Here is a 72,089-nt window from a genome sequence, read left to right as displayed (position 1 = left end):
CTCTCTTATGAAAGTCGCAGGGCGTATTATTTTAAACCGGATGCAGGATTGGTGGGGTGAACATGACATAATCTCAAACTTACACTACGGTTTTAGACAAGGTAGAGGCACTATTGAGCAAGGCTTGAACTTGACCCTTATTATTGCCAAATATACCCAAGCAAAAAAGGGGAATCTCTTTGTCACCTTGTAGACCTTAGCTCCGCATTTGACTGCGTCAATCACGAGCTTCTCTGGGAATCCCTCGTCGAGATTGGTATTGAGCCCCCTATCCTTGCTTTCATTAAGGAGCTCTATAGGGGAGCTTCAGCATGAGTAAGATATGGCAGACAGGGAGAGTGTTCAGATAGATTTTATATTAAAAGAGGCGTTAGGCAGGAATGTATTTTAGCCCCCTTACTCTTCACTCTCTACATAAACTCTGTCGGAACGTATCTTAACAGAAACTATCACGACTACCCCACTATAAATGGGAAACCCATACCCATTTTACTTTATGCAGATGACGCAGCAATTATGTCACAGACCCGTATGGGCCTTCAAAGAGCAGTAAATGATTTCACTGAGTTTATGTCACAGCGAGGATTAAAAATTAATGCATCAAAAACTTTTACCATGTCCTGTGGCCTAGGAATAGGGAAAAGACAATGCTCCATTTTTATAAATGGTAATAAGCTTGAAAGTGTTGATAGGTTCCCCTACCTGGGCATTACTTTTGAGAAGAAGGGCTGCTGGCAGGCCGCCGCCCAAGCTAGAGGAACCGCATTTTCCAAAGCTATAGGAGCCCTGATTAATTTCTCAAAAAAACCCGATCAACCCTCTATCACAGATTTATCGTGCTAAGTGTGTTTCGACTGGAACATACGGATCTGCGATTTGGGGAATTGATCCGGCAGCTCATATACAGCGCTCTGAGAATTTATTTTTGCGCTACCTCCTGGCCACCCCATGTGGTACCTCTGTTTTTGTAATGCACAAGGAACTTGGTCTCACATACATTACTGACATTATAAAATCAGCCCCCATCATTTTATGGCATAAAATATGGACTACCCCTGAAACACACTTCAACAGGGAAATTATCATGGACTGTCTCAGTTTAAGTGAGGCTGACAGCGTCATATGGTTGAATTACATCAGAAATTTGTCAGTAGACATAGGGCACCCAGAATTTTTTAATGATCCCTCTACTCTAAATAATATCCCTAGATTAACTTTAAAACGATTAGTCGCTACCCATTTGGCTAATCGCCGTTGGTTCATTGAAAATTCTAAGCATACCGTGTTGGAGTACCAACTCTCCACCACTGTTGAAGGGATGCAACAATATCTATCTTTAATTCCTTCTCCATTTTCCCGTATGCTTGTGACCCGCTTTCGTACGGACACCTTTTTTAGACTGTTGACCTTCCCTGACCAGAATAGCTGGTCAAGAAACTTGGATAAATGCCCTTGTGATGGTTTGTCAGCGCAATCTAACATCCATTGCATTTTATTTTGTAAGTTCTACCAATTGCAAAGGGTTATTTATTTGAAACCATTACTTAAATCCTGGGGATTACGCTCCTGCAGGGCAGCTTACCTTAAAATGAAAGCATTAGATAGCCCATTAACTATTGCAGTGGTCTCCCTTTATCTGAAAAAGATTGTAGTTACAAGAGCCTCTATGCAGAGATAGACGATGAACGCTCTTTTCTATGTCATGTATCTTTACCCCCACTGAATGAATTTTGTAAGGATTGTTTCAACACTAAAACTATGTTTTACATATTATTATCATTCTTAAATTTTTATGCCATTTATGATGTTTTAACATGATTTTCCTGTACTTTTATGAATTGTTTTTACATTTCGAATAAAGAATATATTGATTGATTGATTGATTGATTGATTGATTGATTGATTGATTGATAGTCACTGGAACACTCTCAAGTGTCATGTTAGTGTATCTACGTTCAACATGAGAATGCTCATGCACATAGTAGAAATATTGATGTGCCACAACACGTATGAGGCACAGATTCCCCCAATTGGCGGGGCATTCTAAAAGGCTACTTCGTAACTGGCGATCTGAGTAAAAAATATAATAAGAATGCCACCATCTCACTTATGTACTGTACATAAATAGTGAGGCTAAAGAGCAATTGCGCATTAAACACAGTCAAATAAATAATAAAGTCCAATATAACTTTTATGATATGAGCACCAAAAATAAACGTAATTACTTATGGCAGTAATCATCATTACCTAACTGTCATTTTGTAAAGAAACGAGGTGAGTGAAAAGCATTACAAAACGTGCATAGTGCTTGATATTTGGGAAACTGCCGTAAACCTAGTACAGAGATTAATCGCAAAGGTAATCATTTCATCAGAGGCAGTAATGATCATTTCCTGACTGTCATTTTATACATAAATGAGGCAAGTGAAAAGCATTAAGAAACGAGAATTGTGCTTGATATTCGAAAGAAACTGCCATAAGCTAAGGACTAAAATCTTCACGGAAAAAAATCCTTACTTGAATGTGTATTGACTAAAAATTAGAACACAGCGAGATTAAGTTCAAACAAAAGTGAAAATGGAAAATCTAGAGTATGTATTAAATAGCGAGCAAACGAGCATTATGCTAAATGCTGGATAAATAGTCGCGAGGCAACAATGCGACCGAAAATAGATAGCTATCAAAGAGTGTTCCAAACGATCATTTACCTGTAGCGAGTAGAGTATCAAACGGCATGATAACCGACAGTAATGAATGAAGGGAAACGCGCTCTTCTTTTAAACCCTTTAATCATGGGTGTGAGAGCGGAATCGACGAGTCACATGGTCAAAGGAATACCCAATGGGTGAGAAGCAGCCAAACTACAAGTAACCTAAGTGAGAAATCACAGTGGCCATCTTGAAATGGCAAAGAGGAGTCAATAGATGAATGAGAGACTACACCAATCTCTTAACAACTATAAAGAAGCAAAAGAGACAAACTATTTTAAATTATTTTAAATAGTTGCAATTCCATGCAAATAATAATGAACAGTGACAATCCATTATTTATCCATGACGAACCATAGATAATGAAAAATGAAAGATGAAACCTGCGACCATCTTGGAATGGTCAAAAAGAATGGAAAATCTTGAACCCGATAAATCAAGATAACCTAAAGAATAAGGATGGCGGCCATCTTGGAATGGTCAGATATAAACCATAAACTCATGAAGAAGAGTCTGTAGATACATATCCTATTGCCAAAAAAGGGGGTGTATATAGTAACAAGAATTCATTAATGTGAGGGGGCACCCCAATTGCCTTAAGTAAGGGAATGTAATAGTAGAAAGCCAACAAGGGATTTTATTCTAGAGAGATTCAGTTCTATTGTACAGTGTAAAGTACACTTTACGTGAGTTCAAGATAGATACTCAACCAAACGTTATTCAATTGAATTCAGTCAATGATGTATAACAACACACACGGGGTATTTTTGAAGTGAAAAAAATCACTAGCTTTTTATGTAGAAACAATTGATAAAAAAGGAGTACAGAAAACAAGTAAATGTATAATGTAACATGAAGGGAAAAACAACTTAATATTATCCACAGTTCATGACATTACAGATATCCAATCCAATAAAGTAAACAGAGATCTATCTCATGTTTGGAGAACAATCAACTGTGCAGGTATGCTGTGGAAATGGAAAATGCAGTCGACGTTTCGGTCTGTTGGGGCGTCAATCAGTCAGACCATCTTCAGGACAGTTGAACAATACAAAAAGACTCCTGCATAAATATGGTATCAATTAATTACAAAGAAAGACCATAAAATTCTCTTCATAGTTGATAGAGAAAGTAGAGGGATAGCCCGTGTGTGAGAAAACAATCTTGTCTAAAAGTCATTGTGAAAGAAACACCTTATACCGAAGAATAAAACAGCGTTGTTGCATTACCGTATAATTCAGTGGAAAAGGTTGGAGGAATACGTTAATATTAGTGTGCGCTCAAATGAGACTAACAAAGAGATGTTGCGCTTACTCATAGGTTGTTGTATGAATTAGAGGAGTAACCACTTCCTCATTGGAGGTTGATTGTACTTCATCTATAAAGCGGAAAACAATTATAGAATGGTCATGGTTAGGCCTTTAAATAAAACGAGTGTTAATGTAGATTTCTATCAATTTATATAACATACCCGGTCTTAGTTGGGTGAGTGTATACCATGTGAGTGCCCGTAACAGGATGGGCAACAATGGAATTCAGAATACTGACTGTTCTGATCTTATATGACAAAGAAGGCCAGTTGGTCCTTCGTTGACAAATTTCTTCACTCAAGGAGATCTGGAAGATGAAAATTAGGCATGCTGCAGTTAAAGAAGGCAAACCATTAAATGGTTGTCTTATATGGTCAAAGGCAAGTCAGAAGCACATGATGTGCATTAAACCACCTACATTAAGGGGTGTACTAGCAAAGGATTTAAGCCTATTTCGAAACTAGAGACTGGCATGTTTTATAGAAAACCGCCCGCTAACAAGACAGTAACTGTACAGAACCACCCACATTTAAAAAGGTGTTTGCGAGGGATGGCGGTCTATTTAAAAACTAACATATTTGTAAATGCATACAACCTGCTGTCAAAACAGGGCGCTCACAGCTAATTGTACACCACCGCGGCTAAACTTAACACTACGTGGTGATACGGGGAAGGTTAGGTCTATTACTCACGATTTTAACTTCTCGAAGCCGTAGAAAATCAAGGTACCTTCCGTCGATAGGAACTCGAGCAATATGCAGAGTTCAACAGCGTGTATTTAAAGGTGGTTTGGTGGCCACAGCTGTTCAAGATTAAAGTACGAACCGGGCAAGACAAAAACTGCCACGAATGTGGCGGACATCTTATGTGTTTTTTTGGATGGATGAATGTATCAGTAGCACATTTCTACATGTTGCCGGGAATTTAAGGCCCTCGTTGAATGTGGGGACTACAATGACTCACACGATCGTTGACGGTCAAAGTGTCAACGACATGTGAAACGTTAAGTTTGGTAATTGCCAAAAAGAGGCGGACATCTTGGAAAGGTAATCAGATGTAAATATACACCTTGGAATGACTGAAGAAAAGCGCCGAAAGCGGCGGACATCTTAGAACGATTATTAATGTCCCGATTTGAGGTTGGTTTATTGCATAAGTATCAATCAGGATGTCTAAATCATCAAGTGTGTGCTGTTAAGAGTTGTCATGATCGCTTTAGAGCAAAGTGCAGAGCAACAGAAATCGTGAGTGAGAAAAGAGTAACAAAGTACACATTATCAACAGCACAAATCAATTCTACTTCGTGGTAACAATCACAATACTGACCTAATATATAATCAAGTGTGGTAAATTGAGCATAGAGATGTTACAAATTCGACATCTTATGATCCGACAGATCGACAAATCTTCAGAGGAAAGTCTAACTAACTATACATGGATAACAATATGTAGACAAAATAATACAAAATATTGCAGCAAATACAGGCATTTTGCGGATAATTGTCCAAGGTAGTTAATAACAATGTTGTCTTATGTACAGAAAAATGTGCCATATTGTATAGAGATACTGGACACTGGACTGTTAAACACCTCATGTATACATAAAAACACAAATCAGATTCAGTTAGGTTTGTGGTGTTTACAGAAAAGGAATCCTAAGTAATGGAGTAGAAACTTAATGAAAGAAGATCTAAGTGAGACACGCCAAGGTATGCCACTCAGTTGCCGTGTTGAGACCCTTTTTGATATTATCACTCTTGCAAATCCATTGATTCTCTTTGATCGTCAATGTGCGATCAACATTAGCCTGTCTGATTGTGGGTTTTACCACTTCTATGATCCACCACAACATCTCTTTCTCCATATGTCGAAATCGTGTGTAATGCTCAACAAGTGGGGCATTTTCAACTTTACATCTAATTCTAGATTGGTGTTGTAAGATGCGTGTTTTGGCCATCTGGGTTGTCTTTCCTATGTAGTTTAAACCACATGGGCATTGGATGCAATAGACCACGTTTCTGGTGTTACAGTTGGAGAAAGATTTGAGTGCTACAGAAAATCCATTGAGATCAAAAGATTTCAATTTCATGGTACTAGGACATGCTGCACAGTTACCACATTTATGGTGTCCCACTAGAGGTATTATTTGTTGCATACCATCGACAAGATGTTGTTGCGGTGTTATATACGTGTGGACTAGTCGATCTTTGATATTGGGCCCTCTTTTAAACGAAAAGAGTGGTTGGTCTGACAGCTCAGGTAAGGATGACAAAAGTGTCCAATGTTTTTTTACAATTTTCTTTATTTTGTTTGTGGCAGTCCCAAACGTGGTTACACAAACTAACATTGGGTCCGGTGTCTTTTGTTTGACTTCAAGAAGGGCATTACGGTCATTGTACCAGGCTCTCTTAAGAGATTTCTTAAGCAATTTGTTTGGATACCCTCTTGAGTGCAGTTTTTCTTTAAGTTTCCTAGCCTCAAGGAAGTAATCTTCCCTTTTGGAGCAGTTTCTCCGTAAACGGAGAAACTGTCCAAATGAGAGTCTATCCTTCAATGACTGTGGGTGGTGACTGTCATATTTTAAAAGCGTGTTGCGTGCCGTAGGCTTAGTGAATAGAGTGGTATAAAGCATGTTGTCTTCCCCTGCCTTGATTGAGATGTCGAGAAAATTCATACATTGATTGTTGGAATCAAGTGTGAATTGCAGGTTTGGATTTCTGGAATTAATCCAATCATGGAATTCAGTAAGTAGCTGTTCGCTGCCTTTCCAGATTAAAAAGACATCATCTATATATCGTAACCAACTGGTTATGTTGGCTGCAAAGGGATTGAGTGGGTCATAGATGTGTCTTCGTTCAAAATCAGAGACATAGATGTTAGCTATGTCGGGGGCATAAACTGCCCCCATCGCGACACCTTTGAGTTGTTGGTAGAATGTACGTTCGTAAAGAAAGAAATTTTCACATAGTGAAATTCTAATACATTCGACAATAAATTCGGTTGGTACCGCATGTGGCCTGGGTCTGTTGTTTAGTAGGTCTTCAATGATCTCTAAGATCTCTATCTGCGGAATGTTAGTATACAAGCTCTCGATATCCATGGATACCAAGAGCTCGCATTTGGGATCAAAGCTGTGTTTATCCACTACATTGATGACTGCAGTGGTGTCCCTGATATACGTATTCGTTTCTGTGGCAAAAGGTCGAATAAAGAAGTCAGCATACTGGGCTAGAGGTTTTAAAATTGAGTTACAGCCCGATACAATTGGTCTACCGGGGGGTATCGTGGTGTTCTTATGGATCTTTGGTAATATATAGATTACCGGAACCGTGGGGGATTTGTTTATTAAGAATGCTGCTTCCTTTTCACTAAGCCAGCCTCCTTCCAGACCCATTTTGCTTAGTTCTGCGATCATTTTCTCAAGGCGAGGAGTGGGGTTGCTAGACAGTTTTTTGTAGTTAGACTCAACCGAAAGTTGTTTAGTTATTTCGGTTTCGTATGCTTGTGAGTCCCAGAGGACAATGCCTCCGCCTTTATCGGCCGGTTTTATGATCGTGTCAGGCAGTCCCTGGAGATTCCTCAATGCCAGATGTTCATCTTTGGTGAGGTTGTATTTAACACGAGCTGGTGTGTTAAAAAGGTTGTCGATTTCTGTGAGGATAGCATTTTCGAAGGTGATAATTTCTTTGGCTATCATTGTGTTTGGAGGGAAGAAAGTGGACCGATTGTGTAGTCCAGTTGTGTCAGAATCACGTGGTATAGTTTTGTTGGCAAAGAAATTCTTTAATCTAACTGAGCGAAAGAATTTAAATAGCTCAAGTTTGGTTTGGAAGAGATTGTTTTTGTTAGTGGGGACAAAAGAAAGTCCTGCTGAGAGAACTGATATTTGTACCTCGGATAGTTGGTGTTTGGATAAATTGAAGATGGGTATTGTTTGAGTAGGATTTACCACTCGTAAAATTGATTCCGGGTTTGACGATAACCTGGTGTATACTGGTTCCGGAACCATCCTCTCCTGGTGGCTCGTGTTCTCCGTGGGTAAGGAGATCCTCTCCGATCCTGTCCTAAAAAAGGCTGTCGTGATGTGCAGGGTTGTTGGTCGTAAGAATGTCTATGGGTGTTATCTGACGCCTGATCACTATCGGTATCAGAAGTGGTGTCAGAAAAAGTCACTTTCTTCCGTTGTTGGTTTTTAGGTCCTTGATTGGACCCCTGTGTTTGATAAAAATCTTTATTTAAATAGGGATAAGTTTTTTCCTTGCTGTATTTCCTTATGTCTTTTTGTAGTTTATCTGTTTTTTTGTGGGAGTTAAATTCTTCGAAGTCTTTTATGGTTAAGGCAATTTTATCAAGTAATGCTTTCGCATTAGTGATGTTGGAGTCGGTGTTGATCTTATTCTCCAAGCTTTCTATTTCCTTAGTTAGTGATTTAATATGTTTGATTGCCGTTTCTATGCTGAGCACCATCCAAGTGCGGGAGCATTTATTGGATGCAAAACTGAAACCTATTTTAAAGTCTTCATCTTCAATGAAGATAATAGGGATGTTTTTAATCTGAAGTCCCGTTGGAATTATGTTTGCATTTAGGCAGTCGGTGAGGAACTTCGCATGTAGTTCAGTACGAACTAATTTCTTTTTCAAACGTTCTAGGTGATTGAGATCAGTCTCAAATGGTGAAGATGTAATGGGACCTCGGGTGCCTAGCAGCGAAGGACCCGCAGCTATTTTCAACATGTATTCATCGGTGTATGATAGGGTTTCAGCTTCAGACATGGATAAGGCTGAAAACACTATTGTTTAGGAATAGGTGATCTTTAAACACTATTCTGATAAACCACTTAAAAAAGTGACCCGAAGCAGACAGTTGTCTGCGCTTAAAATATTTGAATTCAGGGGTAGCACCCAATATACCCTTGAGGGCTTGGGCAAGTGTAATGTAATAGTAGAAAGCCAACAAGGGATTTTATTCTAGAGAGATTCAGTTCTATTGTACAGTGTAAAGTACACTTTACGTGAGTTCAAGATAGATACTCAACCAAACGTTATTCAATTGAATTCAGTCAATGATGTATAACAACACACACGGGGTATTTTTGAAGTGAAAAAAATCACTAGCTTTTTATGTAGAAACAATTGATAAAAAAGGAGTACAGAAAACAAGTAAATGTATAATGTAACATGAAGGGAAAAACAACTTAATATTATCCACAGTTCATGACATTACAGATATCCAATCCAATAAAGTAAACAGAGATCTATCTCATGTTTGGAGAACAATCAACTGTGCAGGTATGCTGTGGAAATGGAAAATGCAGTCGACGTTTCGGTCTGTTGGGGCGTCAATCAGTCAGACCATCTTCAGGACAGTTGAACAATACAAAAAGACTCCTGCATAAATATGGTATCAATTAATTACAAAGAAAGACCATAAAATTCTCTTCATAGTTGATAGAGAAAGTAGAGGGATAGCCCGTGTGTGAGAAAACAATCTTGTCTAAAAGTCATTGTGAAAGAAACACCTTATACCGAAGAATAAAACAGCGTTGTTGCATTACCGTATAATTCAGTGGAAAAGGTTGGAGGAATACGTTAATATTAGTGTGCGCTCAAATGAGACTAACAAAGAGATGTTGTGCTTACTCATAGGTTGTTGTATGAATTAGAGGAGTAACCTCTAATTCTCAGACAAACAAATCCCAAATAAAGGGAGAGTATATTGCTTCAAGTTCAAAAACTTGAAAATAACAAGCAAAGAAGGGAATAATAGTGCCCTCTATCCAATTCATACAAAGAAATCAATCGGAGGAAAGGTAAACTATCCAAAAGTGATCATTCCAAGAAATAATGTAATTCATTATCAGTATTATGGCCCATAGAGGTTGCTCGAAGGCGACAAATCCATTTTGCTTCTCTTTGCCTGACCATAGGTTCATGATTGCCACCCCTAGTTCTTGCTGTGACATGTTCAATGCCATGAAACCAAAAAGTGCTATTGCCAGGATGTTTTTCTTTGTAATGAGTTGTTAGTGGGTAGCGGCTGTCGGATTTCAAAAGCGCCCTGCGGTGTTCTTGAATTCGCACTTTCAGGGGACGTGTAGTGCTACCAACATAAATGATGCCACAATCACAGCCCAATCCATAAATCACATGTGTGGTATTGCAATTTATGAATTGTGAAATTTTATAAGGACAGGAGTTATTGTAGGCCAAGTCAGTGATCTTATTTCGCCCAAAAGGGCAAATGTTACAAGAGGTGCATGTGTAGAAACCAAATGGTTTCGATGGTAACCATGTATCGTGCCTTTGTTTATTTGTTGCATAGCTGGGGCACAGAGCGTCGCGTAAGGTTTTTCCCCTGCGATAGGTTATTAAAGGAACCTCAGAAATGCAATTCTTAAGGCCTGGCACATCCAGCAGTAAGCCCCAGTTCTTTTTTATAATATTCCGAACTTTAAGGCTGTTAGTATTAAACTGCGTTACCAGAGAAACTCTTCTGTTCGTGGTAGATTGTTTCAGTTTTTTAGTAGTCTCTCTTAGTGTGAATTCCCTAGTCAGGTTTTTTGCCTTGACCAAGGCCTTACTGACAATGTCTCTTCTATATCCCCTCTTGAGAAATCTCGTTTCACAATCCTGCAAGTTCTTGTGGTAAGTGTCCTCCTCACTGCAATTTCTACGGATGCGTGTTATTTCTCCGAAAGGGATATTATTGATCACCGAACGCGCATGTGCGCTTGTAGCGTGAAGAACACTATTGCACGCTGTATCCTTCCTGTATAGTGTGCTTTCAATAACATGATCTTTAATGTAAAAATGAATATCCAGGAAATTAATCCTGGCTTTGTCACTATTCATAGTGAACCTCACATTATATTCATTAGTGTTTAGATAGTCAAAATATTCCAGGAGTTGTTCATTGGAGCCAGCCCAAAGACAGATGACATCGTCTATGTACCTCCCCCAGAACACGATGTGCTCCGTCCAGGGGGAGGCATGTCGGCCCCAGGCATGCTCCCTCTCAAACCAACCCATAAAAAGGCAGGCGTAAGAGGGAGCAAACCTGGATCCCATAGCAGTCCCGAGTACTTGCTGAAACCAGCAATTATCATGGAGAGAAAAATTATTTTCTAAAATGAGATCGTTCATATCCATGATCATCTCATTAAATCCATACAGATTAGCACTATCTGTATCTAGAAAAGTTCTTACTGCAAGAGTTCCAAAGTCCTTTAAGATACATGTGTAGAGGCCTACAACATTAAATGTCACAAATGTAAGTTCATCCGACCACTGGAAGCCATCAAGTTTAACCAATATATCTTTACTATCTCGGATAAATGACGGCAGGCTTGTCACATGTCTCTGAAGTCGGGTGTCTACGAATTCAGAGATCTTTTCAGTGGGGGACCCAACCCCCGAGATGATGGGGCGTCCTGGAGGGAAAGACCCTCCTTTGTGGACTTTTGGTAAAATATAGATACAGGGATAAGTCGGACAATGTACTTTGAGGTACCCAAACTCATCATCCGTGAGCAAACCTATCTCTTTCCACTCACTCAACTTGATGTTAATATGTTGAGTAAGATTCTGGGTTGGATTCATAGTAATTTTTCGATAACATAGCTGGTCACTAAGTTGCCGATCTATCTCTGACATGTAGTCAGAGAGGTTCATAACCACAATATTACCGCCTTTATCGGCTTCCCTAATCACGATGTTCTTATCTGACCTTAGTCTATTAAGGGCCGACCTTTCCTTGGCGGTAATGTTGTGGTTAACAACATTTGAATACTTGTTCGTAGTCTCCATCTTGTAGAGATCTTTGGTAACTTTATCATGGAATACATCTATGTTCGGATGATAGTTATGAAACGGTACAAATTTCGACTTAGGTTTAAAGTTGCTGCCAGTACATGGCTCTTGTTCAATATCCAGCTCACTAAGGAGGGTCGACATTTCTAATTTGTCTTTCTCATCCAGACTAAAAAGGAGTTGCACATTACGGATTTCTCCAATTGTTTGGCTAGTACAACCTGCTTTGTCGATAGATTTAGTGCTGATAGGGACATGTTGTGAGAAATAGTCCCTCAGTTTGAGCAACCTGACAAATTTATATAAATCAATATGAACATTTGTTAAATCCCCACTCTGAGTGGGACAGAAGTTCAATCCTTTACTCAAAACAGACATTTCATCCTTATCAAGCACTTTATTAGACAAGTTGATGATCTTTAAATCCATATAATTACCAGTATTAGTGCATACAGAATTAGCAGCTGTTGCCGTTACATTAATCATTTCATTTTTGCTCCGGTATTCCCCTTGTTTAAGGGTCCTCGTCCTGTCCCTGTACCGGCCTTTGCCCCTCCTACCACCCCTACGGGTTTTGGCTGGTCTCTTTTCTGCTGTAGTCGACTGCTTACCCTTAATTTTGCGAGCTCCTTCTGAAAAGAAGAAGCTCCCTCCAGTAAAGGGGCATCCTGAGTTGAATTTGAGGCTGTGCTATTTAGAGTTGTAGAGGAAGCACCGCTAGTGGATAAATCCTCATCCATCTCCTCTCTTTCCTCTCTAGGTCTTTTTCTGTCCTCATTTACTTGAACATTATCGAACTTTTTTGCAAAAGTATACACTCGTCCATCTCTGTAGTCTCTGTCATCTCTCCGAACCTTTCTCATTTTTTTATTCTTAAGATAAAGCTGGTACTCATCCATTACCTTTTTTTAGAATTGCATAATTCTTACTAATCAATTCCTTCTGTTCTAGTGCATTAATTTCTTTTTCTAAACCTTCAATTTCTTCCTGTAGTTTTTCACCTTTGTCCCTGGCATGGCGGATTAAGATCTGCATCATTACTTGCGATGCATTCTCAAGATTGCTTTCCCAGTCGCTAAGTAAGTCATCACTAAGATCTTCAAATGTAGGGAAAATTAAGATTCTTAGTCCCCTTGGTACTTTCTTATTACTCAAATACTGCTGTAATGTGGCCCCATCCCACCAACGGGACAATTCCTGCTTTTTCAGCCTTTCTAATCGAATAAAGAGTGTTTTTAGGCTGTTCGATGTTGGCATTGTTTGTGCAGCAGGGGTATTAGTGGAGCTAACATTAAATAGATTCTGGGCCATCTCTTCTCTGCCATCTTGAAATTTAGACATCGTGAACGTGTACCTTGAAAAGTAACAATGGGGAAGGAGTGCTAGACAGTCAAATCAACATGCTAAACAAGAAAAAACAAACGGCAAACCAAGGTCAAGCACTTCCAGTCCATGTAAAGTTGTCATTTGTATGGTGGTGCAAACTCTTCCCACACCCGCCGTCAAAGGGTGTTATATAGAAGCCAAAGATAAAGAAGTGTTTCATACCCATAGAATAAAATAATATAGTCTAAATACCATGTGGGACAAAGCATAAATGACAATATTTAGATGACCCCTCTGAAACCTGCCCCCACAGGTCCCAAAATCATGTCCCACACCCAAACCCATCCCTTCCACTTACCAATCCACCCCTAAACAAAAGCATCCCCACCCCATAGAACCCAGCCTTATGAAGAAAAAAACATAAAGCCCCTCCCACCCCCAAACCCATCCCTTCCACTTCCCACTTGACCCCTGAAAATAAGCATTTCACGCCCTTAAACCCAGGCCAGAACTCCCCAAACCCGAGAACACCCTTTCCAAAACTAAACCCACCCCTTCATAAACCACTGCCCCCCTTTTCCCAAGTACCATCTTCAAAGTGCCTGCTATGCCCAATGGATGCTCTTTTTTAAGGAAGTTCCATGGCAGTGTCAGTAAGGGCAAATTTGGTGGCACAGCCTTGTTGTGTCACACAGTGTGCTAATTTGGACTGCCCATTGGCCTTTGTTCAACTGAATGTTTTTCAGCCATTCAATAAAACATTTCCTACTTTTGAAGAACTTGCCCTGCCATTACTTTCCTATTTGATGTTATTGTATAGTTGGTGATGTGTGAGTACAATTGTGTATGTTTCATCCCTGACTGATGATCCAGTTGAAGTAGTTAATATGATGTGACCTTGGAGCCAGTGCTGGAGTTACACAGGACAAGGGGAAATGTTGGTAGGATGTCTATGTGGGAGGATATCCAGTTGGGGCAGACATTGCATTGAGTGACATGTTATGTGGTGCGTATTTCAGATTGGCATGGCCACTGTCAATGCAATTTAGTTTGCACATCTTCCTGTGATGTAGGTTGGAAATGTGTTAGGTGTGTTGAAGTTAGGTATTTGTATATCCACACATGGGGGTGTCAACTTGTCATACCTTTGTGGAGTTCTGCAAAGACGTGTGTCCATTTTGCAGTGTATACCTTACAGTTACTTCATCTAGATGTGTGTCGCATGCTGTTAGTGCTGTGTTTGCTTTCATAAATGGCACTTACCCAATGCTTACACATGCATGACACTTGGTTATGCTATTAGTTGTGCCTGATATACTTCAATTCCTAGGTTCAGTGCACATGGAGTTTGTCGGCCATGTGCAAAATGTGAGGTGCCTCAAGGCCCCAGCCTTTCAGGGTTCCCCTCGATAGAGGCATAGCTATCATACAGAGAGAGTTTCTATTGTGACCTTCAAATGGTTCTCACACTGATTCTATGTATTACTATTGACTGACATTGCCTTTTGATGTGGGTGATGTGTGAGAGTTCAACACAGAGTTGTAGCAGAGAAGGTTTGTTTCACTTTAATGACATATTCACACCAATAACATCTTGATTGGTGTTGGAGTGACAGAGCCTCATGCTAGTTGTAGCCTCTTCAATCTCACTTTACCAACACTTGATATGTGGTACGCTGAATGATGTGTGAAGATCAGTTGTAATCTGGCAGACAAATGAGAAGGAACAAAAGGAGTCTAGCATCTTGGTTAGAGTTGGAGTGACAAAGCCTCATGGTAGTTGTACTCACACCAATCTCACTTTACCGACAATTGACAAATGGTAAGGTGCAGGAACAGTGAAGATCAGTAGTAGCATGGCAGACAAGTGAGAAAGGGCAAAAGAAGTGTGTCACAGACATTAATAGGTGTGATATTGAAGAGAAGGTGGTGTTCTGGAAAACACAATAATGCACACATCAGTATCACTGGCTATAATTTGCAAACTAATGTCCATTTGTGTACAGTGGACCTGTGCAGTACCAGTATTTGGCCTATGAGGGCATCCTACAGATGTATGTTTGATTGTTGTTATGAAACAATCCCAGACAGGATCCCTGTAAACATGTAAATTACGTAGGGACCCTTACTCCCTTGACTGGTCCATGGAGGGGCCTCATTTTGCAGAAAAGTCTGTGGAAACTGGTAGTTGTATGACTTACCATTGGTTTCATCTGTGACGGAGTGGGTTTTGAACGTGGTCGAGCAGGTACAACAGCAGCTGGACATGTCTGATGGGCTCCATGATGTAGAAGACTTGTAGATGTACGTACAGCTGAGTTTCATCCTTATATTCCTCCCTTTTCGCCATCTCAGATGTGATGGTTGAGCAGCCATGGTCACGCCGGTTGTAATGCAACTCGTAATTGGGGTGGCATTTTCACTGGCGGTCCAAGCTTCCCACAGCCTCATTGGCCCATTCTGCGGTTGCCGCAGTCATAGTTGGCCGGCGGTGTCAGCGATTCAGCCGCGGTCTTTCCAAAGACAATCCGACCATCTTGTAATACGGCAGTTGGACTGCTGAGCTCCTGGCTGTCGAATATATTATTTAAGAAATAACAATATAAATGTTTTCCTATATGTAAAAACACACCAAAGTATATAGCCAATAAACTGGAATTATCAGGCAGTAGCAGAACTACGAGAAGCACCAACACCTTGCTGTTGAAACTGCAAAGATTTCGGAAAAAGAAAACCTATTTCCGCACCTTCTCCGGCCTAGCACCTAGGATCTGGAATGCCCTGCCCCTGGCAATCACGAATGAACCCCTCTACCACCTCCTTAAAAAAATGAAGTCAAACAACTTCTAATTAATAAATCTCTCCCCTGATCCCAGTTTTGGTGTTAGTTTGGTACCAACCAGACGCAGCTCACCTACCAGGATCCACGATGAACTCTAAGAGAGAATAACTAACGCACTCCTGAATACCTCTGGACCTACAACGATTACGGACAACATTTACGCTCTCCTGTTAGCTACTCATATCTATGTGCCTAGCTCTCACTTTATTTCTTTTCATGGTGTTGGACACTAAAGGGGTTACATCTACTCTTCCTACTTCAATCTATACAATTTTGAAGAAGGTGTTGTATCCTAAAGAGGGTTACATATACTATTCCCACTCCAATCTAAACCATTTCAGAGAAAGTTTTGGACACAAAAGGGGTTACATTTACTATTCCAACTCCAATCTATATAATTTTGGGGGAGGTGTTGGATAATAAAGGGGTTACATTTGCTATTCCCACTCCAATCTTCACCAATCTTCATATCATTTTTGGGAAGGTGTTGAAAAGTAAAGAAGTTACATTCCCTGTTACCCACTCCAATCTTTGCCATTTCGGGAAAGGTGTTCGATAATAAAGAGTGTAAACTGGAGCATCTGGTCCAATATCTTCATAGGGAATCAGTCTCTCTCCTGAGTGGTATAGTACCCAGGAGAGAGACTGATTTCCTATGAAGACATTAGACCAGAAGCTCCAGTTTACATCATTTAAAAATTTGACAGTTTGGAATGCACAAGTGAGTGGAACCTTTACAACAGTTATATTGACAAGTCATTTAATTTAAAGAAGAGTACAATGGGACATTTTGACATCTAATGAAAGTAGAATAAGGCCAGAGCCTTCAGACCCTCATGGGTGTGTAGCCGCACTTTATAAACCTTGATTGATTGATTGATTGATTGATTGATTGATTGATTGATTGATTGATTGATTGATTGATTGATTGATTGAACACAGAGTCAATATAGGATATGGGATTCAATTTTTTTAAACACCAAAGAATGCGAACAGAAAATATGAAAACATTCTTTTAATGTTTGTAATATTTTCAGAGGTTCTATATAGGCAGGAAGTCTTGTTGTATTGGGGCAGTGTTTGATGAATTTTGTAAAGTATCATGCACATATTGTATCAATAGTAATAATGTATAAATATAAACTACACTTGGTGATGTATGTTATATATAGGCAGGGAGTCTGGGCGTGCGGAGGCATTATTGGTGTATTTTTTAAATAATCATGCACATATTTTATTAATGATAACATCGTGTAAATATGCATTACACATAAGTGATGTATGTTTTTTTAATTTACAGCCCTGATGAAGTCCTAAGGGACGAAAAAAGTTGGCTGGGCTTATTGGAAAAAGTTATTTTTGAACTCATAATTGAATAAAAGTTGGATTCTAAACTCCTTAAAATTGAATTTCGTCAAACTATCTATATTTGATATGTTTTTGGACATTATAATTGCTTGAAGCTTGGCTGGGAATAGAGTAAAAAAATCTTTGCAAAATAGTTGACGTTCCTTTTCAATTGCCATGTTTATTGTTTAATGTTTGTGGCTTCTAAGCAGTGAGGCCATGAAAAGTAGAGCATATGAATATTTATGATACACCAGTGCTACTACATTAGGGCCCACACTGCTGGTGCTCATATTTGTGTATAGTAAAGGGGTTACGTTTACTATTCCCTCTTCAATCTATACCATTTTGGGGAAGGTGTTAGATTTTAAAAGAGTTACATTGACTATTCCCACTCCAACCTATAGCACATCAGGGAATGTGTTGGACACTTAAGATATTACATCAACTATTTCCACTCCAGTATATACCATTTTGGGAAAGGTGTTGGTCAGTAAATGGGGTTACATTTACATGCCTCACTCCAATATAAAATATTTTCATAAAGGTTTTGGACACTAATGGGGTTCAATTTATTATTTCCACTCCAATCTATGCCATTTTATAGAAGGAGTTGGTCAGTAAAGGGGTGAAAAATATGAAACGTATTCTCCGAGAAAAAAAATTGTATATGTAAAATGAACAAAACTGCGCTAAAAAATTATTCTTACCTCGTAAATATTTAACATTACATAAAATGTATATCTTGCTATACAAAATATATATTTATAAACTGAATAAAAAAAATTAAAAAAGATTTAACCAAAAATAATCAACATTATTAAAATGAAAGCATAAAATATTATTTATTATATTTGCAATTTCTGGTATAAACAAAAAACTAGATGTGATTATAAATTATTAAATATTTAATTATTTTATTACTTATTAATTCTATTTGCAGATTAACAATTCAATATAGAAAAACATATATTTTTATAGATAATAACAAAAAAAGAATTGTTACATATTTTTTACGTAATAGTTAAATAATGTACTTATTTTATTGAAAAAATCCACACAATTAAACTAAATATTTCATATTATTAAATAATTTTAAAATGTAATTCATATATCTCAGGGTGACCACACAGACTCTGTACAAGGGAATAAGTATTTCCCCATCTTCAATTTTTAGAGTGAGGAGTACAGTAGAATTGTTTTCAGTAAGGAAAATCAGAATCTCTGAAAAAGTGGGTAGAGTTGCCCCTGGAAGCGTTTACCCAATTTGTAAGGGAGTTCCCAGGAGTATCCCTCACCTACTAGCTAATGCCAGATATATATGAGGCATCCCCAAGAACCCTACTCATAAGACTTTCTGGACCTGCGGAAGACCGAGAGAAGACAGGACATACTGTCTGTGACCTGAGGAGACCCCTGAAGAACCGGACCTACTTCCTCCTATACCCAGGAGAAAAAAGTGAACTCCAAGGGTCAGTTGGTTGACCCACTGTGTGACTATAGGGACACAACAAGTTGCAAGTGGCCTTTTTCTGGAAATGCCCAGCTGACCAGTGGCCACTGGACCTGGACTGGACTTTGCTGTTGGCCTTTGCCTGACATACTGAGAGTTTTGGGCGATTAGAAGTGTTCTTCAGTCGTGTTTTGGGCACCTGAAATCAAATCAACTTTGAAAAACCTTTCCTCTAGAGCTTCAGGGGGACCTGAGACAGTTACCTGCCTCAGATAGAATTCACCTTTAGTCTGGTTAAGGATCTCAGCACCTCCAAAGAAACAACCAAGTCCAATTCTGCAGTATGAATGAAACCTTTTTCAGCGGAAATCTCCAGAGCTACAGCACGACCAACTTTCTTCAGGTATCCAGCCTTTTATGCCTTTGTGCATCTAGAATTTCAGTGGCGACCCACTCACAAATTATGCTTTCTGCTCAAAAAGTGGCAAAGTCCCTTTCTCCTTTGAAACTTAGAATCCTATTAAAGAATTTTCACTTTCAGACTTTCACCGAGACCAATCCAAATGTGTATCTGACCTGTACTCCATCGTGGTCTGCCTCAAATGGTTCTTTGGTCCTCGTCTACTGCCTCCATGGTCTATCATTGACATTTTAGCATTATTTTCACTTAAATATTTAGAAAATCATATCGCTAATCCTTTATTGGATATGCATTGTTTTAGTCTTATTTTACTCGTCCGTTTTTTATTTTTCTCTTTACTTCAAAATTGGTTGTGAAATGTATTGTGTTTTGTATAATGTCTTCTACAATGTATGCACTGCCTAAATACTTGTCTTTGATTTAAGACTGGCAGCTTTGAGTCACATTACCAAGATTAAGAACTGATTTAATTTATTGAATTTGTGTGACATCTAGTAGGTTGTTGACTTATGCTTTAATGTGGACCCTTGTTCAACCCAAATACATATTTAATTTCCTACAAATAGCTAAAAAAATATGATAAAGAGAAGGACAATATGATATTTGTAGCAAAACTACTATAAAGAGAAAAAGGCAGACACTGGCACTTATGATTTGGTCCCATGAAATTACAGTCATTATATTGTAAACTTCATTAATTGTGGAATGTCCTCCAATGTTTTCAATTTTTCTATCATTTTTTGCGGTGTTGCTTCTCATATGTGAGCTGCTAGTTCTATTCTACGTTAAAAACTGACCTCTGAAGATTGCAATTATTTGCTATAAGTAATAACATACAAATGTCAATAAGAACCTTATATTTAAAAAAAGTAGGCATGATACTTGACCCTGTGTCTTTTATAAAAATAATTTCACAAAATTTGAGTATATTGAAAAAACCTAACCTATGGGGAAACTAGGATTCAATGTTAGTTCGTTCACCTTACTAGAAAAAGACTCTGGGCCCGATTCACAGAACTAACTTAAGACAAAATCCTAAACTTACTACCATTTACTCATTGTGGTATCACAGAAGGCACTTCCTCATTTTGGTATTCACAGAAGGCAATTACTCATTGATGAGTAAGTGCCTGCTGTGAATGCCAAAATGAGTAAGTGTACTTACTCATTTTGATATTCACAGAAGGCACTTACTCATCAATAAGTAAGTGCCTTCTGTGAACACCAAAATGGTAGTAAGTTTAGGATTTTGTCTTAAGTTAGTTCTGTGAATCGGGCCCTCTTTTTCTAGAGACCCCACACCCAGCAGGGTTTCCCCTAGGTGGCATGCTTCATTATTGGGGTTCCTCTCAATCCTCTATGGATTGAGGTGTGCTGCAACTTGCGAACTATGTAGGAGCGCTTAGTTATGGACATTGATCTAGGTTCGGAGCTGCATGTATTTACAAGCCTATATGGCCTGCCGGCTTGCCCGGTGGGCAGCATTTGTTTTTAATGTATTTCTGTGCTTCTTCTCTTACAGATATGGAGCATCATTAAATAACCGTATGTATTTTGTGTATACACATTAGGTTTCCACTTCACTGTATCCTTATTATAGGATTTATTAGGAGTGGTACGCACGGAGCTGGACCCCGTGTAGTCCTCATGAAGCACTTGTAGGGGACAGCTCGAAACAAGTTGACCAGACGCAATACTTTGGGAACCAAATTCATTAAGGTCAGGTTTCTCCCTTGTATTAACCCCTGATTTTAACCATACCAGCTGGAATAAAATAGTAGCTCACTAGTTATGTATTTTTAAGACTTATCTTGTTTCCACTCCACATCACTGCACCTCACATAGTCCATAACTAAGTGCTCCTATGTAGTTCTCATTTTGTGAAACTATATACAGTAAGGAGGGTAAACCTAGCCTTAACCTCTACCTCCCCCGATTTATTGGCTGTTTTATAAAAATAAGACTTTTCTTTTTACTAGGAGAATCCATCTTTTATGGAAACACTGGAGTCTCCCAGTATGGTTCTTTACAGCTTGGTTTCCCTTGAAACAAAATATTCTGAATGTACACAATCTTCACCAATCGCCTATGCAAGAATATTCTCCAATCTTACTCCTTCTCAAAAAGGTTAGGAAACTGTAGTACTCCTCATATGGTAAGTTCTAAAAGCCTTTGTACCAACTATGTCTAATTGCCTTAACCATTTTTGATAAAGGACCAGCATCAGAGAATATAAAGGATCCTGTGGTTCTATCCAAGATATGAACAGTTGAGGCAGTGTTGGAAAATACGGTGTTCCACAGAAAGAAGTTTGAGATCTTGCTGTGCTGGGAACATTACAAAAATATCCCTGAGTAGTAAATTGTCTAGGCAATATATATCTTGGATTCCTATATCCAAAGTGACTTTGAATTAAATAAGACATAACAGAATAACGAGTTGAATAGACAAAGCTTCAAGAGACAATATGTTATTAGGATTTAAAGAATAAACAGATTTAAAACTTGGTTGCTTGTCTGAACTTTTCATCATATGTTAGTGTCAGCCACAGAGCCTCTTGTTATTTGCAATGTAGAACCTTATTATGTAAGCACCTCCCACTAACCACTGACTGCCGTAAGGCTGTGTGAAAATGCCTCAACTTTTGGCTAACAGAAAGAGGCTACCGGCTGGGTGGAGTTAGGGTAAAGGTGGTGACTTGAGCCTGGTGAGTATTATTATCTTCAAAAGTGCCTTGTAGGCTTGAGGTTAACAAACCTTTGCAACTTTGTAACAGTTTTTTCTACAACACATGTTTGAAATGCCCAAAATGTACAATTATAGTCATGTTTGTAAAAATGTTTCAGGTGACATCAGCGACACCCCACTGAACATGCCTGCACTAATAAAGCAGTTATTATTTGTCTAACCAAAGATATGAATTTTAAAGTATTAAATAACAATAACAACAAAAAGCACCAATCACCAAACATGGGCAACTGGTTGCACAAGACGGTGACAAAGGATTGGTTTAATGCCTACTGCAATGGAGTAAGAGTTGGAAAAATAGGTTGGATTTGAACCAGTCAGAAAGTTTCTGTCACACTGAGTACATTTTAAGGATGTTAGAGCCCTCAGTGGGGCAGGGCTACAGGCTGGATCCAAAGACAGGATATTCAATGACATATCAATGAAGGACAAAGTCTCAGTGAAGCCAATGCCCAAGGCAAGAAATGCTCAGAGCTGGAAAAGTTAAAAATATGCACCCAGGAAGTCACCAATGGTGTTCAAATGTTGTTTCTTGGTATTGGGTTTGGTGAAGATTTCTACCTTCAGACTTAGACTCTTCACTGAAAATTGGATTTCGTCAGCATGGCATGGATATTCCCTCGAATGCCTGTCAGTGTCTGTTACTCTGAAATGGATTTACAACTGCAGAGAAGAATGTAGTTGGAGCTGTGGCAAGGTCAGGCACCGGCGGTGGACCTGTTGTAATTGGCTGGCAGGTTGGTCTCAATCCCACAACGGTTCTCCAAACAGAAATTTAGCAAAACGTTTCTGGGTCCCAGCTTTTAGGTTTGGGCTGGAAGAGTACGCTCTGACACAGCCAAGGGTTACAAGACCTCATGTTTGGGCTTGTGGGTCAGGTATTACTATTAAAGCCACAAGCAGGGCCCAAGGCAGGTCCAGTTGAAGCAGGTCATCTGGGCTCTTCACGGAAAGTTGGCCTCTTGCAGGATATGTGCATCTATAGCTAAATGGAGATCAGCCAACTGACTCTTGGAGTCCACTTCTTTGTCGTGGGTCTTAGGGTTCTCCTCACAGGATTCAACAGTAGATGCAGTTGATCTGCTGTCTTCAACAAGCCGAGTACTCTTCTGAAGTGTGTGCCAGGGGTGCCACATTTATACCTGACACTAGCCTGTGGGTTGAGGTTACTCCTGGCCCCTCCCTAACCAATAGGCAAATGTTAGCCAGCCCACATTTGCAGGAATTAGTTCCAGTTTGCCCTGCTGCAAGCAATCTAACAGTGTCATGCTATAGGTAAAACCAAGGTAGCAGAGCCTTTTCTGCTTTTTGCAGAGCTTCTATGACCACCAGTGGTGTGGCCAGGGATACGAGCAACCCTTCCTCTGAGGTCACTCAAAACTAGTCTGGGGGAAGCTCTTCTCTCACTGGGATTTGTGCTTGGCTGGCTAGAAGGACAAGAGAAGGGGCACTCTTTTGTGTTAGTTACATATGCCTGTGACAAGATAGGCCTCTTTGAAGACAATCACGTTTTTGGGCACTGCGAAGATGGTCACCCTGTCAGAGAAACAGAACACCTCACCACACCCAAGGCCTTTGTCTATGCTCTGGGAGCTAGATCACACCTCATCAAGGAGCTAGTCAGCCCCAGGTGATAGTTGGAAGCTCATGCAAATTGGTTTCCAGCTGATTTATACAGGCACAAGGTGCCTTTCTTTATAGTACCTTCTTTAAAATATTTAGTACATATCTGACTTTATTAGTGATTCAGATTTGTGATTCATGTTTTCAAAAGACCAAGAATTAACTTTGCATTTGGTTTCTAGGTGAAGATAAAATTATTTAACTTTAATATTAACTCCAAATGCTTTCCTGTTAAAAGAAATAACCCTGCTACAGTGATATCTTTTGGGGTCCTGTCAGGGTAAGGATATGTTTTAGTTTAAACATTTACAAGTACTACTTTTAAATACCATGTAGCTAGCCTTACTGGTAATTAAGATATACTAAGAGGTACCATTAATATTTAAAGGAGGGTTTAGGCCTGTAAAAGGGCTTATTTTGACAGGTCCAATTTGAAGTTTAAATTGAGCCTGGGTGGAGTTTGCAGAGTTTTACTCCGCAAAACTCCGCGAAGTGCCAAAAAATCTCTGCCACACTCCGCGGAGTTCCGCCAATGGTGGAGTCTGGTAAGTTGTGCAGCTCGCACTTATGTTTAGCAGCAGGAGTTTGTCCCACGCTGTAAAATCAGGGCAACAGCACTATGCGCTGCGTCACAGGAAACTGCTACTTTCTACAGCTAGAATAAACATTCTACCTTAGTGGCAGCTTCCTCAACATGAATGCCAGGTTTCTAAACGCGAGCAGGAGCGACCTGCCGCAACCGCCCCAATGAGAAATCTCGCCAGGAGGAGGTCTAGCGCATTATGTTTTCTTGCAAGCACTTACCAACTTACCTTCGGCAAGCTGCTCATGAAAAAAACGCCGCTCGGAGTCACTTCAATGAGTTTTTTGTGACCCCGCACAGAGCCTGAAGGGAGCAAAACTCCGCCAGCGGAGCGGAATTCTTCGCCCACCCCTAGTTTAAACCTACACAGCCAGGTTATTGGTGGCAGGCCTGCAGCCAGGTTTTGCATTGTCACTTTAGTGGTAGAACAATCTGTGCTATAGTTCACTAGTGACATTTATCTTACAGGCCCTGGGTATACTTTGTACCATAAACTAGGGAAGTAGTGGTAAGTTAAATGTGCTAATTCATATATTCTATATGTGGAGCTTATCAGGAGGATTCCACCCCAGTTATCAAAATACATGCAGTGTTTCTAAAGACAGAGGGACTTCATAATTGCAGGATATTTTAACTGAATACACTCCCTCGTACTAGACACCACACATATTAGTGCACTTTTACATATAGTGAAATCCAGGAAAGCCATTGTCTTATTAGTAGATAGGTATTAACTGGTGGATCCGTGGAGGTGGCATAAGTACAATAATCACACTTATTCATTTTACTCATCTCTATACTAACATTACTATAGGATTGATTACTTTTTAATAAGTAGAAGACTAGCCCATTTATCCAGGGTCTTATTTGAACCAAAATAGATCATGCTCCAATTTCTTTAGAAATAGAAATATGCAGTGGGTTGGTTCCTAACCTAATGTGGACCTTTTCCAAATATCTATATGCAAAAAGCAGCTAAGGGTATTGAAGAACAATATGTTCATTTAATACCAATTTCAGCTAAATTTAAGATAAGAATAGCATGGAAAGAAATTGTAAAAACGTGGTCACTCATTAAAATATTATCAGCATACAACCAACAGATTAGGAGACATAGACACCTTCAATTCGAACAAGGTGAAAATATTGGCTCCCCTATTAGCGGCACAGACACAAATGGAATTGTGCAGATTACTTTAGCAAAGGGAAAATGTATCACAGATCACCCTAGTATACTCACAGAATTTCAAATGTTTTATAACAAACTATATACAGGATCATGTGTACTTCAAGAGATATGAGGGCGATATGAATTCAATCCTAAATAACAGGAGTCTGCCTAACCTTTAACAGGAGGATCAGAGAGAGTTAACCTGTGCAATCACTTGCCTGGACTTAGTTGAAGCCATTGAATCCACTCCAGCAGGTACGGCTGCTGTTACAGGTACCATATAGTCAAAAGTCTATACATTACTACTACCAGTACAAGTATTCCATTTTTTTGCAGTTAGTGATCAAATTATGGTAAGGTGCAGTAGTACTGGAATCAAGGAATGAGGCCCAAATATTATTTTTAGAAAGTCATCCTTTTGCCCTGTTAACCTCAATTTTTTGCAGAATGATACTGGTGTTAACTGACTCTGACTGTACTCTGGGCTCTGCTAACCAGGCCCATGGCGAGTGCTATGTGTAAAAAGGTACATGTAATAGGGTAAACTTACAATTGGCAACAACCAACCCTATACAGCCCTAGTATATAATAGGACTAGAGGGTTCAAACTATCTATAAGTCCCTAATATGTAATAGGGCATGGAAGTTTACAGACCAGCAGAATTCCCTTATGGAACTTTCTCTTCTGTAAGCCAAAATCCAGCTCTCTAGTGGATTCTGCTGATTAACTGGCTTATTCATGTTGCTTTGAGTAGGTGATAAGGGGCATGGCCAGAGCAGAGGTTATCTGATGGAGAGAGCTTTGAAGCTGAGGATGATGGGTCCTGCAGGGGGAATGGCTAAATCAAACTGAGCTCAAAGAGAGAAGTGATCAGTAAGGAATGCCAGGTTTACTTACCCCCACATTATTTGCCTCAGCCAGATGGCAGGTTTAGGACAGAATTTTGCAGAGGTCAGGGGGAGAGGAACCAATGGAAATGAGCCACCCTGTGGGTTGGTTTAGCTAGCTCTTACTCTTCTGGAGATAATTCATCCATGTTGGATTTTGGAAGTGCAGTACTTTGTGGGACAAGAAGATGCTACACTTTGGAGGAAGTTGTCATGCTTTTGTGTGGCACCCAGCATCTCATTGGGCAGAGGTGCACTTCTGCTTGCAGCCACAGAACACTGAAAACATATCTGAGAGCTGCATAGAGTCTCGGATCTGCTCCCTGAAACTACAAAGAAAAGAAGAACTGCCCTGGAGGAAGCTGGATCTGCACCCAAAGGCCTGCACTCTGAACGACTGTACCTGCTGCACAATCTGGTACTACAGCCTAGGGGACTGTGCCTTGCTTCAAGAAGGATTAAGTAGTAGACGCCCTGCAAACTACAGGTTAACAGAGCCCACCTGCATCATCTCTACCAAGAGTCCCCATCCTGGAGTGTGGCCAGTGGACCTTTATGCATTTGGCCAGATGCATTATGGAGATTGTAGGTGATGCATTCCAGAGACCATTTAGGAGATTCTGGTTATTTTGGGCACTTTGAACCTACAAGGAGACCTTATGGAAGCACCTCTTGAAGTTTGGAGAACGTTGAAGAACATTTATGAAAAAGCTCCATGAGGTGACTGAACCAACCTCGATTTAAGCCGACTACCTTCAACTGTGCCTCTACCAGGATTTCAGATTCATTCTGCTGAAAGCTTTGGAGCTACAGACATTCAGGAATTGACCACAGTCTCATGGAAAGTCATGCCGGTGAGCCCTCTCCGAATCCAGCCTGCTATTGAGGGCCGAGTAACATCAGAAGAAAAAGCTCCAGAAAAGGTTTTGAGTGTGAAGGTAACATTTTGACCATCGCCTCTAGCTTAGTGTATCTGACCGGGACTCCATCACGGTCAGCCTCAAACTTTGTCTTTGTCCCAGTTAAGTGAGACCAGATGTCCCAGAGTGGCGCTATATGTTTTTAAGCATAATAAAGTGGTTAATCTATCAAATTCATGTATCCTGTTTACTACATTTTTTTTTTCATTGTGGTGTCTACTTGTTCATAAACATATTTCATATTTATATAAATTGGTGTGGAATTTTTATTGTGTGTTTTTTCTTACTTGTTTGATGTAATGGTGTTTGTAAATGCTTTAGACTCCTTGTCAACTATCAAGGGTTGAGCTAGGGGCTAATTCAGACCTTTAATGGGTTTTATATTGTGTTGGTGGCCTTATTACTAGTGGTAGGTGAATACTCACCCCTACCAATGACTTACTTTCCAACAAATATCAATTTGTACACCAAATAAGTTCCCTTAGTTGATAGGATCATACTGTCCTATTATATAAATAATAAAATATATGCTAGAATTATAGTTGCTAGACTAAATAGCAAAATTTACAAACTGACTTTTCCCTCACAACATAGTTTTGTCCCTGGGAGAGACACAACTGTACATACTAATCCAGCCACAGACCTGATTCACTGGGCTGAGTGCTACAACATCCCCCACGCTTATAGGTTTAGATGTGGAGAAGGCCTTTGATAGGTTGGAGTGGGTCTTTTTTTAGGGAGTCATGCTACAGATATGGATTATGTTACAATTTATTAAGGCAGTTAAAGCTGTTTATCGACATCCAGAAGCCTTAATATGTGTTAGCCCATCACAGAAGCCTCAATATGTGTTAGCCGGTCACAATCTCAAACAAATCTCTATCATGTATGGTGGGGGAGGAGCATGGGGGTTGGCAGACTCCAGTCGCGGGAGCCCAGGGTTTGGGAATGATTGCTTTGCGTGGTAGTCCACACTCCTATCCTACTGACAGTATCACCCTTGTGCCCTGAATGGAATATGACCCACATTACCTACCATTTATTGATGTCACCCAGATATTCTGGACTGTGGGTTCACCTTCCTGATTCTGCTGATGCATAGAGTTTACCTCGTTGTGACAACCTGTTGCTCACATTGGCATCTTGGAGAGCACAAGCAGAGCACTAGTCAATACGAGGCCTGGAGGCATGCAGAGCGCCTCGGTTTGTGACCTGTTGTTCTGGCAGTTGGTCTGGTGCCTTCACAGAGGAACTTGAGTCACAAATGTAAGATGAACATCGGGCATCACTGGTTTCACAGGCCTGCAGGAATTTACTGGTGGCCTGGACACAAATAAAGAAGCAGGCGGAAAACAGAGGGCAGAAGGTTTAGACTGATGGTGCAGTTGAAGCTGACTACAGGAGTGATGCAAGCATGGAAGCAGGATCCCCCTAGGGGATCATCCATGCTTAAAACACTTTATGCTTTTTACTACCTCCTCTGATTGCTCGACAGCTAAATCTACTTTCTCAAGCAGAGGTTCAGGTAGAAATATGTATTTGCTGTGGTCAAGGCTGGGAAGAAAGCTGGTTAATGAAGGTGCCCGTATAAAGAAAATCTACAAGGACACTATATTCAGTAGATCCATACCTATAAAAAGACATGTTTTAATCAGAGTAAGACATACAACACACCCAGGGGGAGGAAAACTGTTGGGGTAGTTCAAAAGCCCATCCCTTCACTCTATTCTCTTTTTAGAATAATGGAACAGACTAGAAAGGATGAGCAGTCAGCAATGTTGATCAAAAACAGGACAGGGTTGTTTACACAGAATCAGAGGGGCAGTGCGAAATAAGCACTGGTCTGTTTAGCAGGAATATCCATACACCTACAGCTTTGAGACAGTCTTCCTAGCAGATGACATGGTGGAGACCCTTCTAGATCGATGAACCCATCATTGGGAAATGCAATTGCTTCGGAGGGAGAAGAGGTTTCTAAAGAGGCTGTGGAGGGCACACAGTCAGACAGGCTGGATGAAAGGGATATCCCACATGCTTCTTTTTAAGGCATATTCCTGGACGACAGATCAGAAAGCATAAAATGATTTGAGACATCAGTAAATAATCAGTAAGAAATACGGGAGTCATGCTGTACATTAGAGAAAATGTTTGATGACAGGTGGCTTGGAGGAGAACAGGGAAAAGCCAGCCTCAGCCTGCAATTAAATACATGGGAGAACGGCGAACTGAAACATGAAAACAACATTTTAATGGAAGATGATGAAAGATTAGAAAACTATTCAAGGCACAAGAATCTAAGGTTAGAGGTTGGAGATTCAAAGGGTTTTGTGATTAAACTCTTAAAGTGAAGAATTTTACCGGATAGACCTGATATCAATTTGGATTTGGAAATTCAAAGAGTTCATAGGGATCCCTCTAAGCAGAACCCACAACGGAAATCCCCAAGGAGGATTCTTGTCACCTTCTTATATACAGTGAAAGAGCCAATTCTAACTTGTGCATTGGGAGATAAGAAAAATGAAGGGTTTTCGTACCAAGTAAGGTCAGATATTAATGAAAGGATGGCGCAGCAACAGTGGGAGCTAGGAAGTAGAATGGTACGAGTTAGAGAAATTAGGGGGCAAAATTCAGATGGAATTTTCTGCAATGTTAAGGATTATGTGGGGGAACAAAATGTTTAATCTCAAAGATGTAGGGGAAGTAGATAAACTAATTGAGAAAATGAAAGCAGAACCGTAGGAGTATTTTTTTATAGATGACATATAAGGGTTAGGATGGGTGAGGCTGAGGACTACAACCTTTAAACTTATAGTTTGATGTGCTATGAGCTGAAGTCATCCACTGCATAGGCCCTTAAATGGGGGCTATGATTCCAAGTGTTGATGGGAGGGTTCCTCAAGAAAGATGTGAGGGGGGCACTATTGGGCTGGGAGCATACTGGGAAATATAGGAAAATGTTTAATTACATGGGAGCATACAGGGAAATATAGGAAAATGTTTAATTACAGGTCACATATCAAGAGTATCTAGCAGTGATGCTACATTTGGAAGAGATTAGCTGTCAGGCCCAATATCAGGTGGAATATGGGGGGGTGAGACGCCAACATTTGAGAGTGGGAGTTTTTAAGATCACAATCATCAACTGGAATGTGATTGGACTGAGATCTAGGAAAACAGAACTCAGTGGTAGAATACTTAAAAAAACAGCAGATCCCTGGTTATAATCATGCAGATAGCCCACTTGGAGAGAGCAGATTGTAGCACTCTCTTTAGGAAAGTTGGTTGGGTACAAAATGTGGTGTGTTTGGAGCAGCTGGGCAGCACAAGAGGAGTAGCCTGAATTAAAAAAAACACTCAGTAATCAAGCTCATAAACTGCAAATCTGACTATACAGGGAGGTGACTTGTATCTGCTTTACAGATTGAAAATTTACATTGGTTATGTGCAGTGTATGATGGTCCCACCTGCGATGATCCCACATATTTGGATATTCTTCATCTTCATTTGCTAGATGTTCTTATGCCCATAGTATGGCAGGGGATTTTAATATAGTCCTGAACAAAGAGGTGGCTAGAACATCAAAATCCAAATATATTGATTCCCCCAAAATGGGTCATAAGTTAAGGGAAATGATGAGGGACCTAAATCTGGTAAACATTTGGAGCAGGAAGCTTGACACTCAGAAAGATTTTACCTTCTACAGTAATAAATGCGGGCATCATTCTAGAATTGACTACTTCCTTCTTTATGAAGCAATGAATGATATGGTAGAGTCAGTTGCCCACCTTTCTGGCTTGATGTTGGACCACTCGACTCTAAATTTAAGCCTGAATTTTCCAGTCAGGATGAGTTTGAGGAGGTGGACTCTGAATATGGTCCTGCTGCTTGAAAAGAGCTTTTATACTGAAATAGCAGATAAGGCCATGGAGTTCTTTGATCAAAATAAGGGAACAGCTAGTCATCCCATTACCTGGGATGACTACAAAGACAACCTTAGGGGAATTATAAGTGAACTCTCAAGTAGACGCCGGTCAGGGTTACAATAGCAGGATGAGATTTTGAGAGCTAACGTTCCAAAGAAAGAGCTGGAATTCAAGGGTGTTCAATTGTTGTCTCTTCTGAAATAGCAATTTTGCATTCAGAATTAGAGCCAATGAAAGCAGGTGGCGAGTCAGCAATATGCAGTTTATGTATATGGGGAACATTGCAGTGTTTTGTTTGCCTGGAAGACTAAGACTGACAGAACCAGAAATATTACACATATGCTAGTCGATGCTGACACAGGAAATGTCTTAAACTTAACAAGAGAGGCAAATTAGGAAATCTTGAAGTACATAGGATGATTTTATAAAGAAAACAGCTATCTAGATATAGAAGATATAAAAAAATGGTTTCTAGATAAAGATTCCAGTGTTACTGAGGTCACCAATTAAAGCTCTGGACGCTAAAATCACTATGGAAGGAATACGAAGGCAGGTCATAAGTTTAAAGAAGTGTAAAGCTTACGGAACCAACAGGCTTCCTGTAGAATGCTATAAGAAGATGCTGGGGCCTCTGATTCAGGTGTTGAAAACATTGTTTAATTAAATTTATCTAAAAGGAGAGAAGATTTCGCCCTCCTGGTATGAAAATTTCAATGTGATAATATTGAAGCCGAATAAAGACCCAACCAGATCAAATTCCTACAGAGTAGCGGGAGTAATCAGAACTATTGTTCAGTCTGACCAGAGGGGCGTCATACCAGGACAACAATTAAATGAACTAACCTATTCCCTAATTGGAGCCATACATCTAGCAGAGACTTTTAACATTTCTTTGACAGTGGTAGCCCTAGATGCCGCTAAGGCATTGGATAGGGTGAATTGGTTATATCTCTGAAAGATGCTCGGGTTTAATCAAGCTATGATTAACACCCTCAGAGTTTAAATGAAGCGCCATCTGCTAGGGTCCTAGTTAACAGTGTAATAAAAAGAGAGCATCCTTATCTCAAGAGAGACTGACCTAGGTTGGCCCCTCTCACCGCTAATATTCGATTTGTACATTGAACATTTTGACCAATGGATTAGGTCTGCCAGCACCATAATTCTGCTTTGGGCCTTGGGATTTGAGGTAAAACTGGCCCGATATGTAGACGATATTCTGTTGTACACTGGTAATCTGACTCACTCAATACCTAAAATAGAAGAGTATGCAGAGTAATTTGGCAAAGTCTCAGGGTACGAATTAACAAAGAAAAAACGGAGGTCTTGTCATGAATGGCTGAGAGAGAAGTTCAAAATTCTACGACACAGATGAGATACTTGGGAATTTATATAGTACATTAGAGGACATCCCTGTTGTGAAGTAGAGAAGCTCTTAAGGAGATGGGATAGTCTACCACTGATAATCTATGGGAGAGTTAATCTGGTTAAGATAATGATACTTCCAAAAGTGAGCCACATGTGCAACATCATATTGCTTACATTTTCAAGGAATTTTATCAGTCAGATATAGGGCAAAATAATCAGTTTTGTCTGGGCATCAATAGTTATTAGGTTATCATGAAAATAACTTAGGAGGAAACTATCAGCAGAGGGCTTGGTTTTACCTGACTTCCACACATACTGATATGCCTTTCAAGTTAAAAGAATTGAACTTTAGCCAAGGAGCCAGATAACTCACCAATAGGTGATTATATGCAGCAATGTTGTGCGATTTATGCTAGAGTCAAGGCCTGTACAAATTTGGGAACCCACACTACTTAAACAAGTCAGACTGAAGATGTTAGTTGCTGCACTAAAAATATGGGTTGACTTAAGGCGATCCTTTAATATTCCCTACTACTCATCTTTGGCCGAAATTTTGGATTTTCTCGGAACCCCAGAATGTCTAAAGGGTTTGCTTATTATACCCCTGAAACAAGCACGGATCAACTACTGGAGAGACTTGAGAGACGGAATGGGACGGATGTCTGATGTTACAACGCGATTGTTTACAACGCGTGCCGTTACATCGCATTCGTTACAACGAACGGATGTAACCACGCTATGCCATTACAACGCAAGTCTTTACCTCGACTTGCACTAGATGGCGTGCTAACATTAGAAAAGTGTAATTTACTATTCCAACTCCAGTCCACTTAACAGTAGGGAAGGTGTTGGGATAGTAAACTACACTATTTCTAATGTTAGCACACCATCTAGCGCAAGTCGATGTAAAGACTTGCGTTGTAATGGCATAGCGTGGTTACATCGCGTTCGTTGTAACGAATGCGATGTAATGGCATGCGTTGTACTAACGGCGTTGTAAAGGTTGTTCCCCGAATGGGACTGGTAGGCTGGGAGATAATTTCAGTACTCATTAGCTGAGAACTGTCCACGTTTAAGCATCTCCAGTTAAGGTCTTGGGGGTCTTCGCAACATGGACTGAGGAGAGTTGGGTAGTGTGGGAGGACCGCATTAAAGGAAATGTTCATGTGAAGAACGAAGTAGCACTGTGGTATTGGGAGCTTCTTGAAGAGGAAGATAATCATTGGTCAGAACCACATCTAATCTGGAATGATGATTTGCCAGAGACAGATATAAAAGAATTGTTGCAAGTATCCATAAATACTCTTTATTCAGTTGATAAATCTGCATCATTAAAGAGGAACCATTTTTTGACTCTCCATAGAGACCACATGCAAGCTGGCTAAAGTGGTGCACAAGGCACCAGGATGCCTGAAGTACAAAGCCCCACCGGGAGACGACATACACATGTTTTTGGGTTGTACTTTGTTGTCGTCTTTTTGGAGGGATGTGAGTAAGATCTTTACAGATCAAGGTAAACTGGCCTTGAGTGATCCTTGGTAGAGACTTGGAGCTCAACATTGTGGTGAATGTTGATATTCTATGTAGCTTTGTTGGCAAGAAGAGAAATCTGTAAAGTATGGGTGTTGCTAGACCCTCCGTCTTCTGTAGAATGGATGAAGAATGCTAACTATTTCTCTCGATAGGTTATGGCATTTGACCCAGGAAGTTCGGAGAAAGTCTGGAAAAACTATGTTAATTGGAAATAGGGTCAGATGAGTCCAATGATGACACCTCATGTGCTGCCCTTGCTGAGTCAGCTGGTTGTCAGCAGAACACTCACTGCACCAGTTTCTTCTGTAGAGGAAACCACCAATAAGAAACTGATGTAATGAGGATAAAAAAACTATTCACAACATTACAAATATCTCTATTACGTGAGATACACGCCACGGCTGTACACTTTCACCTTGCCTTAATGCCTTTTGATTTAGAACCTTCCCTTAACATGATTACAGATATTGAGGCAATTAGTCTCACAGGACATAATATGAAATTGATCGATTATACACATTACATTTTAATTGTCACCTCAAATCCTGAGAGCACTCTCTCATTGGTGCAGAAAATGGCAAATGATTAAGGTACACTCCCAGGATATAAACTGAATATGAACAAGGCTAAGAGTATCTGTGTAGTCAGCCCGGGAAACAACCCTACTTACACAGGTTCAAGAATGAGATATATATGGTCCTGACGAAAGCTCCATACATCTCCATGAGGGCTGAAACATGTAGACCTACAACACTAACAACTATTAGAAAATAATTTCTTTCGTAGTTGCATCACATATCTTGTTTTTAGTATATCCTGAGCCGCCAGCAATAAACTTCCTACGGCAAGGACTCTCAGAGATATTTTTAAACCTTCACGACATCACACTCTTGCACCACACCAGCTCCGCTGTAGTCAGGCGTTGTAGCACAACCGGGGGGCATTCGGCCACCCGGTTGGGACCCCAATGATGAAGCATGACACCAACTAGTTTGGTGTGTGAGGGGTCTTTTAACTTACCTAGTGGGTTCCCAAGCACTGTCTGACAGTGATCGTATCAAACATCTTTGGGTTCGTCCAACATTGATAAAACTGACATATATACAGGGGATACGGACGCACCCCACGCTTCCCTAGCTCTCTCGTTGTTCTCTACATATATAGAAATTAACCAAACTAATAAAAATGATGGGTTATATACTGCTAACTTTAACCAAATATGAGAGAAAATCCACGGATACTGAACATATGAAAAGGACTTCCGATTTCAAGGGTAGGATGAGAAAATATAATTAAAATGATATTATTTACCAACCTACTGTATCTCTGCATGTCACTGCCTATATATCTTCCAAACCGTTGGAAAAAAACAGCATTTACCTGACAGTAAACTAGGAAGAACAATGCGCTTGTTATAATTGCCATATATAAGGGAAGGATGGGCTATCTCTAAATTTTGATCTTATTAATGGGCCGCCCATTGTAGAAGGGAAATGAAAAACGTAATATGCTGTTTGTCAAAGCAATTCTTGACCCTCCTCCAAATATTTTTTTTTCCAATTCTCTGATCCCAAGCACCACCCTAAACATTTGTGATATAAGTGTCTTAGGTGACCTATATAGAATATGGCAAGATATAACTAGATATCAATGAGTGCCAAAATGACATGGCTATATTACCCAATCGTTTTTGGAATGACAAATAGATACATCTAGAAATTCGATCTGGGAGAATATTCAGTTCATCCACCAACTGTACAACATTTTTATAATTATATCCTTTCAAACAATTTCGGAAGAATTTAATATGTCTAACATGTAATTATTTTGTGATCTTTAAATTAGAGGACTACTCATGACTAAAAGGCACAGCATCCAACCCGATATCCTACACTATCATCGCAGATGAAATCTCTTTACAAGTATCAGTATATTATGAGATATTTTTAGAAGCCATACCAGATCAAATAGATTAGAGGGCAATGACATGGTAAGAATAGCTATGTACTGAGGTTACACAAGAACAAATCATAGACTTAATAAATATTTTAAGGCAAGTAACTTTAATCACTGAACGATGGTTACAGCATTATGGGAACATGTTGCATTTCTATTTTACACTAGCTAAACTTCGTAAATGGTATTCTCTACAAGATAGAAGGTGTCCCAGATGCAAGTAGAGGGAAAGAGACTCCATATGTATGCCACATGTGCAGGTGGTAGGACATATTGGAAGAAAATATTTATGTTATGTTTAAGAGCATCTAATGTTATGGGAATCAATGTCAAATACAATAAATTATTGATAATGATGCGATTTAATAGGGATGTATCCAACCCTCTCGTCTTCTTAGTAATAATATTAGCACAACTCCTCAGAGCTCGCTTATGGAAAAGTGACCTGCAACCACACTGTGCTTTATGGGCCCAGGCAATTTTGGATCTATATTATTTTGAAAAGTCTAGATATTGACTTTTATCATAGAAAAGGTTCATGCATGTTTGGGGTCATATAAGCATGGAGGGCTAGGTTACATGAATATATGATGTATACTAGCCTTTATTGTTTCTGTTATGATATTAAATATAATTGATTTTTGATATTTTAATTATAATTATAATTGTAATTTAGAGAATATCGAGGACTATCATAAAATACTAAGGTCTGAATATTTAAGTGTACAGTTAATAATCATGCATTGATATATACCTCTGATGAATATACTATATAAAATAAAGTTAAAAAACTGCTTTTAGTCAGCAGTAGTTACATTTGTGGGCTATATTGCCCATATGACGTAGTCATATTTTCTAATGGTGGCACTTTGTTGGCAGTAAAAGCTGTTGGTTGTATTTAATGTGTTTGCTGTGACTAATCCAGAAATTGATCTCGATAATTTAATGCCCATAAAGAATATGTCATTGTTTCTAATGGTATTTCAATAAATGTAGTTATGCGCAACAAATTAGAATACTGCGAACAGCTAACAGGCTACACCACTAACAAATAAAAATAAAGTCAGGCCAAATCTGTTAATGTAACTCTACAATTCTGTCCACACCATAATATGTCACTGAAATATAACTCTTGAAACCATATTATAGGTGACGGGGTAAGCATGGCAATCCTGCAAGTTTCCTTGATAAATTTCAGCAGGTCAATTTGGCTGAAATTTAAATTGTCTGGAGCGGGGAGGGGGAGGCAATGCTTCAAATATATGTACATGTACAATTTTGTGCAAATAACACCAATTCTGTTTCTAATTTCTAATTTTTCAGAGGAAAACTTAGGGGCATATTCTCAAGGACTTATCACCAAGTTTGCGGCACTTTATCACAGTCAAAGTGGCGATAAATTTATCGCCCTATTTACAAGCTGGTGCTAACAGCTGATATCACCAATTTTCCTACGATAACAGCTGCAAAAATCATCACCACAGATGACACCGGCAACTAACGCTAATGATATGCAGAGTAGGAATTCCCGTGCAAAGAGCCGCAACAACACCACTTCGCAACATTCTCAACGACCAGCCAGAACGGCGATAAAATCACAAAACATGCGATAAGGCACGTTAGCCGCAGTGATTTAACACCTGCTGCTACCTGGTGTTAAGTCGGGCGACTACCTGCAGTATGACAGGGAGCCCAGCCTAGAGCCACACCTGAAGAACAACAGATGCCATGGAGCTACTGATCATGCAGCTTTAGACACCCAAGAGGCCCACAACACCCACCGCCACCACCCCCAGGACCCCTCCCCCGTGGCCCTACCCCGGGCCCCCCCCACCGGACAAAGATATTTTACATCAACTTTACGAACTCATGAACAAAACAATTCGCCTGATGTCGCATAATTTCAACAATTAACATTCATGTGTGGTCAGAAAAAGGAGAATCATTCATTCATCTTTCAATTTCCAAACACATTTTTATCTCAAAACAACTATTTGGAAGAGTCATGGCAGGTCTTCGCTGGACAATCTGTAAGTCACAGCCTGCAAGACAAAATTCAAGATAAGAAGTTGTGTCAAGCGCTCATCAAAGGACAGAGAGAGAGAAAGAGAGAGAGCAAGAAAGGGAGAGAGAGAGAAAGAGAGAGAGCAAGAAAGGGAGAGAGAGAGAAAGAGAGAGAGAGAAAGAGAGAGAGAGAGAGAGAGAGAGAGAGAAAGAGAGGTCCTCCTGGGTACTTGTGGGGTTCTGGTCATCCTCTGTACTTGCTCCAGCTTCCTCCAAGGTGCTACGCAGTTGAAATTATTTTATTTGTGTTTTTCAGTGCTTTTATAGTGCATTAACGCGGTCATTTGACGCGTAGTTGTGAGACTATCACATGGTACCGCTGCGTTGAGAATACAACGTTAACACTGCGTTATTTTCCCATGATAGACTGTGATATGCAAAGTTGCGTTGAGCTAATTTTGCAATAATTATCACACGTTTTTGAGAATATCCCCCTTAGACTATTAGATATACCCCCCTCACCCCCCTCGCAGGTGAATTCTACAATCAGCATTAATAGTATTTACTGAGGGTTTGGTTAAAAGTGGTCCATAACATTGTGATCCCGGGGCAAAGGCCTGTCTGCAAGTGATGCGATGTTTATCACATGCAGTAATAACCAGGATAGGCAAAGATCAGACACGTTGCTAAATTTCGGTAGGTACAGCTTGCCAGTTTTAACTAGAGAAAAAAGTTACGTATTTACCTGGAATTGCAGATTTTGGTGTGGTAGGCATCGACATCTTGATGTTATTCCCCAAAAAGTCAGAATAGGCGATAATGATCAAATCCAGTATATTATGGACACCTTGTTGTGGGATTTTTATGGGATGCGCGAATAGCAATCAGGCCCATAGAGCAGTAAATACCTCAAATCATTACCGGGCCATTCAGAATCAGGGCTTTGCGGGCGAGTGGCTAGAAAAATGAAACTGCTTATCCATTTATTCACTTTTATTTTACATTTTAAATGCCTAGATGACTTCCTTGCTTGTCATAACTAATGTATGGCAAGGCCTTCACACTGAATTAAATGGCACTAACTTTAGAGACGTGTCTAGAAATGAGTTATACGATAGGGCCGCCTAGCTAAAATGGAGAACTTATATTTCTTTTTAAAAACAACATGTACTGGCAGGAAGAAGATTGAGAGCGCATTTCTCCTCCTCCAGTAGAGGCAAATGAACGAAGTGAATGATTCTGCAGAAATCTCTGGGTTTTACGGGTATGACCTTGAGGCAGACAAAGACAATCAGTATATGCGCAGCGCTATTCATAGGAAATATTCTGTACTTCAACCTGACACTGTCAGAATACAAAACGCTTTTATACCTGAAACCACGAAAATCCAAATCTATTGATCTCGTTTTTCAGACACATTTTCTGTGTCCCTTCAGTCTTTTCAGATGAGAGCAGCATTGTCTCTCCGAACATTATTCAACATGCACATGTTTTATTTCCTCTGAAAAGGCCAAGGAATTCGCCCAGACACCCTGCATGACTCTGCGGAACTTAATGACTTAGCACATATTTGCAAGCTTTCAAGGCTGCATCAGCCAAATAAAAATATTTCTTGAATTCATCATCACAGCCTTTCAGCTTTGTTCTGGAACTAATGTCAAAGGTGGATTAATTTGACAAAGCAGGAACCTTTTTTTAAAGGGATTTAAGCGGCTGCAAATGTACTCCTCCCACAGAACTGCACTCAAAAGTAAGGTAAAGCGTATTATTCATCTCCATATCACCGTGGGGTCTCTCTCATCCAGCAGACAGTGAAGTGACAGGAAAGAATGGAGCTGAACAATGGCATTTTCTTCCCACTGCTTCTTTTCTGTATTATTTGCATAACAGTGGTGTGGTGCTATGACCTAAGGAGGGGTAAAACTGAGGCCCTGTTTGTCTATCCTTTGCACCAGTGCTACAGCGATGCAGAGGTGTACAAAGCAGTGCCTGCTGTTTGTGATCCAGTGCAAAAGATGCACTTTTCACAGCACAAAAAAAATACTTTTCGCCAATATTTGCCTCTTTGTAACAAGATGGCAAAACTTGGACAGATCAGCTCAAACGCCCAAAGGTTTTCATATAAAGGCCAATCGACCAAGGTAGCCTGGCTGACTACTGAATAGAGGTGGACGAGCCACTGAAGGCTCGACCACGGGGCTGGCTCTGGCTCAGCTCGAGGTCCTCTTGGACCCTCAAGCCCAAAATGAACCGAGCTTTAATGTGGCGTCCGACTGCCACTAACACTCTACTATCATGTGTCAAGAATTATAAACTAACCATAAACATTTGGTGTAAAAAAAGAGAGAAAGATGTGTCCATCTAGTGGGCGAAATGCATGAAATGACACCAGAGAACCTGGGACAAAAACTGTCTTCCCTACTAGACCACATGGTGTGATCCTAGGCAAACATTATATATATAGAGGCTCTTTTTTCTTCATCATCACATATGAGAGCGCCTTCCAATATCTGAGTTCGGAGTGTGCATTGTGCAAAAATAATCTCATGGAATGAAGGTGAATTACTTCTGCATATTAAAGAAATACGTAGTTCACGTTTGTTGCATAATTTGCATGCCAGTCATTTTCAGTGCTTGACTTGTTCATAGGCTTGTGGCACCAGTCACTTCCGACACTGGCTTCTGATGCGGTATTGGGCAGGTGCGACACTCGGCGCTTCTCTCTGGCCGCCACGCTCAGGTGTTGTCCTCGGCGCCTTCACTCTGACCCTCAGGGGATTGCTGCTGGAAGGTATCTTGCTTACCTCCATGTTATGTTATGTTATGTTATTTTAATTTCACGCACAAATCACCCCAATGGGTTATCTCAAAGCAGCAGAAGGGCACTACAAGAGTACCAGAAACAGCAGAGTTCAAATAGAAAGGATTTCAATAATGTCTCACATTTGGTGTATTCAGCACACATGCGAACATAAAAAGGTAAAGGATTCTAGTGGCTAGGGGCCACATGAAAGAAAGATTTGCCTCCACACCTTAAACGTTGAATGCAGGGAATAGTAAGTCGCTCTTTGTACTTCGATCGTAGATTCCTGAAAGGGAGCTATCGTTTAAGCTTTTGGTGTAAGTAGCCTGGTCCTTTCCCCACTAGAGATCTGTGGGTGAGGCAGCAGATCTTGAATATAATTCTCTTTCTGACTGGTAGCCAGTGTAATGCTCATGTTCCCAGTGTGTCTTTCTCCCAGAATCCCTAGGGAGGGATGGTATTTGCCAATTCAATATAGTGGTCATCCATAGTCTACCAATAGTTTCTTACCATTTGAATTTGAATGAATTTACTTATTGCATAAGTACTTAAAATCATTGCAAAAAGCCCTTCACATTAAAAACACCTGCATGAATAAATATAATAGTGCATATGAGTAATTCGTTACTAATAGCCATAAAAAAAATGGCCAATAATAGGTTAAGATCAAGCATTTCAAACAGTAGTCAGTAATCAGCGTGCAGTTTCACCTCTGCTTCAGGGAGTCAATAAGGCAGATATTTCTTCTATAACTATCTGGGCATTATAAGCTAGGAGAGGTTCTGCACTGGACCCAGTCTCTTATGATTGTCAGCAGACAGCAGTGATAATACAGCCGTCATGAACCTCACTAAGCGGGCAGGCAACTGTACGGATGCCCCTCTCAAACACACCTCTATGGCTCCTTGGCAGGTCCGAATGTTCAAAAACCGCCACATTGGTCATAGCCAGTACCTCCTTAGAGGTATAATGCCCCTGACAAATACACAGCACATGGCACAATGATTCCTCTCCATTAGCATAGAGGCGGTATCATCTGTCCTCCTACAGGTTCCTCCACCCATACCAATAGGTCTTCAGCGGGCCTAAACCAAAACGCAGACCCATTAAATGAGGTTTCATGGTGAGGTTAAGGGGTAGGAACAGGTAGGATGGGAGGGACCCTGGCTCATAGAGTGGTGAGGCCCAGCCACCACGTCCCAATGTTTTCACTGCAGGTCTGCCTAGCTTGTTTTGTCAGCAACTTGGTAACCATGGTGACCGGTAGCCTGCTTGTCGATATTGAGCGCGCTTCTAGAGACTCCAAGCCATGCGTTAACAACTTGTGCCAGTTCGTTGTTGGGCTACTTATTAGTTTCCAAGTGGAATTGTTTAGCGTGCGCTCCCTTGCCTGCTTGGCTTTCAGGTAATAATCTGCAAACCTGGCTTTAAATAACCATTGCTGTGAGTTAATCCAAACTCTAGCCAGATTTGAGCATGTGGGATGCAGTTCGGAAGCAGAAATACTCTTCAATAGCAAGATGATTGTGCTCTATCCAGCCAATAGGCCATTCTGATTCTGAATATCATCGATCCATAGGCCACTGTAGGGAGACATTTACATCCTATTACTTTCAAAAGGGCGGATAGGTCTGGTGTATTCATTGTTTTTTTTTACTTTACAGAAGGCCCCTTCGAGAAGTTGGTTACCTCCTGTTGGGACGTGATATGTGCTGCTAAACGGCCCCTGCAATCTAGCCAAACTCCAAGATATTTGTAAGTGTTGCCACCTCTATAGGTTTTCCCTCATTGAACCATGAGCCCTTTTTTGCTAGCTGCAGCGAGATTATCAACACCTTTGTTTGTGTCATGTTCACTTTCAGGCGATTGGCTTTGCAGTAAACTATTATCAACAAAAAAAGAATCTGGAGGCCAATCGGTGTTTAATCTAAGAGGGCTGTGTCGTCCACGTATTGGATGATTGTATTTGTATGCCTGCCAGTGTTTGTGGAAATGCCCTCACCGACGCTAGATGTCCAGGGAGGTCAGCAAAATATAAATTAAATAGCAACAGTGCCAATATGCAACCTTGTTTCAGTCCTTTGTTTGTCCAAACTTTACTTGGGGTGGCCCAGCCAGTGCTGGCTCTTATTTTTTCCCAGGGTAGACAATTTCATTTCAGATTCACTGCTCTCCATGACTGCAGACACTGCAGTGCTGGGAGACATGGTCTTAGGTTGTGGTGGTGGTGCTATTGATGCCCAGAGGAGAGTGCAGTAGTTATGTCACATTTCCAGAAAAAGGTTGAAGGATTGCTGACAGTGGTGACAACAAACATCTTCTTCTCCCCACTAGCAATTTTCTTTTCAGAAACCTCGTTTTTTGGGGCCATCTTCATAGCATTAGCAGTTGGCACTTAGCAAGAGCAGAAGCACTTTGTAGAGGAGCACTCAGGTGGGACTGTCAGGTAATTCACAGACTTCTCTCTGTATCAGTACTATGTATGATGTCTTGTGCACTCGCAAGCAACAAAAAAGTCTAGCCAATGTAAAAAGTGAAGTCGTCATCAACTTCAGCATTTGAAATGCTTAACTATAGACAGTGTTAATTTGTGAAAACATAGGTACTGGGAATCTCGTCAGGAGGCAGCTTGCACCAGCCCATTCATTGCTCCTATTAGTACCACCTATACCAGAGCCAACCACTAACTATGAAAACCCTACGAGTGGGGAGAGTATGTGGCGTAATGGCCAGAGCTGCCGGCTTGGGATCTGGGGAAAAAGGTTTGAGTCTCGGTGGAGGCTAAACATCCTGGGATTTGGGGAAAATCATTCAATCTCCCAGTGCCTACCAAAAATGAATGTGTCCTTAACTGGTGCTCATGAAAAGTACTTCAATACCTTTGGGTGGAGTTTGCACCTATAAGCGCCGGTGTGGACGATTAAGTGCTGGTGCCGACCACCAGAAATCACAAACAATAGAGTACCCAAACCATGCATAAATAAAATATTTTTCTCATGACAACATTACACAGGAAAAGGTTGTTGTGTGTCCCTCCAGTCCAATGAGACCCCTAAAAGAGGCAGGGGTGCAGGAAAAAATAATTAAGGAATCAATTAAAATATTACTGGTGTCTATCCAGGAACATGAGGCCCATATTGAGTTAGGGGTGCAGGCGAGAAAATGAATGAAATATTTAATTAATTAAGTGCTGTTGTCTAGCCGGGGCCATGGGACTACTGTGGAAGGGAGGGGGTGCATGGAAAAATAATTTACGAATTAGGCAGAATCAAGCTGTATTTCATTGTTTAAGAGAAAAACATAAAACCACATCATAAAACAGCAGATATATAGACAACTACAGAGCAATTGTTCATACAAGACGTTACAAAATAACATTGAGATTTGTTGAAAACCACAAATGAAAATGAATACATAATAACATATATCCTTCAGAACAATGAACTCTTAGGATGCCACAGTGAAGATGTTAAGAAAAGACCTACTCTAAAACGCTCATCAGTAGAGGAAAGCAGATTTAAAAACAATGTTGGTCTGCTTTTGGTAAAACCCATTTCCCTTAAGATCTCGAATAAGAACATTTGTGAAAATACACCATACAATTTGCTGAAAAAAGACAAAATGTAGAGGAGTCTGTGGTGCTGTTTTTCCACAAATCAATTACAAATTGATGCCGCATGATATTGACTGACGGGGAAACAAAGTTGCCATTTTTTCCCCAAATGATCTTTATTGAAGTTCCACAGGACATAATTGACGACAGTAAGGATCAGCAAATGCACTCTGTGAATTCAGTGAATGATACGCAGTAAGACCACTTAAACACTCTCCAACTACCACCCACCCTCTCCTACACCAGTGTATAGCCTCGTAGACAATCCAGAAAATCACAGCAGCATAATAGCAATCAGTCTTTGATGACAGATTATATATCCGGATAGGACCCAGTATCCATCCCTACCCCCTGGTAATCCCAAGCCTTGCAGGTACATCACTCAGCCAGTTTCCCAAGTGACACACCCATTTGGGGTTCTATCAAATCAGACATAGCTGCCCAAGCCTTTAGATCATCCTCCAGTTTTTCATCATTATGGACATGTTTCATCCAAATCTCCTCAGACGTTACTGATTTGGAGACATCCCTAAGCCAGTGCACATACCTTGGGGTCTCTTCTACTAGCCAATTTGTAGATTTTCTGTGTTTTGCTAACAGTAGGCCGAGAAGAACACACTTTCTATTACGTTTTTATTGGTGGGGGAGGGGATCAGTCCCAATAACACCTGTTGCACATCTAGCTGTATGGTCCAATCAGTGGCTCTGTTAAAGTTGTCTAACAATATCTGCCAATAAGAGGATAGGGCCATACAAGACCACAACATATGCATAATGTCTGCCGCTAGGCATCTGCAGCAAACGCAACTATCTGGTCGGGCAGTATATATAGTGTGCAAAGTTTTTGGGGAGAGATATGTTTCATGCACATAATTATATTGTATCAATTTAAATCTAGCACTGGAGCTGACAGTCCATACTGCCTTGCATACATGTACCTAGAGACATCAGCACGATTTACACTCATAATTGTGCACCTATTTGTCAATGAGCCCTAAATCAGAAGAATTAATATATATCACACAAGAAGGAATACACTTTTGCACCTCAAAAGGCTTACCCAAAAAATATTGAAAATATTTCTCTCAAAGCTCTCTTTACATTACTCTGCTATGATCAGGATAGCCCATAGTGGCATGTGCGTGGCATATGGTGTGCACCAAATCACTTTCTTGATCAACCCCTCCCACACCACAGACATCTGGCATATGACATAAAGTGCATCTGGAGGAACTCAACACCCACTCATCTGAAACATGGACAGTGATCTCTCAGCATGAGAGCCCAGCGAAAGGGTCTTTTCCCATGTGTCTTCAGAGTTGAGCCAATGTACCAAGTGTTGCCATGTAGTAGAGCTCCATGCTGGGGACCTCAATGACTAAAGGTTCTTTTCAACAAAGACAGCCCTATTCATTTCCGCTTATTAGCCATTGGCAGACCCCTTATGAGGCTATCAATGGATTTAAAATAGTGTCCACGAATTGTGTAATGAGTGCCTTGGAGTGCATAGAGACATCTAGAGAGCATGATCATCTTTACTATGGTGATTCTGCCCATTAGGGACAGAGGAAGATCCCTCCAGAACTTGATGGATGCACGAAGTCCACTTGCCACTCTTCTGATATTAATCTCCAAGATCAACTGCTCGGTGTGTGCTAGTCAGATCCCCAGGTTGCAGATGTAGTCCAACTCCCAGGGAAGCCCCATATTCGGGAGCATCTTGATCGATACTCTAGCCAAGCCCCCAGCAGAAACAACAAAGTTGCTTTGAGACCCTGAAGGGTGATTAGCCCCACTTTACAAGCCCCTGATTGATTGATTGATTGATTGATTGATTGATTGATTGATTGATCTCATGCACCCAAATCTGAACCTAGTGAGGAGCAAACATTCCCAAGAATGCAAACTTGAGTCTCGATATGGTTCCAAATATTGGGAGATTTGAATCATCAAATTCTCTTTATTTGATGGCTTTTTGAGTTCCTCCTAATTTCTTTTATGGATTTTCCCTTTTGGGAAAGGCTCTTTGAGCCATGTTTTGTCTCTTGGTGTCATTTCACATGGACCAGTAAGTACAACAGGCCTGCCCAACGCCTCAATATCAGACTTTATATATGCAAACCACAAGATCTTCATGCCAGGATCACATGCCTAACAATCTTGTATTATGGCTTTATTTAAAGATGTATGTTTACTGCACCATATTGAATGCAACACAAGCAAAGGAGCTCATCTAATTTGGTCCTCCACTTATCCTAGTCTGAGCTCTTCATCTACTGCCTAATGTGAGGTTCTAGGGGGTGAACCTCAAAGATGCTAGCACAGATAATTTTTTTCACCAAGTAAGCCACTCACATCCATGTAGACCCACATTCCTGCACCATTGTCAAAACAGGCATGCATTTTCTGTTATAAATTTCCTTAAGCTATGTGATTGCTTTATCTCCAAAGTTAATTGCCAGATTACAAATAAATCCAAAGGATTATGGAAAACGTTGTTACCTCAAATGTTAAAACAAACACAAGGAGATGATGGACGGAGCACTGAAACTTTTCAGACACTCACCCTCAGTCACAGATCTGGGTTGAATCCATCATTGTTCTTTAACTCAGCCAGTCTTGGCACTGTTCTTCATAGGAGCAGTCCAGCCAAGCCAGGTCTTCCCTGGACAATAAACAAGTATCCTGGACCGGTTTAGGATAACAGCTCTCATCAGCCAGGCTGGCTTAAATCCAGTGGCAAAGTGAGCAAGGAGTATTACCAGAGCCGAAAGTCATCCTTAAATAAGGAAACTGACAGACCCTTTCAATAGACTTTCCCAGTGTCCTTAACATTTTAGGGCCACAAGCTATGGTAAATGTTTGTGAGAGGTTGAATCTCAAAATTCAGAAGAAAGAAACAAAACAAAGGCATTAATAAGTTTCCTGAGACCATTGAATGGAATGGGATTTTATGTCAGCTCATGGCCCTGCTGTTCACAATTTGAAAAAGACAAGATAATTCCACCAGTCACAGTTTCCTAAATACATAACACACAATTCAGGGAGGAAACATTGCACATACCAAACAATTACATATCAAAGTATTCTTCTACCTCACAAAGTTTTATAAAGAGTAATTTATTTTTCAATCAATTATTTGTATACCAAAAAATCACATCAATCAATTACAATTTAAAAAATTGCTAACTTCACAACAGTCCATTTGTCATATCAATGTTGATTAATGATTCATACAGTATTTTCATTGACAGTGTCAGCCATCCATTTCAATGCTGACATTCAATTTCAGTATTGATGTATTCCCTGTAAACAGTCCACACAAGTTTTTCATGAAACCTCACTTCTTCAGGACTCCAAAATAATTAATGATATCACATTAGTGTATTTGGCCATATATCTTCACCCTTTAACAAAATAAATGGGTCCTGGGAACCATTTAGCAATCACCCTGTTTCCTCAGGGTTACAATATCCACTGATAATGTCACATAAAATACAAATAAAGACAAACACAAACATACAGCTCCTATACAGAAACACATTGGTATTAAGTTGCTACAACCAGTCACACACAAATCCATATAATAAAAACATTCTACATATAAACAGCCTTTCTAATACAAGTAACCAGAACCGCCTTATTATTACCCTTTACCGAAGGGGCAATGTCATCCCTCAATACGATAAACTCCCCATAGAGATGTTGTTTCTTACAATGTAGGGCGTTGACAGTTGTGTAAGCCAGCGTCTTAAAAATCCTATATACCTAAACACAATCAATATGTTTTCCAATAGAATGAGACATCAGCCTGATTTACACTCATAATTGTGCACCTATTTGTCAATGAGCCCTAAATCAGTAGAATTAATATATATCACAGAAGAAGGAATACACTTTTACACCTCAAAAAAACTTACCTAAAAAATATTGAAAATATTTCTCTCAAAGCTCTCTGTACATCTTTAAGTGTTTTTCTTCCTATGTTAGTTCCCCCACGGGCAACACTGATCACACCCATACATTTCTCCTAGTTTAGCCAGATAGCAGGTACAAACTAAAATGGAAAAATAAGATATATTTGGCACAAAGTTAATTATGGTATGACTGTTAAACATTAGAGTGAGCAGGACATTTGTTATCATTTATATAATACCTTAACAATATGGCTCTAGGTAATCCATCTATTTCATATAAAAGGCCATATTCATGTTCAATATCATCATAAGTGTATTCCAAAGAAAAGGTTGCATAGTGAGATGGATGTTTCCCTCATTCAACGAAATACCTACAGATATACCAAGACAAATATAACATTAATTCTATTACTGACATACCTAAAAAGATCCAGTGGCCTATTTATCAAAAAATCACGTAGCGGAGCAAACCAAGGCTCACCTTCCTGCACAAAAACAATCCCCTGAGGCCTAGTGTCAACTGAGGCAAGATTCAAATATACGCTTCTCGTGTCCTGTTTGACAATGATACGACTTGAAGTCTTCCATGACTTTAAACCTAAAATAAACATGCAACCTCTTCTCTCCACTGCTTTCAGTTTGTGAAACACATTCAATTAGAAATTAGCAATTTTAGATGTCCATTCAGCTCACAAAGATAAACAAAAAGAAATCATCCACAAAGATTCTCCTTCATGGCAAAGAAACACCACTGGTAACATGCAGGAACCCCACGTTACGCTATTAGTGTTTCGCGGTAGAAGTATTGTGTCATCAGCCTATAGTAAAACGGGTTTATTCTTACAAGTGACATATCCTGACCTATCTCGATAAGCCTAACATCAAGATTATTAATGTACAGCAGAAACAGAATTGGTGCCAAGACATGGCCCTACCACACTCCATGCACTAACTCAAAGGCACTGGTGCATTCATAATTTTCCCCAAATTAGACCCCAGTTGTGGTATTATAACATAAGTCATGAAGGAAATACACTAAATCCCTCTGTAGGCCCTTGGTAAGTAAAAGTGACCACAACTTCGACCCATTTACAGAGTCAGAGGCACACAAGAGTTCTATGAAGGCCAAATGTAAAGGGCAGGATTAAATGACTGTACATTTGCTCACAATATGATATAGTTTTAGGCATTTTTCTATCGTCCCTAAACCTGTCCTTAAGCCATACTGGAACTCAGCTAGAATATTATGCTCTTTGGCCCATGAACTTATTATATCTAGCAAAACCCCACCTATTACTCTCAACATCTAGTCCAGCACTGAAATAGTACGGTCACATCAATGATCCTCATGGTCGCCCTTTTTCAACACAGGTATTTTGATAGCTGACTTCCAAGACTGAAGAAGCCAGGCTTTACTTGCGGACTTAACAGTTTTTGTGAGTATGGGCACCCATAGATCAACCGTGGCCTTATAAAGGTCCTTAGGGACCCCGTCTGCACTGAGCACTTTATTTGAGGGACTTCTATTAATTGCAGCTGAAGCATTGCAAGCTGTCAGTCAGTTGTGCCTAAGCAGTTAAACAACGGGCGAAGACAAGTATCTAAAACAGACTTTAGTTTGTTGCATAATGGGTCTGTAAATTTCTGCAAATTGTTAAGAAACGTCTTACTTATCAGAAAAGACGGAAAACAGCAAAGTTCAGCTGGAACAGAAGTTTATTCATGCTCTCCACTTCCAGTACAAGACATCAATGCCTAACGTTTCCTCTAACGCTTCCCACCACCCGAGACACCCTGTTTTGAACCACAACACTCCGCGTGGTCTCCACGAGCGAGATGCAAGATTGCTCGTGGACACCACTCGCCATGAATGAGTAAATACACAACACATCTCCCCCCCTTTATTTTTTTTTTTTTAATACAATATTATTTGTCAAACTAAACCATAATGTAATCTTTAAACCTTCCCGGACAATGGTGTTCACGTTTTCTCCTAGCCAAATCCGTTCTCCAATGAGAACACCCTGGTTGTTGATCATATCTCATTTCATTGTGCACATTCTCCAATATTGTATCATTTTTAACATTCCTAGAAGAAATGTCATTGCTTACATCATCCAAACACATGTCATTGGATGCATTTCCAGATGGTTGAGCAGAACCCTTAAACACAGATACTCTGCTCAAATTCCAAACACTTCCACCCTCTATTCTCACCGCATTGCTGAAAACTTGTAGAACCCTCTTTGGATCTGACCAGCTTTGGGAACCCTTAAGAACATTCTCTTTCCTTTTTATGCGAACCAGATCACCCACTCCAATTTTTTGTGTGCTCGTTGGACCCCGCTTCTGGTCCATAACTTCTTTCATTTTTTTTTTATACTCACTGACCCTTTGTCTAACTACATTGTAGTCAACAGCAACCAACTTCTTGTCATCCATACCCTTCTTTAACCACCACGGAACCAAACAAGTGCTGGGTTTCCGTCCTCTCAAAAGCTCAAATGGACTGATTAAAGTTACTGAATTAGGAGATGTCCTATATGCTAGTAGCATGGACTGTAGAGCATTGCTCCAATTGAGTCCACCCTTAATAGCAAGTTGAATCGCTTCCTTCACCACACGATTAAAACGTTCCACCTGACCATTTGACTCTGGATGGAAGACTGAAATTCTCCTATGAGTTATGCCACATTTTCCAAAAAATGACTCTATTTCTCTGCTAATAAACTGGGGACCATTGTCTGTGACAATCTCCTGAGGAACACCTTCCCTACAAAATACACCATCAAGAAATTCAATGGCACATTGTGACGTAACTTCTTTAACCATCTTGATTTCAGGCCATTTGGAAAAATAATCAATTAAAACAATCCCAAAACATTTGTCCCTGGGCAAAACATGAAATGGACCAATAATGTCGAGCCCTAGTTTCCTCCATGGCCCAACAGGATATTCCACAGGACACGACTCAACTCTTAAAGGCACTGCAGACTTATCACTATTAGAACATTTGTCACATTCGCGTACAAAATGTTCAACCGCAGAATCAATGCCAGGCCACCAAAATGCTTCCCTTATTCGCCTTCTAGTAAATGAAACTCCTAAATGTCCCTCATGGCCAATTTCCATAATGGTTTTTCTAAGAGTAAAAGGAGGAATTATTCTGTCCATCCTCATAACCAACCCATTCTCAATGGCCAATTCATCTTTGACTTTGGAATAGCTCATCATATCACCAGATAATTTCCTTTCTTCCGGCCATCCCTGCACAATGTAATTCTTAACCTTGCTCAATTCACTGTCATTTCTCATTGCTTCCATCCAAACTTTTTCATCCAAACTCGCCTTATCACCATGTAAAAAGTTGATATCATGTGTTGTGAAAGCAACTTCACAATCGTCCTCCTGATAATCCTTATCACTATCCAAAGGCAACCTTGACATGCAATCCGCATGCATATTCGCTTTCCCCTGGACATATTCAATGTGAAAACGAAAAGATTGTAACCTTGATGACAGTCTAGCTAACCGTGCAGACATGGATCTTCCACCGCCAGGAGACATTAGAAAAACTAACGGTTTGTGATCAGTTTTTATTATGAAATCGGTCCCCCACAAGAAACTTCTAAAGTGTTCTGTTCCCCATACGCAAGCAAGTAACTCTCTTTCAATGACAGAGTAGTTCTTCTCTGCATCTCTCAACACTCTGGACGCATATGCTACAATCCATTCACTAGAGTTATCTTTCTGCATTAAAACACCACCCAGACCTAGGTTACTTGCATCTACCATAACTATGCATTTTTTCCCTGGAACAAACGGTCTCAAACAGGGTGCATTGACTATGAATGCCTTCAATTTCCCAAACGCCTCAGTCATGTCACTTGTCCACAAAAACTTTGCATTTTTTTTTCATAGACACCTGAACGGTTCAGTCTTCATGGAATAATTAGGAATAAATTTAGCATAAAATTCAATCAATCCAAGAAAAGCAACCAACTGTTCCTTCGAGGACGGAAGAGGAGCGTTAGTAATGCTCTCAATGTGCTTGTGTTTTGGTTTAATCCCCTTTCCACTGATATTGTGTCCTAAATAATCCACTTCCTTAGCTTTTATTTTGCATTTATCTAACCGAAGAGTGAGGCCTTTTTTTGCTAAAGCTGCAATGACGTTATGTAAATTCTTATCATGCTCCTCATCATTCTTCCCAAAAACTAAGATGTCATCTTGGAAAGCAATGGCCCCTGACAGCCCTTCTAGAGTTTCTTTCATCAACCTCTAGAAAACAGAAGCAGCACTAGCCAACCCAAATGGCATGCGACGATACCTGAATAGACCTTCAGGTGTGATAAACGCCGTATAATTTTTTGAGCTGTCAGACAGAACTACTTGGTGGTACGCGCTTGCCAAATCAATGCAGGAGAATACTTGCGCATCAGATAGAGAGGATACCATCTCATGCAAATTAGGAAGAGGGTGTGCATCTATCCAAATTACTTGGTTCAAACTGCGCAAGTCCACACATAATCTGAGTTCCCCTGAAGATTTGACTGAAATTACAATGGGAGAAACCCACGGGGAAGATTCTATAGGTTCAATAATGCCATCATCACACAATTTTTTTAACATACTCTTCAATTTATCCCTGTATGACAATGGGACATTTCTTACTTTTTGACGTACAGGAATAGCATTCTCATGGAGTTTAATTTCATGTTCAAACCCTTCGTATTTCCCAAGCTTACCACTGAAAACACTAGGGAATTCCTTAATGAGCTCACCCACAGTGACCGACCCATGGTGAGCTCTATGGTCAACAGCAAAGACTGGAGGATTGGCTCTGGGGTCAAGTTTGATGCTTAATTCATGTTGAATCCTAACAGTGATTTCCCTGACCTTGCCACATAAATTTTGCTGTAAGTTTGCCGTTCTGCGAATTTTATGTTCGCATAAAAATAGCCAACCAAATCAATCTTGTGCCCTGTGTAACCACCCGGAGAAACATCAGGGTCACTAAGTTCCCTTTTAGGCCAGTTATCATCAAAAACCTTCAATGAAATAATAGAATACCAGGCGCAAGAGTCAACCAAAAATCTCAAAAGAACGCCATCCACACTGATAAGACAAGAAGGAAATTTCGAAACATTGTCATCACTACATACATTAATTACAGTATTAATTTCATTTTCATCACTGTCATAGGGCGGTTCATAATCATCGGAAAACTGTATGTAATTTACTTTCTTTGTGGGTGTTTTGCAAAACCTACTGAAATGACCTTTCCTATTACATTTGGAGCATACTTTCTCAATAGCAGGACACCGTTTGAAATTTGCCAGATGGCTATTGCTTCCACACCTGAAACAGAGTAATGATGAATTATGTTTCTCAACTCTAGAATTTGGATACTTAGGTTTGTTCCCATTTTTCCCATAATTCTCAGATTTTTTGAGTAACAATTTTTTTTTGTTTGTCACTATCTTTTAACTCTTTGTTGACACTGAATACATCTGTTTTCTCATTTCCTCTAATTTCTTTCACGAACTCTTCAGAATGTTCAATAGATTTTGCAATATCAATAGCTGCATTTAATGACAAGTCAGATGTTGACCACAGTTTTTCTTGAACTTTCTTGCTGTTTGTACGCATTAAAATTTGATCTCTCAGTACTAGTTCGTATGATATATTCTGAAATTTGCAAGAAACTGCCAACGATCTGAGTGCTGAGACATAGTCTTCAATGGATTCATCACTGCGTTGTTTACGGGAGTAAAAAATAAATCTTTCCCTCACTACGTTTTTTTTTTTTCCAAAACGTATGTTAAGCTGTGTCGAAGCGTACTGGTAAACATTAATTCTCCCTGGGCTAATTAACGCAGGTAACGTTTGAAATTCTTTTAAACCAAATCCACCTAAGCAGTGTTTTAACAGTGACAATTTCCTTTCTGGTTCGCAATCCTCGCCTTCTAAAACCTCCACATATGCTAAAAATACTGGTTCCCATACTTCCCATGGCATGGGAGGATCGCCTGATGATGATAGGAATGAAGGGGGAGGTACGATACCAGACATATTGTACTGTAATTGTTAAAAGAACTGTACATTTTACATGCACAAAGATTGTTATTCTGAATATCAATGACTTATGGTACCAAAATTATTATGCACCTCAACCTTACTTTCATTAACTGAAGCTGAATTTTCGTTGCTTTCAGTCTCTTTTCTTTGTGTTGAATCAGGCAGTCCAAGGACAAGACTATATTTACTGTCTTGACCAACAACGTGACGCGATGACACAATACGCTTTCCGTGACTAAAGCTGAATTTACACGAATATGCCGTCTCGTTTCCTTTTGTCGATTATGTTAATCCATAAACAAGGACACATTTACAGTCTCGACGAAACACATGACGCGTTGATACAGTGCGCGCATGCGCATCAACACTGGGAAATCCAACAAAAAAAAAACAAGACCAGAATTCCTCTGCAATAGTGAGTAGAATAACTCCTTTTTTTTTTTTACTTTTCGTTGAAATCCTTGTTTTCCCTTTATCCAATCACTTCCTTAATACTTTTGTTTAAACGATTCCGCGCTGTATTCAACACTTAAACAGCCTAAAGCAGGTTAAATATTCGTCGATATGCTGCAGCTGCCGATACCCCTTGTAATCCAAAGGTACTTGAAATTGTTTAATTCGTCCTTTTCAAACCGCTCCTTCCGGTATCAGTTTCATCTGGCAGAATAATTCCTTTAAATAACTTTTCTTCTTCCAGTCTGTATGGGCAGTCCGTGCCCGATCGTCGCCAATGATAAGAAACGTCTTACTTATCAGAAAAGACGGAAAACAGCAAAGTTCAGCTGGAACAGAAGTTTATTCATGCTCTCCACTTCCAGTACAAGACATCAATGCCTAACGTTTCCTCTAACGCTTCCCACCACCCGAGACACCCTGTTTTGAACCACAACACTCCGCGTGGTCTCCACGAGCGAGATGCAAGATTGCTCGTGGACAACACGCGCCATGAATGAGTAAATACACAACACAAATCTAACCCTTCGCTTGTCTTTTATCCTTCCTGTCACATGATATCTAAAGCTGGCTGCCTCGTATTCCACGCTGGTGGTGCTTCTTCCTTGGGCTATGCTGCTGGGCTGAAATCTTGTGAGGGTATAACATCACTTGTGGAATTTCTATCAGTGGGTAAGGTTATAGCACTCTCTATTTCAGAATCAGCAGGGATGCATTGAATAAGAACCTTGGTCAGATGCCCGTGCTGTGGGGTCAGAGTGGGTGTCTCATTTGAAAGAGCAACATCTTTCTATAAACTTGATCTCTTTCCTCTATAGCACATTCACACAACAAAAGAGGAGGACTTCAGCAGGCAGCAGGGAGGAGGAGCCCACCATCTCTCCCCACATACTCCAGGTGTAGTAGCTGGTCTCTGGGACAAATAGCATTCCTCTGTAGCAGTGTTTGTGTCCCACACTGAGGGATGAGAATGGCACTTTAAAAGTGCTTCAGCAGGGACAAGGGGCCCACCACCTTTGCCCCCTCACTCCAGGTTAGCTGTTGGACTCTGGGAAAGGTAGTCTCCCCTTCATAGCCTTGTTCGTGCCCTGTGCTGCAGGATGGGAATGGTGCTTTACAAGTGTTTCAGCATTAAGCAGGGGCTCCTAACCTATGCCCCTCACTCAATGTATGGCAGCAGAACTGTGACCCTTGATAAATCCTTTACATAACTTGGAACCTTCCTTAGGTCTCAGCCTGCACCATTCACACCAACATTCTGCAGGTCGGGAACCAGTTGGTCTGTAAATGAATTAAATAATTGTTCATGCCCCTTCAGGATCCATGGGGGCTCTATGGGAGGCAGGGTGTAAGAAATGAGGTTATTGTTTGAGGTGGGTATAAGCCCCACTTAGGCAACAACCACAAGCCCCACAACAGTCGCAAAATTAACCTGCACTTAACTCTCTGGTAGCTTGGCACAAAGCAGTCAGACTTAATTTAGAGGCAAAATGTAAAGTATTTATGTAGAAACAAACAGTAATAAAGTGAAAACACAACACAAGAACAATCCCAAACCAATTAAAAAATAGAGTATATATTAATAAATAAAATGACACCAGAATAATAAACAATCTGATCAGTAGAACCAGAGATATTCAGTTTCTTAGATTTAAGTGGATATGGTGCCTCAAAACACAAAGCACGACTTGCAGTTTTCTGATCGTGCTAGACCGGGGGAAAGTAACAGTTCAGGCCAACCAGGGTGGAGCATGGAAGATCAACAAGGTCAGTCCCACTGAAAAAGTTACCTTCTCAAACTCTGGTGCCAATAATGTTGTTTGTGATGGAGCAGGCTTAAAGGATCGGGGAGAACCTAGCCAATAGTTATCACTGTAGCGTGAAGAGTAAGTCTGGCGGGGAGGCCTGTCAACAGTGTAGCGTGAAGATCTGGTTGGGGGTTGGAAATGGCTGTTTGTGGATCTTCACATTGGTGGCAGAATGAAGTGCAGATCTCACATTGCCGGTTCTCGCTGGTTATTACTGTAGCGCAAAAAGTTGGGTTCATTGGAGCTTCGTGTTAGCTGTTGTCAGGGGTGTCAGAGTCTCGGCATTATTGGGCCAGGCAGCAAAGACCACAAAACTCCAGGATTTCACCTTTTCTTTTAAAGGAGTGCACCTGATGCCAGCCAAGGGTTCATGATCTGGGAAGGCTCCTCTTGGGGATCTGGGACTCTCTCTAGCAGAGGCCAGCATGGCTGCAGCAGGTTCAGTAGCAGATCCAGGGCAGTCCAGGGCAGCAGATCAGCTGGGCACTTGTAGGGAGGCCTCTGAAGCTTCTTGTGTCCCTGTAGCTCAGAACAGGAGGTCAGCCAACTGACTCTTGGAGTCACACAGGTTAGCCCGGGATGAAGGAGCAGGTCCAGTCTTCCTTCTCAGAGGGCAGGGCAGTTCTTAAGCAGCATGGCCGCTCTCAGGGTCGTCTAGGCAGCCTTCAAGCAGAAGGGCAGTCCTCTGGTAATAGCAGGGTAGTCCTCTAGGGAGCAGGCCAGGTCTTAAGCAACAGGGCATTCCTGTGGAGAACAAGGCAGTCTTTCTTCTGTAATGTCCACATGTCCAGGAGGGTACTGGAGTGGTGGTCTGAGAGTCCAATATTCATACCTGGTATCAGCCTTTGAAGTAGGGAGGCATCCTGAGATTCAACCACATCTGATTCTGGAATGTTCTTCCTTTCCCCTGTCAAGGCTGCAAGAAGTATGGAGTGACTAATGGCTGGAGTCAGGTTCGTTTGTGTGTGTTGGAGGTATGCCCATTGAAGAGTAAGTGGGGCAGGGAACAACTCCACTCAAGCAATGCTGGCAGGATGGTCCGCCCTGCCTACACCTTGTCCCCTTTGTCACACAGTCAGGCAGGAATAACCAACCCCCAATAACAGAGCCATTCACAGCCATGTCATCCAGGACACTAGCATCATGCTCCAAATAGATAGGATGAGAAAATGTAAACTTTCTAAAAGTGAAAAAAATATAACAGCGATTATGCATCCAAGTTGCTAATTTTAACCAAGGTTCTCAATGAATCAAACTGTAATCAATGTTGGTGCGCGTGCGTCCTCTGTGGTGGTTTCACCCGCCACCCTTTCAAAATTGAAAAAACTGATCTAGGACTAAACGTCTTAGACAGAGTTCGCACTACCCTGAGCACTCGAAATGAGTGTTGCACAATGTTAATCAAAAAGATATATTGACTCAAATTAATTATTCAAATAAACAAAGTTATCATGTTATCCAAATGACTTCATGTAGATTCAAGACTTCAACTTGTTTTATTCACAGTTGAAGCACTTCAGTAAATTTGTGTTGAGATAATTCAGTAATACATTCTGATGCGATTTCCCATTCCTAATGCATTTCGGGTGCACATTCACCCTTCATCAGGGAAAACTATGATTAAACAGGAATACAACGTAATAAATATGATGACAATGTATGTATCACAATAACAGTATATACAAGGCTGGCCTTTATTGTCCGAGAGGGTTGATTATTACACCAGTGGGAGTATTGTGTATCAGAATGGTTAACTCAATAGACATACTGCATGCTAGAGACTGAGGGGAAAGTGGAAACTAAAGTAGAAGTGAGGTTAACGTGTTAAAAGCAGACCGTCGTCCAAGCGTCAAGTTGGATGAGCTATAAACAGACCACTGGGAGCCATGCAAATCACCCGTGCTCTATTAATTGAAACAATAAAACTTTGTCCTAAAAATACATACACTTTAAAATGGTTGCTAAAAATCAATTTGGATGATTACAGCCCTGTAGGGTCAGGGTATCAAGTCTGTGCAGGCGTTTTTGTCTAATAAAAAAGCAAAAAATGAATACGTCAAGGTAATGGCCATTGCTGCCGTGACTAAATGGTCAGACCAGAAACAACATGAAATGCTTACAGAATTCTACGAGAAATGCTGTACTGCACCAGCGTCCGTAATCAGTGGATAAATTCACCTTGTGACGAAAATTTAACAGCTGAAAGCAGTAAACCGAAATAAATCTTACTCATTGATGAGACCGTTAAAAAGTAGTTCATGCCATTTTGAAGTGAGCACATTGGTTTACCCGATGTCTGAGACGCAAGGGAAAAGAATATGCGTTGTGACAAAAGCTTAAAATAAAAGTATCCAAACTCCTTGTGACACCCGTCTCGTGCTGTCAAAAGGAAAACCGCTATTTAAAGTGTTCACTCTCACATGATGTCATATATAACAGTCCTCATTTAGTGAAAAGGGAGCTTACCAAGTCGTCTCCTAGAAAGTGTCCCTTGTGTGCCGCAAGTCTGCGTGGTGTCGCACCGCTTTGTCGTGTGCATTTAAAGCAATGACGTGTTACCCTAGTACTGCGTAACGCGTGAATCACGGGTGAAAGAAAAGTGAAAAGGTGGAAATAGGACTAACAGCACTCCGGGTGTTTTCAAGTGTGGCCCTTTTATGAGTTACTAACCTCACAAGGAATTACTTGTTCAAATGTATAAAAACATGACAAGGAATTACTTTTGTTCAAATGTCTTTCGGTTAAAAAACAGTGCACAAACGTGAAACAAAATGCAATTATTGACACTAGTATCATAGATAATTTAAAAAATCGTATGAATTATTGATTGACTGCATTTAAACAAAATATACCCATAAAAAGATATTTTCACTGATACGCTGATAATACCAAATATATTGCTCTTGGTAATAATCACATTGCTTACAATTATAAATAGAAAAATGATATACATCAGTTCAAAACAAGTATGGACTGAAGATGAACAATAATACATGTATGTTGCCAAATAGTGAATGTGTAATTCCCTTAGACTTTGTATCATGTCAGTAATAATCAACCCCCAAAAACAGAGCCATTCACAGCCATGTCACCCAGGACACTAGCATCATGCTCCAAATAGATAGGATGAGAAAATGTCAACTTTCTAAAAAGTGGCATTTTCAGAATTTTGACTTATAATTCAACTTCACCATTAAAGAGAATTTTAAATTGCAATTCATTTGAGTCCAAACATGACATTTCTACCTGCTCCTATTAAAAAGTTAACACTTATTAAATGCAATATCCAATGGGAGAGATAGGCCTTTCAGTAGTGCAAAATAAACGAAGGAGGTTTTCACTACCAGGACATGTAAAAACTTAAACTCACATGTCCTACCTTTAAATGCAATGTATTCTGCCCGATGGGTCTGTATGGCCTTTATTAGGGTGGCTTATATGTATTAAAAAGGAGGATTTAGCCTGCCAAAAGATTTATGTTGCCAGATCAAATTGGCAGTTTAAAACTGCATTACAGGCTGCAGAGGGAGACCTGGAACATGGGCAACAGAAATGAATTCAGAAAAGCAGGAGGGGTGAAGACCCTGCAAAGAGGGCAATGACACAACACAAGTGGGCAGACAAACATTTTATAAATGAATAAACAAAATGAACAACAGACCGCAACCAGCAACAGGCAAAAACATTAACACAAATGTCATGGGCCTCTTCTATCAAAGGTCCTAGAAAATGGCTTTTAAAAGTGGAAGAAAAGGATTGAAACACACACTGGCTGCACAAAATGGTGGTAGGTAGATCATCCACCACATGGCCACTGAAGATATAGGCAGGCAAAAAAAGCAAAATGACCTCCAAACACATTCTTTACTAGCTGATGATGGTAAACGCATGGCCAGCAGAGAAGACGGCATGGAGAACAAAGAAAAAATGGCAGCATATGACAAACATAGTACACATTGACTACACAAAATAGCCACCAGTGCATGGACAGCAATGGAGGAGGCATAAAGCACAAAGAAAAAATGTCGGCCTGTGCCAAACTCACATACTGACTATACAATCTGGCCACTGCTTCATAGCAATTTAAGAAGGAGGCATGGAGACCATCCAACACATGGCAGCTATGGTAAAGTAAAACACTGGCTACACACAATGGTAACTGCCACAGGGCCAGCAAAGAAGGAGGCATTGAGAACAAAGAACAAATGGCAGCCTATGACAAACACACACACTGACTACCCAAAATTACCAGCACCGCATGACCAGCAAAGAATGTAACATGGAGAACAAAGAACACAATTGCTCTGTCCTGCTTGGACCACCTTCTCTCCCCCGAAAAACATCTTGTACTTTCAGGTAAAGGATTGCGAAGATATTATTTATTTACCTAATGTGATTAGGCCCACACAAATGCAACTGCTCTTTACCCACCAACTTTAGATCAGCAATGCCAAAAAATGAAAATCAAAATATATCAACCATGTCACACATACAACCAAACTAAGAAAAATGGTGGGTAATCACACAAGAAATATCAGAGTACCTGAGAATAAATGGATCTTAGTTACATGGGCCTGGACTGCAGGAGCAAGCACAACCCAAGCCACCAACAGGCACATACAGAAAAAGAAAATAACATATATTTTGCACTTACGCTAAGGCCATCCGCACCCTCCTAAATGTTTTTAAAAACACATAGCAAAACAGAAGTGAGGATGTGAAAAATACATCAAAAAAGCACCCAAGGCCTACTGCAGGACAGGCTGGGCCTCAAACAGTAAAACAATATCAGAGTAAAATGATTAACAAATCAGTACAAAATTCTCAAAAACCAAACAAGAAAATGGAAAAAAAATATTTAACCCAGGCACCACCATAAAAAAAGTACAATCTTTATCCCATAAAAATGGCAATCTCACATGAGTCCATACTCCAGTCCAAATTCCAGGCCACACACCAACAAAGATGTATAATGAATGAAAAGGGGAACTAAAATACAGGTACATGCAATCCCTCAAACAACAAACTTTTTCAAAATGATGCATAGGACTTACATGATTCTTTCAAAAACATTAAGATTCGAAGGGTGTAGATGCAGCAGAGTCTGCAGGCAAAGACAGGGAAGCTTTCCCTCCAAAATCCAAAAGTACCAAGGGTTGAACATAACCGAGAGAGGCGTATTCAGGACAGGAAGAAAAAGTTGGTACTGTAGCTACACTAGAATCCCAGTCTCTATAGCACTTCTTTCCTGTTAAAAATAATTGTTTCACACTAAAAATGAAATAAGCAAATGGTCCGCTTGAAAATGCCTTTCAACTTGATTTTCCAGCCGCTCGGGTAACAAATCTATTTGTAATATATGTATAGCTAAAATTTAATGGAAGAAGACATGGGCAAATAAGTGTCTAAATACAGTATTAGCATCAGCAGAGGATTACGGTCGCGTGAGTTATAGTTGCCTACAGTAACTATAACGGGGGAATTTCATTGGTTTTTTATCAGTAAAATGTCCAGCTAACTATAACATGTGTGAAACCTATGGTTTTTTCAGTGAATCTATATATATCTATATCTATATCTAGCTATATGTATATAGATATATCTATCTATATATCCATATCTATATCTATATATATATTCACTGAAAAAACCATAGGTTTCATGCATGTTATAGTTAGGAATTGGCATTTAAAAAACCTTAGAAATTCACAGAAAAAACCATAGGTTTCACGTCACATATTACATCACTCATGACATGGTCAGTGACATCACTGATGACATCACTGATGACATCACTGATGACATCACTGATGACATCATCCATTTAGTATGTATTTCTGAACCGTTTTGTTATGTTTAATATATATAGGGAAAGGCCTGTTGAAAAATAAGTGGGTGTACAAGTGTGTGAATGGATGATTTTCTAGGTGCGTAACTGAGTCTATAAGTGAGTCATTAAATGTATCTTACTGCAGACTAGTGACTAAACTGTGTGAATGTCTGTATGTGTCTGTGTGTTGGTGTATAAGTGGCTGCATGGTTTTGTGAATAGCTATACGAGTGTCTATATGGGTTATTGATTGGTTGTCTGAGTATCTGTATGGGTGCCTGAGTGTTTGTGTGGGTAGGGTGTGTGTGACTCTGTGACTAGATGTGTGAGTGGGTGATTCAGTGGGTGCATGTTTTTAAGAGTGCATCTGTGATGGACTGTATGGTTGGGTGAGTGTATGTATGGGTGTGTTAGTGATTGAATGTATATCTCAGTTGTATATGTGTCAGTAACTACATATGTGAAACGCAGTGTATATCTGTGTAAGAGTATATAACTATCTCTATGTGAGAGTGTGTGATTTTGGGAGGGGCTGTATGCACCATAGTGCAAGGATATCTGTGTCATGTGCTGTTTGTTTTTCTGCAGGAAGACACAGAATTTGTTAGTATTTTTACGAATAAGTGAACTTGAGTGTTTTTAACTGTATAGGTGAGTAAATTTTGCTGTGATTAATTATTTGCATGACTGACTAGATGTGTCAGTACCTCAATGGATGATTGGCGGTGAGTGTCTATATAGGTGTATAAATGCACAGAATGACTGTAAGTATGAGTGACTGCACAGGTGAGTGAGTGGAGATGTATGTAGACCTAAAAGTCAATGAGTGGGTGAGTAGTTATTGGTATTGGAGTATCTATGGTTGTCAAAAGGGCCGTCTGAAATTTTGAGTCGGTGTATCAAAGGATATATGTGAGAAGATGCACTAATTTATCACATGGATGACATCATCAGTGATGTCATCAGTGATGTCATTTGAGATGTCATCAGTGATGTCATCAGTGATGTCACTGACCATGTCATGAGTGATGTAATATGAGACGTCATTAGCAGTGCATTGCGGGGGCGCGAGTTATAGTTAGCCGAACTAACTATAACAGGGGAATTTCTAGGGTTTTGTACGAGGGAAATGTCCAGCTAACTATAACGCCCCTGAAATCTATGGTTTTTTCAGTGAATTTATAAGGTTTTTTAAATGCCAATTCCTAACTATAACATGCATGAAACCTATGGTTTTTTCAGTGAATTTCAAAGGTTTTTTAAATGCCAATTCCTAACTATAACGTGCATGAAACCTATGGTTTTTTCAGTGAATTTCAAAGATTTTTAAATGCTAATTCCTATCTATAACTTATCTCTAAAGATATCATGTTTAATGATTTTCATTGGATTTCTATATTTTTAAAATTCAGTGTGTAAATTTCATTAATTTTTTTTAAAATACTTTTTTATCACCATTTTTTAAACATATTTTTCCAATTAATTCTTTTAAAAAATAAAAAATATTATTTGAACTTAATGGGTTTTTCAAACATATTTTTTTATATTTTCAAAATATTTTTTTAACTATATGTACAAAACTTTATTTTTGATATATATTTTTTCAACTTTTTTGGATCCGCGCACCCTAAGCGCACCGTTCAGGATCCATAGGCCCTCGCATCCGCGCATGGTATGCGTTGGGTACGTGTTTAGTGCACGATCGCTATGCGACCGGTACGCGACTCCCAGCCTATACGCGACACGTTCGATGTGCATAACGCGACGTTTACGTGCTTCCGCGATGCGTCATTTGCGTCTATGACACGGAAGGTGCGCGGATCTCGCAAAGTATTTAACATTTAAAAAACATATCTATGTATTGCATGTAAATATTAATTGAAGACAAACTCTAAACTAGTCTTAAAACTAATATGTTTTTACATCTAATCCTATATTCCTTTTAAATTCAATTTCGCGGATGCACGTTGGGTGCGTGCTGTGTAAGCGCACGGTGTGCGGATCCCATGTGACCTGCAAAAAAATAGATTTGATTGGTTCATTACACTACTGAAAGACCCCACCCATTTTAATCATTCTTCTTTGAGCTTCTTTGGAGAACCATCTCTTTGGAGAGAAGAAGATTTTTTTAGACTAAGTATACACTTAGCTCTAACTTTTTGCAACCAAAAATGGCTTCAGGGCAGCAGGCATCACCTGCATCACCTCAAACCTCTGAGGATGAATTTTTGCCGGAGAAACCACACAAAAAACGTTTTGCTTCAGTGGTGTGGAAATTTTTTAATTTTCCCGAAGGACAGAATAAGACCAATGCCACCTTGGTCACATGTAAGATTTGCAAAAGAGTCTTATCGAGAGGGTATCCTAACAAGAAATACTCTTGTGGCACGGCAAGTATGATGAAGCACATGTGAAGAGTGACGATGGATGAGAGACACTCCTGCTCCTGCGCCATCTACCTCATCGCAGCCGAGCACGTCAAGAGTGCATTCATCAGACCAAACCTTGGACATCCGTCCTCAATTTCAATTTTTAAAAGTGCTCTGCACTAAGTGCAATAAGATTTTGTGCTATGGCGATCAGTCGATCGATCTGATCTGCCGCCGGCAGGAAAGTCATATTTGCTAGGTTTTTTTTACTGTTCCCTGAAGTTCATTGTTTGGTTTCTCCTGTTTTATTTTGTTTTTTTTTAGAAAAACCAAAAAAATCACAAAATTGTTCAGAAAACCCCCCAAAAATTATAAAAGAAGAAAGAAGAAAAAAAAAGTTGACTGAATGAATGCATTAGTAGCGTATGGTGAATGTATAAGTGCAGAAGTATGAGGAAGTGCTGCAGCATCACACTGTAACCTCTTTAACTGCAGTGTGCTGTAGTACTTCCGAAGCACAGGCATGCAACATATGTACATAAATATGTTGCAAATCTATGCTTCTGTCTGCACGGCTGCTTAAATGCAGCCATGTGGTGACACAGGCACCCTTGCACCATAGTGCAAGGATATCTGTGTCATGTGCTGTTTGTTTTTCTACAGGAAGACACACCTTCCTGTACAAAAACAATGAGAAAATGCATTTTTCTCCTTCAATGTATACTGAACATTTCAGCATGCATTGAAGATATAAAAATGTGAAGAAATTAAAACAATTCTCTTTGGTGTGCTTTCCTACACCAATTGTAGAATGGTGCACCATTCACACACATATCGAGATTTATGATTTCTGATAAATCTAGACATGTGTCTTGGTCTATGAGTATTAAGTGCAATCATGCACAACAACACTTATAGATCACCCTTTCAACGCAAAGTGGTCTAAATGATGAGGTTGTATTTACATGGAGTATAAAAAGTGCACAGAGTGCCTTTTCCTCTCTTTGCAAATATAAAAGAGTGTCTTGCACAATAACTATGTTCCAAAAAGTGACATATTTCCGTTTATAAATTTCCTTGCGAATGATAAAAGTAAGCACAGAGTTTTGTCTGCAAAGATGTTCAAAGAAGAATGATTGAAATGATTGCGGTCCTTCAACAGCTAAAAATGTGAAATATTATGAACCCCTCAAATCTCTTTTTTTGCAGGTCACATGATATCTGATTATGGTCAGATTTCAAAACTACATAAACAAAGTGTTTTTAGAAACATGTTTCAACTTTGTAGATTCTTGCAGGCCTCTTCATTCGGCATATTGAGACTTAGTTAAACTTACCTTCACATTAATAGGAATAAAAAATGTTATTCATTTTTGCCTATTTTTCATTCCAATCTAAATTCTTTAAAATTGCTCATTTTAAAATTTGGATCTGTGAAAGAAAATAAAATAAAAATTATAACATATAAAAATACATTTTTTACAACACAACATAATTTCCACAAAGAAATTTGTTTGCCTTTTTTGCTGTTCTCAGAATATATTGAATTTCACTCGAAATAGTGATTTCAATGGTACTCATCACTTAACAGCGGGCAAAAAAAAAACAATCAGAAAGATTGTTAAAAAAAAACCCAACATACTATTCTCAGTAAAATACCAGAAAATACAAATCATACATATATGAAATGCTTACAGATTACAACATTTTATAACTTTAACTTATAAAAACTGTAAATGTTGCCACATTAAAATAATCACCGAATAAATGACCACCAAAAAGTCCATAATTCAAAAATATACCTTACCTTGAGGCCAAATGGTACTTTTGCACTTCTTCTTTATGTAAACTGTCCAAAAGTAGTTCTATTAAATTATAATAATAAATTCCTCAGAGAGTGAATTAGCTTCCTAAAACTTTGGCTTCAAAAATATTAGGTAAGAATTTTGTAATTCCCTAGGCAAGCGTTGTTTGAAAACCAACTGGGCATCAGTACAAAGTGTCCAGCCTTTGTCTCATTTTAGATAGGCAGTGTAATGTCCAGATGTGGTGGAAGGACCATCATGGAAAATTATTGCAATTGCTACAAAAGTCCTTCCTGATATTGATATTTGTGCTGCTACAAATTGTTTTATTAAAGTATCCAATTTTCTTCCATCAGCTGTACAACGTTGCATCATTAAAATTATGTATTTTCCATATTTTGTTAACAATAATGTGGATAACATTTCTGATTTACATTGGCTACACTCCATGTTTTGAATTGCACCTTTCACTAATTTAATGAAAGCCACTGATTTACAGTCTGGTAATGTTAAATACAGAAATCTCTCAGTGTCTACATTGGTGCTACATGTATACATGCAATTTTCACAATAATGTTCCCATTTGTAAGAAAGGCCAAAAATATTTTCTATTTCAACACCTTCATTTTCAAAAATTGTAAGCATATACATTAAAAATTCCTGAGCATCTTGTTGGATATTTTGTGTAAATTGTGTAGAACCAGAACACACATCCAAAAGACTACGAACATCTGAAACAGATTGTATTTTACTTCTATCTGTTGTCAATTTTTCATAAACAGAATGCAACAGAGAACAAAATCTTTTTTGCCGATTCTCCATAATTTGCTCTTGCAAAACTTCCAGATAAAAAACAACATTGACCACTACATTAGCATAGCAGTTGACACCAGAACTATTTTCAAAATGATAATCAGCAATCTCTTCAACAGTGTCCAATTTCTTTTTACCTGCAATCACAACATTATCTTGTTCATTTCTTTTCTTGATACCTTCAGAACAGATATTCTCTAACCTTCTTTTTCGAAAACCACGCACTTTTCAAATAAAGGATATTGACCTAAATTTGGAGCATACACCCTTCTTAACCTATTATACTCTTTTACACAGTTTGCATCTGCAGTAACCTTTGTCTCATCAAAATCGATCAAAAACAAACCAGATAATGTTCTGACTCGCGACAAAGCAACATATGCCATACCCTCTTTAAATACAGTAGATCCAATGTTCACTAATGCACTGTCTACACTTAATCCTTGAGATTTATGAATAGTCACTGCATATGCCAGAGAAAATGGAAATTGTTTCCTACGGACATATAAATCTTTAACAAGCAAAAAACGAACTGAACAACGACCAATTTCTTTAACTTCATCAATCTGATCAAATTTAATTTTTAAAAATTCAATTCCTTCTTTTTTCTGATAATTCACAAAATCCACCACTTTGCCCATTGCACCATTAACTAAACCTTTCTCTACATCCAAATTACGCCTTAAAATTACCCGACAGTTTACACACATATACAGTGTATTTTCCAAACCAGCAGTTTTAGATATTTTTTTTTCTAAACAATCTAGTTTTGATCTCAACTTACCCGTTAAAATAATAGTGATTCCTTCATGTAGTATTTTATCGATGACTTCCATTTTGACAATTTCTTCATTTTCCAAATTTAATAATTCTTCGTTGAATATTGAACACTCACGCAGTGTCGGCATTAAGCAAATCACTGACTTATTTTTAGCAATTTCCACATACACTTTTGCAGCAACTGCATTTTCATTTGGAAAGACATTGCAAAGTAATCGACTCTCCAAAGCTTCTTTCCCTTTTTTGAAAGAATTCCAATTCTTATATCTTGAAGAATACTTCCATATTCAGCATCATTTGCCTGTCGCATATTTGTTGTCAGTTCTTTGTATTCAAAATTAGTCCAAATGTTCACATTACCAACACTGCCAAGAGACTTTCTAGTAGGCTTGGGCAGTAAATTCCGTTCCGCTCGCGGAATTTGCGGAATTTGCGTAATTTCGCGTTTCGCGGAGAGCGCAAAATTGCTCAAACGTCTGCTTTCGCGTGTTCGCGAGATATTTCTCCCCGAGCACGCAAACAGCAATTGTGAACAGGAAAAAACCATCGCGAACAAGCAATTCCGCGTGTTCGCGGAATTTCTGCGTGTTCGCAGAGATTTTTTACCGTTTCGCGGAGATTTGCTTAACGCAATTCCGCAAATTCCGCCCACCCCTACTTTCTAGTATCTTCATGGGCAAGCGTTTTAAATACCGGTTGTCCTTTTACCGGTGTCAGTTGCAGTAGATCTCCAAAAACTATGACGTGTTTCCCTCCAAATAACACGTCATACTCTGTTTTAAGAATTTGCTGCATTCTTAAATGCACAAAGGCAAGCATCAAGTTTGAAACCATACTCACCTCATCAATTATGAGAAGTTTCATTTTCTTCAGCACTCTTGAAACTTCACAACAAGCTTCTCCAGATAGCTTGTGGTATTCCAATTTGTTTTCATGCTCTACTGGCAGCATTAGTAAACGATGTGAAGTAATTCCTTTAATGTTATGTGCTGCCAACCCAGTTGGAGCAGTGACAACACAAGACAAATGCGACTCAGTTGTTTTTTGCAGATAACTTGTAATTACTTTAATTAAGAAACTCTTTCCTGTTCCAGCTTGACCACTCACATACATTCGGATAGGTTGAAATGATGTACATAAGCACACTCTCTTTTCATGAAGTAATCCATGGTCAATCTGCTCTTTCACTTGCAGATATATTTGTTTCTGTTCAACATTTAGTTGCTCTTCCAAGTTTCCTAACTGTATTGCATCTTCTTGTGCTTGATACATTGCTGTTTCCACCTCATTCATGGCAATCGCTGCTTCATTTTCAACAATTGGTTGTCCTAGTGGATCTTGACTCAGTGCATCAGAACTTTGACCGTCTTGAGAACTGTCTCTAGCAATCTCAGCTGCAATTGTAGCTTCTTGATCAATTTCGTCATTCAACATTTGCACATAATTTGCGAAAGCACTGCATTGTATGCTATCTTTACAAGCATTAAATGAATCTTCATAGCTGGGAAAATCTTGAAGTAATTCCAATTCAGAACGCCATGGTTTGAACATTTGCAAAAGGGCTAAATAGTAAAATTCCCTTTTGTCAGCAGTGTCGCAACTCAGTTTTCTGTGATTAATTAAATTTCCTTTCTTTTGTTTCACTGGACATCCTTCAGAACCAATCACTCCATATTTTCCATCGTTGATGTTCTCTGTAATATTCCGTTTAAAAGTGTAGTTTTGCAACACTTCATAGAGACACATGTTCTCAAGATGATAACTTCTCTTTGGATAGTATGTGTACAACATTTTGGTTTTCAAAATATCTGTAATTTCAGGGTCATTTTCTGCTAAATATTCAATTTCTTGAACAGATTTCAGTACCCGATTTTGCATTCCTGTAAGACCTAGACTCACCCAAATGATTCTTCTTCTTTTGGAATATAGACTTGCAGATGATAACCGATCTGAACATTCATATGCTCCAATTTCACGATGCGATAACATTTTCAAACTGAAACTGTATAATTTCTTACTTAGAGTCTTCTCGTGAGAAATCTCTTCCCACATTTCTTTCAATTCAGTCTTTTCTGATTTAGTAATGTAAGACGTTACACATCGAGCAACAGCAATAGAATTGTCTGCAACATACTGAATATCCATGTTAGCATTCCACATGGATAAAAATAACTGGGTTGTAGTCATTTATGTATTTTGGTTCTGCGCTTCTTCTTAAGTTGTAGGTGTTTTTCTGAGACTTTCTTGTGATGGTATGTCATACAGCTGACATGAAACTGTTCACTCTTCCTTTCGCTAATACAGGACGTGTAAATCCAAAACGACATTTGGTATAGAATTTATCCTTTGACTTGTACTTTCGTTGACAGTATTTTCCACACCTATGGCTTTGAAATCGTAAGACTTGTTCTTTTAAGTTTTTGTCTTCTCTGCTATTTGGTACAGTACATGTAGCATAATCTTCAATGAAAGACAAAACACTTTCATCTGAATCTGTTCCAAATTTGGGGGCATTCTTGACCCATAACAACATATGTATGTGAGGAGCACCTCTTGCTTGATACTACAAAAGAAATCCACAACTTCTCCAACAGGAGGATTCTTTTTATTGCAGATGAAAGACATCATAGCTTCAAATCTATGATTGAAATATCTGCATACATTGACAGGATCCAAAGAGCACAATTCTCCAGGTATCTTGTATTCAATATTATTTATATTGGAATTTGCCTCTCGAAGAAATTCAAGTAAATCATCCCAAGCATACTCAGCACAGCTTAGGGTAAGAAACCACGTAGGAGTTCCCAAGTTCTGTAGCATATATTTCAGTTCTCCATGCCGACGGTATCAATATTCATTAGTCCCACGCTGACATGCCATCAGATTAATCAACTGAGATTCTAAATGATCATCTCTCTGATGCACTTAATCCATAAAATCCTTTGCAGTTACATTTTGCAGATGCATTCTAGTTTTTAAAATGTGATTTACTGCATATGAAAGTCCAGACAAGTCACTTTCAAACAGAAGATGAAACATATAAGGGATACATTGTCGAAATCTTGGATCTTCTGCATATAATCTTGTTGTCCGATATTCAGATGCAGCAATCTGCACAGGACGTTCATCATATCGTCCACCTTTTCCTGTTGGAAACAACTGCGGGAAACAACGAGCTTCCAATACACTCATGGGACTTCCTGTTGCTTTTTTCATTTAAAACAACTCAATTGTATTCCCCATCACCTCTTTGGAATGAAGTGGATGTACACTGTAATGTTCATAGATCTCTTCACATCTGGACATGTCCACTTTTTCAATTTGTCCACTTAATGTTTCACTATCTTCTGCTAAATCTATTTCTTCTTCTCCAACAAACACATTTCTCATTATTTTTTATCAGATACAATGATGCCTTTTGCACTTTTCTAACATCCACTAACTCTTGCCAGATTTTCTTATTCTTAGTAGGAACACCATTAACTAGAATGACTAGGGGCTCATTTTCTGCATGATCTACACCAATAGCTTCAACATTTTTCCTTAAATACATAACTCTTCCTTTCAATCCTCTTTGCAACTCTGATGGAGGTAATTTACTTGTTTTGGGCTCCATACGAACAATAGCCTGAAACGGGTGAACACATTGTATCAGAGTAGACTCATACGTATTTAAATCAATCAGCTCTGGAGGAATAGCAACCAACTCTAGATTATTGTGAACAGCTCTAGCAGGCATTTTATTCTCATCTAATTTATTATAACAATATTTGCAAATACGCTGCTCACATCCCAAATCAAAACAATCCTCTACCAACAAATAAGTTGCAAATTCCATCCACTTATCATTATCTTCTATTTCACTTTTTAAATACAGATTGACACCC

This window comes from Triturus cristatus, chromosome 9 (genome assembly GCF_964204655.1).
Source record: "Triturus cristatus chromosome 9, aTriCri1.1, whole genome shotgun sequence".
NCBI lineage: Eukaryota > Metazoa > Chordata > Amphibia > Caudata > Salamandridae > Triturus > Triturus cristatus.
The sequence above is the reverse complement of the archived record's forward strand: the minus strand, read 5'-3'. Positions refer to the sequence as shown.